Here is a 51,331-nt window from a genome sequence, read left to right as displayed (position 1 = left end):
CTTTCCTGCCATCTCTGTAGATGTCATCCTTCTCCTCCTTCAGCCAACAGTAGTCCAATTTCCACTGGTACCCTGTTGGCTAACAATAACAATAACCCGGGCCTTGACCAATCCGGTATGAATTTCTGATTCATGATCCGCATATTTGGCACGTTTTACACTGGATACCCTTTCTAACGGAACCCTCCCCAATTATCCAAGCTTGGGACTGGGGGTGCAGCAACCTCAATTTTAATCGCTAAAATTAACTCATTAGAGGGACAGAGTCGAAAGAATCCAACACGACCTTGTGTAACAGTGGGATGGATAAATGTCCACCTGAAGTGGTCAGACGAAAATAAAAACCTAGGGCACCTTAGAGATGCAAACAGAGCAAAACAAGGGTACGTCATGAGTGCAGAAAAATCCACAGTCATTCCTGTGGATGTCATAATTCTAAAACACAGCTGAAAAAGAGATCAGGAAGTACATGAAAAAGTGGAAAGACCAGACAACAGGAAAGTTCAATGGCCAGAAGTAGGAACATTCTACGAAGAAAAGTGTGATATAATAATCACCTTGCTCACCCCCCTTTGTGGGGAGAGCATGTAGAAGGAAACCAGTCAACGCAGAAAACGATGGCAGCAACAGTACAGTAGAATGGATAGACAATAGAGGGGATAAGACCAAACATTGGGGGACTAGTTGAGGCAGGAGTGTTAATTCCAACCAAAAGCCCTTGCAACACACCGATTTTTCCGGTCAGAAAACCAAACTGGAGGTTGGTCCATGATTTAAGGCCAGTAAACCGTGTTGTGGTGGCAGAGAAAACAATACACCTACACATGGCTGCCACAAGGGTTCTGTGAAAGCCCGTTAATTTTTTATCAAGTGTTGGCACGAGATCTGGCAGAACTAAACATTCTGAGCATATTGCTCCAATATGTGGATGACCTGCTGATTTGTAGTCAAACTAAAGAACATGCAGGATTCACTAAAAGTCCTAATAAACCCAGCTCACAATGGAAGGTAAGGAAAGGTCAATAAGGAAAAGTTGGAATTTTGCCAACAAAAGTTAGAATATTTAGGTAGAGTGCTCGAAGGCACTACACAAAAAATTTCACCCTCACATGTAGAGGCAATTTAGAAAACACCACAACCACAAACCATGCAACAGATGTTGTCGTTCCTGGGTTTAGCAGGATTTAGCAAACCATGGATTTGTGACTTTGCATTGAAAACACAACCTCTTAGAGACATGATGAAGGCAGCAAACGAGACAAAATCAAGTGCTTGTTTGGTCTGGACAGAGGAAGGTAAAGAAGCCTTTGAGTCAGGACTCTACTGACTCATAACCCTGTGTTGGGATCTTGTACTGCACCTCGCTTCTTCCACATCTCCTTCTCTCCCCCACTTGCTACATCCTGGTATTCCCCAAGATCTTCTTCTGTCACCTATCCCCATTCTTTCTCCTGCTCTTCACCCTGCATCATTAATTTCACACAGTCTTCACCTACTGCTGCTTTCTCAGCTTCCTCATCTCCTTCTGCATTACCTCTACTAACCATCTCACCATCAGTTTTGTGGGCTTTACATTTTGCAATGGCTATTGCCTTTGGTAGCATCATTACTTTGAGCAAATCTGAAATTGCAGGACCATGCATAATGGATGATCCATCAGCTCTCTGGAAACCCCTCTGTTCCCAGATGGGTCTGAATGTGTGACATACACCATATGCATAAACTGAATCCATGTAGACTGTAGATGTTCTCCCTGACCCTAACCTACATGCTGCTGTTGGGGCTTTTATTTCTGGCAATTGGGCAGAACAAGGTTGTGACACACTTACGCTAGAAAGTACCTGAAATGAGTCTTCCTCATCGTACAGGACCACAGCATATCCTGCTTTGTTACCATCATTTGTGCGGTAACAAACCATCCACAAATAAGACATGCTGGGCATTTTGCAATGGTTGGTTATCTAGATCAGTGGTCCCCAACCTTTTTTGCGCCATGGACCGGTTTAATATCGGACAATATTTTCACGGACGGGCCTTGAAGGTGTGGCGGATAAATGCAACAAAAAAAAAAATTATACGACCGGCATAAAAACTGGCATTTTCTAAATATAATAATAAATGTGAATCCACTGTGTTGATTTTTGTTCATTTTGCTCGCTTGGGGGTTTCAATTTAGCGGTAATGTATTGTGTTATCGACCGAAGCAGCCCCTTTAAGAAGGTAGTGGATGGAGTTAAGACATGTGACCGAGGCATCATGACATGCATCTAGTGAATCATAGAATCTGGTAATTTTCCAAAATAAAACATCGTTCAGAATCAGATAATAAATAAAACGGAAATAATTATGTATGTTATGTATTCTTTCTGTGCGGTGCGGTACCAATTGACCCACAGACCGTTGCCGGTCCGCAGCCCGAAAGTTGAGGACCACTGATCTAGATCATCCCTAGCTTTCAAAAATTTCTCTGCTTCTGTAATGCACTCATGGGGGGTTCCCTCATTTGGTAGTACTACTCTATCAGCTGGGTTGATTGTAAGGCATCTCTCAATTGTTAGAATTGCAGCCCATTTTCATTAACCAGTGTCTCTAAAACTCCATGAAATTCATGTGAACAATTACAGCAGTAGACCTGGTAGGTGATAACTGAGCTACCGCCACATATCTGGAATAGTAGTCAATCAATGTACCAAACTTACAGCACCCTCCCCAATTATTGGCACCCCTGGTTAAGATGTGTTATTCTTCTAATAAATATATATTTTTTAACAGTATGGAACCACTATGCAAAAAATTAGAAAAATTCAACCTTTTATTTAAGGTTTAATTATTTAGTAGAAGGAAAAAAAAAAATCCACATTAAGAAATACAGTGAGGAAAATAATTATTTGAACACCCTGCTATTTTGCAAGTTCTCCCACTTAGAAATGATGGAGGGGTCTAAAATTGTCATCGTAGGTGCATGTCCACTGTGAGAGACATAATCTAAAAAAAAAAAATCCAGAAATTTTTAAACTATTTATTTGTATGATACAGCTGCAAATAAGTATTTGAACACCTGTCTATCAGCTGGAATTCTGACCCTCAAAGACCTGTTAGTCTGCCTTTAAAATGTCCACCTCCACTACATTTATTATCCTAAATTAGATGCACCTGTTTGAGGTCGTTACCTGAATAAAGACACCTGTCCACCCCATAAAATCAGTAAGAATCCAACTACTAACATGGCCAAGACCAAAGAGCTGTCCAAAGACACTAGAGACAAAATTGTACACCTCCACAAGGCTGGAAAGGGCTACGGGGAAATTGCCAAGCAGCTTGGTGAAAAAAGGTCCACTGTTGGAGCAATCATTAGAAAATGGAAGAAGCTAAACATGACTGTCAATCTCCCTTGGACTGGGGCTCTATGCAAGATCTCACCTCGTGGGGTCTCAATGATCCTAAGGAAGGTGAAAAATCAGCCCAGAACTACACGGGAGGAGCTGGTCAATGACCTAAAAAGAGCTGGGACCACAGTTTCCAAGGTTACTGTTGGTAATACACTAAGACGTCATGGTTTGAAATCGTGCATGGCACGGAAGGTTCCCCTGCTTAAACCAGCACATGTCCAGGCACGTCTTAAGTTTGCCAATGACCATTTGGATGATCCAGAGGAGTCATGGGAGAAAGTCATGTGGTCAGATGGTTTGAAATCGTGCATGGCACGGAAGGTTCCCCTGCTTAAACCAGCACATGTCCAGGCACGTCTTAAGTTTGCCAATGACCATTTGGATGATCCAGAGGAGTCATGGGAGAAAGTCATGTGGTCAGATGAGACCAAAATAGAACTTTTGGGTCATAATTCCACTAAACGTGTTTGGAGGAAAAAGAATGATCAGTACCATCCCAAGAACACCATCCCTACTGTGAAGCATGGGGGTGGTAGCATCATGCTTTGGGTGTGTTTTTCTGCACATGGGACAGGGTGACTGCACTGTATTAAGGAGAGGATGACCGGGGCCATGTATTTTGGAGAACAACCTCCTTCCCTCAGTTTGAGCATTGAAGATGGGTCGAGGCTGGGTCTTCCAACATGACAATGACCCGAAGCACACAGCCAGGATAACCAAGGAGTGGCTCTGTAAGAAGCATATCAAGGTTCTGGCGTGGCCTAGCCAGTCTCCAGACCTAAACCCAATAGAGAATCTTTGGAGGGAGCTCAAACTCCGTGTTTCTCAGCGACAGGCCAGAAACCTGACTGATCTACAGAAGATCTGTGTGGAGGAGTGGGCCAAAATCCCTCCTGCAGTGTGTGCAAACCTGGTGAAAAACTACAGGAAACGTTTGACCTCTGTAATTGCAAACAAAGGCTACTGTACCAAGTATTAACATTGACTTTCTCAGGTGTTCAAATACTTATTTGCAGCTGTATCATACAAATAAATAGTTAAAAAATCATTGTGATTTCTGGATTATTTATTTATTTTTTTTAGATTATGTCTCTCAAAGTGGACATGCACCTACGATGACAATTTCAGACCCCTTCATGATTTCTAAGTGGGAGAACTTGCAAAACAGCAGGGTGTTTAAATACTTATTTTCCTCACTTTTACATTAAATCATGTGTGCCACAATTATTGCCACCCCTGATGTCAATACTTTGTACCCCCTTTTGCCAACAACACAGCAGTAATCTCCTCCTATAACATTTTTTATAAATGTCTGCAATGTAAACCCCACACTGTTAACTATATTTAAATCCTGCACCTTGGACTTGTTTGGTAAAAATGATCATTGCACTACCTCACACATTATTTGCACTGCCTAATTTTACATACCCTGCACAACTTTATAGTTAATGTTTTTCTATTTATTTATTTTATTATAATCCTAGTTATTATTGAGGAAAAAACAAAATCCAAAACTACATAGCCCTGTGTGAAAAAGTGTTTACCCCATGTTAAAACTGTGGTTTGTCACACCCGAGTTAAATTTCTCTAGCCACACACAGGCCTGATTACAGCCACACCTGTTGACAATCAAAAAATCTCTTAAATAGGACCTGACTGACAAAGTGAAGTAAACCAAAAGCTCCTCAAAAGCTAGACATCTGGCTGAGATTCAAAGAAATTCAGAAACATATGAAAAAAGTAATTGAGATCTATCAGTCTATCAGATCTATCAGGTTATAAAGCCATTTCTAAAGCTTTGGGACTCCAGCAAACCACAGTGAGAGCCATTATTCACAAACGGCAAAAACATGGAACAGTGGAGAACCTTCCCAGGACTGGCCGGCCGACCACAGTTACCCCAAGAGCACAGCGACGACTCATCCAAGCGGTCACAAAAGACCCCACAACAACATCCAAAGAACTGCAAGCCTTACTTGCCTCAGTTAAGGTCAGTGTTCCTGACTCCACCATAAGAAAGAGACTGGGCAAAAATGGTCTGCACAGAAGAGTTTCAAGACTAAAAACACTGCTGAGCAAAAAGAACACACAGGCTCGTCTCAGTTTTGCCAGAAAACATTCAGATGATTCCCAAGACTTCTAGGAAAATATTATGTGGACTGGCGAGAGAAAAACTTGTGTGTCCCATTACGTCTGTACGTCTGGCGTAAAAGTAACATCGCATTTCAGAAAAAAAAATTATAAATAATAAATTATTTATATATATATATATATATATATATATATATATATATATATATATATATATATATATATATATATATATATATATATATATACACATATACACACACACACACACACACACATATATACATACACACACACACGTGTGTGTATATATATATATATATATATATATATATATATATATATATATATATATATATACATATATACACACACACACACACACACACACACACACACACACACACACACACACACACAGGCGATCAAAATTAGAGAATTTATAAACAATTGAACAATTCTGAAATAATGTCATCTTCACTATACTATACACTATACACTCACTGGCCACTTTATTAGGTACACCTAACTAGTACCGGGTTGGACCCCCTTTTGCCTTCAGAACTGCCTTAATCCTTCGTGGCATAGATTCAACAAGGTACTGAAAACATTCCTCAGAGTTGCTGCAGTTTTGTCGGCTTCACATCCATGATGCAAATCTCCCGTTTCACCACATCCCAAAGGTGCTCTATTGGATTGAGATCTGGTGACTGTGGAGGCCATTTAAGTACAGTGAACTCATTGTCATGTTCAAGAACCAGTCTTAGATGATTCGCGCTTTATGACATGGTGCGTTATCCTGCTGGAAGTAGCCATCAGAAGATGGGTACACTATGGTCATAAAGGGATGGACATAGTCAGCAACAATACTCAGGTAGGCTGTGGCGTTGACATGATGATTAATTGGTACTAATGGGCCCAAAGTGTGCCAAGAAAATATCCCCAACACCATTACACCACCACCAGAAGCCTGAACTGTTGATAAAAGGCAGGATGGATCCATGCTTTCATGTTGTTGACGCCAAATTCTGACCCTACCATCCGAATGTCGCAGCAGAAATCGAGACTCATCAGACCAGGCAACGTTTTTCCAATCTTCTATTGTCCAATTTTGGTGAGCCTGTGCGAATTGTAGCCTCAGTTTCCTGTTCTTAGCTGTCAGGAGTGGCACCCGGTGTGGTCTTCTGCTGCTGTGGCCCATCCGCCTCAAGGTTCGATGTGTGCATTCAGAGATGCTCTTCTGCATACCTTGGTAGTAACGAGTGGTTATTTGAGTTACTGTTGCCTTTCTATCAGCTCAAACCAGTCTGGCCATTCTCCACTGACCTCTGGCAACAACAAGGCATTTGCGCCCACAGAACTGCCGCTTACTGGATATTTTCTCTTTTTCGGACCATTCTCTGTAAAGATGGTTGTGCATGAAAATCCCAGTAGATCAGCAGTTTCTGAAATACTCAGACCAGCCCGTCTGGCACCAACAACCATGCCACGTTCAAAGTTGAAATCACCTTAAATCACATTTCTTCCCCATTCTGACGCTCGGTTTGAACTGCAGCAGATCGTCTTGACCATGTCTACATGCCTAAATGCATTGAGTGAACATGCATTGATTGTAAAACATTCAAACATTTTACTTCAATTATGATATTGGCACATACAGCTTTAACATATGTTCTCTCAGCCTTCTTTTTTCCACTCTGAAAATTAGAATTATCTGAGAATTGAATGGCACTTCAAAAAAAAAAAAAAATGTTTTTTTTTACTTGGAATATTCAGCACTGTGTGAACAGGCAAAAAACACACCAACTTTGTTTAGCTGTTTTCATTTATTTGAGAGGCAGCATGTTATGTACAACCAACAAACTAGATTGCTAATTGTGAAATGATGGCATTATGGTCTAAAGTGAAATGAGTTTGTGAGGTCTATATTCTAAAAAACGTGGTGATACAACCACGCAATGTTGAGGCTATATACCAGGTTCCATTGGTAATGCCCTGAAAACAAAAAAGACTTCCCCTGATGTTCTAGAAAGACTAGCACTATTAAAACAATCTTTCAAGCCTGACTATAAAACTGTTAAAAGGCAGAAATGTTACAGGAAAGCCTGATTGGACAAGTGTTAAAAGGGTGAGAATTCTGTTGGACATTTATGGGTCTTGTAGAACTCAAGAAGTATATTTAAAATAACATTAACCTCCTAGTTAAGTTGATTAGTCTTTAAAAATATAGTTTAAAAATTAACATTCACTGAGTCACAAAAAAACATTGAGTGAATTAACTTCTGCAGAACATTAAATGTATATACTGTTAATTATATTGGATTAAAAATAAACTGTAAAAATTAAATATAACATTTTACTGGAATTTGTTCCAATAAGGATTGTACTAATGAATAATGAATAATCTTGCGCAACTTACCTGCAGGTATTTGTGTCAAAAGAAAAAAGGCACATGACTAATTTCAATTTAAGGGTCAATATTAGTAAAACCTAATGGTTGGCATACAAACCAACTATACAGTCTGCAGTCTGTGACATGCCAGAGTCTATGGGCATGGAAAAATCTTCCTTCTTTCAAGGAAATCAAGAAATTAAGGCAATCTTTTTATCCTGTATTTTAAACACAAACAGATCAATCAGTTAAATACTTTTGGTTAAAAAAAAAATAATAATAATAATTACACAAAGACAAATCTTATGTTTATGTTAATAATGTTTTCATGAATTTGGACGATTGTGCTGCAGCCAGACATTTCTGTTCAGTTAAGTGCTTGTTTCACAGATGCTTTCACTTTTATGTAATGGTCAGAACAAAAAGAGGTCTAACCCAGCAGGCATCGTCAAGGCCTCACCCACTATCCACATTTTATCAACATGTTGCAGAAGAAAGTTTTTTTTGGCCAAAATGTGACAGCAGAAACTGAAAGGAAAAAATAATAAGAGAGATTTTGGTCCATGCAATAGCTAAGCTGCAGGTTTTAGAAATTAAGAGCACCCTTTTTGTCTTCTTTGTTTACCATCCCTGTTATTAAATAAAGCAGGCACATGCTCATTTCCACTTCAGCCATTCTCCTTCCACAGAACCAGATGTATGCTATGGTCTGGCATGCTGGTGGCGAACACCAGGCCTGCATCATTCTTCCCATCAAAGCCATTGAGCCATGAGGTGATGCCTGGTAAGAAACTGGAGCCTCTTTTCGATTTGCGGTAGGCTGGCAGTGGCCAGCGGCCTGTGATGGTTTCAGACCTCAAGTCCATTACATACAAGTGGTGGTTGTCAAACAGTAGAGCAAACACCTCCCCAAAGCTGAGAAGGGAGGGACTTGCTGGGTCTTGATGTGGTTTAATAACTCTGTGAGGGGCATAAAGGATGTTACACACTAGAAACATTTAGAGTGACACAATTCTAAATAAATCATATCGAAGCATCTACAAGTGTGCACACTTCAACCCTCTTATGTGAATATAGTCTATAATACAGAACATACTTTAGCTAATAATGCCATCTAAAGGTCACAAAAAGATTATTTAATAAAAATTTACCCCATGGCAATACTTTCAGTAATACAATCAACTGTGGAATATTATTCATCACTATATATTACGTAGATAGGCCTGTCACAATAACTTTTTGTTAGATGATGCACCGACCAGGCAAAACTATCACTACCAAACAGGCATAACATTATGACCACCGGCCTAATATTGGCTTTTGCTGCCATAGAAGTTCTGATCCTTTGAGCATTAACAGCATTATATTCTTTAGTGATCTGAGCTACAGTAGCTCATCTGTTAGATCGAACCACACGGGCCACACAGGGCAGCCTTGACTGCACATGATGCCAGTTAACCACTGTTCCGTCCTTGGACTACTTTTGATAGATACTGACCACTGCAGACATTCCACGAGAGCTGCAGTTGGAGATCTTAACCTGTCGTCTAGCCATCACAATTTGGCTCTTGTCAAATTCGCTCAAAACCTTACACTTGCCCATTTTTCCTGCTTCTAACACATTAACTTTAAAAACAATTGCTGTCTAATCCCACTCGCCAAGAGGTGCAAGTGATATTTCCTCACCAGTCATAATGTTATAATGTCAATGTTATGCCTGGACAATATATATTGCCCCAGAAAAATTGCAATAATTAATTACTGTAATATTTGTATTCCACTGATTATATAATGGTGATATTATAGAACAATAAAAATACACCCTTTCACAGAACAAATACCTTAATTCTTATGAGTATTTAGACATCGGAATTGGAATGTCAGAAAAATAAACACCCAAATAAACTCATATATATATATATATATATATATATATATATATATATATATATATATATATATATATATATATATATATATAAAAAATAAATAAACTTTTAAAAAAGTGCAAAGCAAAAAAGATTAAACTCCATTAAAAATCTGCAGATTTTTCCCTGACCTTCTTTTGACTGCCTGACAAAAGTTTGCAACATATTTTAATGCCTTTATTTTTTTGACTGTGTACAATGGCTGCACCTTGCTTTAGTAGACTATTACACAAATAGTTACACTATTTAAGTGTGTGCACCATTTCGTGCTTTCTTGTTCATATATCGTAATTTCCGGACTATTAAACGCACCCAAATATAAGCCGCACCCACTGAATTTTACAAAGATTTTTATTTTGAACATAAATATGCCGCACCTGTCTATAAGCTGCAGGTGTCTACATTGAAACTAATGAACTTTACACAGGCTTTAATGAAAGACAGTGTCTGTAACACGGCTTGTATCTAAACAGTAGCCTACCAAGAAAGTCATTGTTCACTGTCTTCCTTCCTTTCATAACAATTTCTCTCGGGAGTTTTTATTTTGGCATCGTCATGTCACCATCGGTGAAGCTTTTCTCCCGATGCCGTGCAGCTCAGAAAACAGGTGAACTGCGTTTTTTCATGCCCGGTTGTTTTCAGCGTGACGAATGATTCACATTTCCTCCTGACAGTCCAAGTGAGCAGCAGGTCAAATGTCAGAGGAACCTCATCCATATTTATGATGTGGTGCAGATATGATTCAGTGGGAGCGCATCTGATTTGATATAAAGAATTTTATTAGTTCACTTTAACCTGTTCAGAAATTTCTTGGGTCTAATGTTATGGGGCTCAGTTTTTTGGCATGAAGCTTGTGAAACCGGGAAAAACCCAGGAAAAATCCATAAATTAGCCACTTCATTGTTTAAGCCGCGAGGTTCAAAGTGTGGGGAAAAAAGTAGCGGCTTATAGTCCAGAAAATACGGTATACACTTTCGATCCCATCAATCTTAAACTGCAACTTTTGTTCTCAGACCAAAAAACTAGGTGGGATGGTTATGTTTTAAAAGGGTTTTAGATAGTTGTATTGCCTCTTTGCACTGCCACTTTTTAACAAAGTGGACACACCAGATTGTTTACATCAATTGGCTCTTCTCTCTCATTTAAAAAAAAAAAAAAAAAAAAAAAAAATTTCCTTCGGGATCATTAAAGTTTAAGTAAAGACAAAATGTTCCCACACTGTAGCTTTGTATTCCTTTTTAATAGGAAACATATTGCATCACTAAAGATGATCAAGGTACTTTCATTATCTAAAGATTTGTTTCTCTACATGAACTCATACACCTTTGTTCTTTAAATACTTAAAGAATCTAGGTAGTAAAATTGGCATTAAAGTTTTACCTTAGCACATCAAAGCTGGCAAAGTCCCACTGGTAGACGCCGAGGTCTGAACTGCAGACAATGTAGCGCCCATCAAACTGTAACCGGGGCTGCAAGCACACACTGCGATCCTCAGACACGGACAGAGTCTTCAGACATTTACAGTTGATCTCTCGCCCTATAGGCCACACCTGTTTGAACATTAAAATAATTTTGGTAACCGTACATTAACACAATAGATTCAAAAATAAAGCTAGTAAGATGTCAGTGAAGTGTAGACCTTCCTTTTTCATTCAGGGGGTTAACAAAATGCATGAAACACTTAAGATTATTAGACATTCATGTGTCTTGTGTGTATATGACAAAGTCTGTGATCCTTTGAGTACCTTGATTTCATATTTATCTGAACTTAGTAAGATGTAGTCACCAGGACTGTGCATCATGGACTCAACTTGGCTTTTCTGAAGGAGTACCTAGACCAGGGTAAATAAAATATTGCAATATTGCATTTCAGACATTGTAATTTATTATACTAAGACAGTTGTCTTTAAACAGAAAAGGCTTGAGGACAGTCATCTGCCTACAATCAAGTGTGAGAATATATCAAATGCCAAACACAGGCTGTTATGGAAACTACGTATAGAAGCTAGTCAAACTGAAGCATAACTTAAAACTAGAATGTGACATTTCCTGAAGAAAATGTGAGTAGTGCTTGCCGGTGCAAAACTCCACACCCTGGCCGTATCCTTCTTAGTGCCGATCGTTTTTAGTGCCAACCAGATGCGACCGTACTCGGAGAGTGTTGCCGCGCAAGCACTACTAATAAGTAAAAGCACTGAAAACAAGTGTAAACTCTGGCTGAGATTCAATACTAGATCATCTCTTTATAAACAGTTAGTCTCAGGGAAGAGAAAATAGCTTGTTTGTTGTGAGAAAGAATTTGACTAATCCAGCTCAAGAGTAACACCTTGTTGATAAGAAGAATATTCTCAAAAAGCTGAATGCTTACCTTAGTGACCCACTCAGTGTGTCCAGTCAGGGTATTGAGGCATGCTCCAGCTGATAGAGCCCACACCTTAACAGTAAAGTCAGCAGAACCGCTGACCAGTGTGTCCAACTCATCATTGTAGTCTACACTAAACACTGGGGATGATTTAATCATGATTTAATGAATATTTAGAACAGCTAAAATAGCAAAGGAAAAATTACAAAAAGCCATTTTACAACCACTGCCTTAAATATAAAATGACTTGTTTTAGAACTAGTTTTCGTTGGAAAAATATAAATGTGCAAAATAACATTTAAAAAGGAAGTAAAAGTATTTATTGCACCAAATGTTTTTTTCTGATGCAACATGCATGTATAATAAAATACAGTACAGTTTATCATCTGGTAATAACACTTAGTTTTACAGCACTTGGCAGATACCCATATTCAGATCATCTTAGTCATCTAATTTATAGATTTATATAGTTGAATGTTGAAGGCCTTGCTCAAGGGCCCAGGCTCCATAGTACTGGGATTTCACAACCTTCTGATCAGAACGTCTTAACCTTTGAGATACCACTTCCCTTACATGTACCGTATTTTCCGGACTATAAGCCACTACTTTTTTCCCCACGCTTCAAACCCTGCGGCTTAAACAACGAATTCGCTTATTTATGGATTTTTCCTGGGTTTTTTCCGGTTTCACAAACTTCAAGAAAAAAAACTGAGCACCAAAACATTAGACCAATGAAATTGCGAACAGGTTCAGGTAAACCAATGAAACTCTTTATATTAAATCAGATGCGCTCCCACTGAATCGGGCCGCACCGCATCATAAACATGGATGAGGTTCTTCTGACGTTTAACCTGCCGCTCACTCGGACTCTCAACAGGAATTGTGAATCATTCATCACGCTGAAAACAACCGGGCATGAAAAAAAACGCAGTTCACCTGTGTTCTGAGCTGCACGGCATCAGGAGAAAAGCTTCACCGATGGTGATTTTTAAACAAATGACTATGCCAAAAGATAAACTTTCAAGAGAAGTTATTGTGAAAGGAAGAAGGAAGACAGTGAACAATGACTTCCTTGGTAGGCTACTGTTTAGATACAAGATGTTGTAACGCGTTGAGTCTGGGTTAAGGGATAGCTCGCTAACTCCAGTTGCAACAGAAATCATATAAGCACAGACAGGTTTCCAAAACTCGTGCTTTTTTTTTTTTTTTTTTTTTTGCAACAGCGTTACGGGTTAGTCGAAGAAATTTAGATATTAGCATCAGAAAATAATAAGGACATATTCCTTTGCCGTGCACACATGCAGTAATACCGGAAAAATGCGGCGGCAGGCTATTCCCGAAATAGCGCTCTGCTCTTAAAGGAGCCACAATATATTTCACCCTTTACACGTTGTTACAGACACTGTCTTTCGTTAAAGCCTATGTAAAGTTTATTAGTGCCAGTGTAAACACCTGCGGCTTATAGACAGGTGGGGCTTATTTATGTTTAGAATAAAAATCTTTGTAAAATTCAGTGGATGCGGCTTATATTTGGGTGCGCTTAATAGTCCGCAAATTACGGTACATAAAGGCACAAAAGTGTGCACTTGTTCACAGATTATACAATGTGCTACATTTCTGCAGTGCTTCTTCTAGCCAATCAATCATTATCTTCCTAAAAGTAGGTTTAAAAAAGTGGGTTCAACACAAGGTTAAACACTTAATCTCATCAAAAAGGTTGTTCGAGCCTTCAGACCTCCACTCACTGGATATTTTTTTAATATTGTATTGTATTTTTTAAGCATTGTTCTATATAAACACAGTTTTCTATAAAAACAGTTATAGTTAAAATTCTCAGAGGATCGACAGTTTCTGAAATACTTGACCAACCCTTCAGGTACTAAAAACCATACCATAGTCATAGTAAAAATACCACTAATCACGTTTTTTCCTATTCTTTTGTTTCAAGTAATCATTAACTGGAGCTCAAAGTTTCTGCATGATTTATGCAGTGTATGATTAAATATAAACATGATTAAATAACGAATGATGAGGTGTACAGATGTTCTTATTTAAGCGGACGGTTATTTAAAACTTTTAGGTTTAATACTTTATCACACTCACCACAGCCTGGTGGAATAAGACTAATACACAGTACATGGTATTGGATTTGGACAGTCTGGAAAATCCAGTATTTATGCTGTTAATACTTGATTTGTTTCACTGCAGTGGTGAAAAATTACTGACATTTCAATATCTATGGGACACAAACCTGCCCCAGTGTGTCCACGAAACTGCTGGATTTTGGCACCTGTACTCCACTCCCAGCATGCGATGGTGTTGTCAAAAGACCCTGTCACAAGTTTTTGCTCATCAAATTTCACAGTAGCACAGGTGTGTGTTTGGATGCCGTAGATACACTGGCCAGTGCGGACATCCCACAGTTTGGCTGATAGGTCATCAGAGCCTGAAGGACAAGTATAAATTGTTAAAAAATTATCAGAACCAAATCACTTTAAAATGTCAAGTTTTCAAATATTTGAACATGTCCCCCAGAAGCAGCACTTGGTTAAAACTCAAACTTTCTAAGTTACAACTGCCCTGGGAGCAGGACTGAAAATTTTCAAGTAGAACTGCATGAACTTCATGCACCAGTCTGTAGCATTTTCTAACATTGAAAAATGTTACAAAAAAAAGAAATTAATAAATAAAAAAATCCACTTATTATGTAATGCATTTTCCCCACAACGAAAAATAGCAAGGCAAAGTTCAACTATATGTCAGCATGGATCTAGACTGTAAAAATTCGCACCTGTACAGAGAAGGCCATCCTTGTAGTATAAGGCATACACCCGGGCACTGTGCCCAATCAAGGAGCTTGTTTCAAAGGCATCCTCCTCACGCAGTTGTTTCATGCGAAATTTAGCTTTAAGGTAGACTCGTTTCCAGTGGCCAGCATCCTGGATGGTGTCGTCAATTCGCCAACCCAGGTCTCGGCACACACCTTGCCATACTTCTGTGCAGGTATTGACTACTTTGTTCCATTGCTTGCACACCAAGCAACAAGTGAGCAGTGTCTGAGGGTCAAGCCAACGCAGCAGGTAAAAGGCCAGCTCCAATGGTAGGAGACGCAGGAAGTCACGCTTCAGCAGTGCCTCCAGTCCATTGGAAAGGTGCCGGAGTTGAGCAGCACCACTCAGAGAGATTAGGTGGTCCAGCAGCTGGTTGCGTTGCTGGTCATTCAGTGCCAAGAAGGAGGTGGAGACCAACTTCAGCCATCCCTCGAAGGCTTCCTTCTCCATGGGCACATGAGGCAGACTACCTGAAAACATGAATGATGGTTTAAAATGTTGAGGTAGTGGCACAATTCTAGCTGACAACACAAAATATTGAATACAACATTATTCAGTCTCATGTTTGCACACTCCTTACAGTTTTATTCTTAATCTTTATCAAATTCATGATGAAAACCATTCCTTGCAGTGCAGCAACTACTAGAAATAAAAAGTAATAACAGAAAATAAAATTCTACAATTAAATTAATAACCTATAAGAAGAAACTATTCTCCCTTAAAAAATGCTTCAATAGACAGAAGGGGTGTAACAGTACACAAAATTCACTGTTCAAGATGTACCTCGGTTTTTAAGTCATGGTTCTGTTCAATTTCAGAAGAAATGTAAAACATAAAATTGCTTTTATTAACATCTGTAAACATCAGTTTACATTTTTAAAACAATTTTAAATAAAATGCCTGCTTGGTAATAATATATAAAATAATATTTTATAATATTTTATACAAATAAAAAATGAAAATAAAATGGAAAAAATCCAATTAAAGCAGTGCAGGTTTTATATTGATTAAATTGAGTAATCAAATAAACTGGCACAAATTAAATTGATTACATAAAATTAAATAAATTGAAAAAGTAAATAGTTCCCATTTGTTAGAGATTTACAATTTAAAAAGTTTTTTAAAAGTTAATAATTATAACTATGTTCTGTACGTAAGAAGGATTGCATTCGGTACACATGTGCACCGAACCGAAAGCCCTGTACCGAAATGGTTCAGTATGAATGTTTGTACTGTTACACCCAAATAGACAGCAATCTTACTAATTGTCATAATTTTTTTATTGTAAGATGTTAAACAAGTTAGAAGAAAGGTTAACACAGAATTTACATAAATTTATAATTTTTATAACAAACCACAAACCTATGCTTGGTTGTAGTTTTCTGTTCTGGTGTATGAGTATTACTACAGTACAAATGGTTTTCTTAAATAAAATAAAAAAAGATTACATCATGATGACATTTTTGTAAATACTGTTTTAAAAAAATTTAATATTCTAATCAAGTAAAAGTACTGTTACATAACTTAAGTCCAAGTATATTTACTGGTCTAAAAATCTGCTAAAGTATAAATAAATAGTAGATCTTTTAAAATGTACAGAGTAAAGTGGGGTGGGGAATTCTAGTGTAGTTCAAAAAGAACAAGGAGATATACAAGCAACTAGAGCTAGGTGCTTTTAACTAAAAGAACACTGTTGCTGTCAGTGTGCTTGGCACTGTAGCTCTCCGTCTGCAGACTGAAGAGTGCAGAGCGCCGTCTTCTATGGGTAACACGCTAACTAGGAACAAGCACCCTACATACCTGCTTCAACTGAACTATAAAAAACATTTACAGTTAAATGTGATGTCACAGTATATGACCTAATAAACCTACTTACATTTAAAGAGGTAAAAAAACCAAGTCATATTCTGGCTACAGATAAAATTTATGAATTTGTTTAAAATGTAATGTTTGTTTAAACTGTATAAATTTGTTAACTGATCTTTACAGAATACAAAATAAAAACTATTTATTTCAGTAACAAAGAATGTAAGAAAAAAAAAGCACTACAGTCCATCTAACACTTTTCCTTTTTTTCATATGACAATTATATCAACAATCTAATTATTGATAATAAAACAGTTATTTCATAAATAGTATTAATTCCTTACAGAAAGCAGTTCTAAGGCTTTCCAAACCTTTATACATCACAAGTTTTATTACCGCTTGATGATTTTCAGTTTTTTTTTCCCCTTTTCCCCCCCAGAAGTGCAATGCTGTTTCATTATCATTGCTTGACTGCATGGAAAAAGATAGATTTTTGGAAATATTGTTACAACTTATGAAACTTATCGGTGAGTAACTGATAGAATTTCTATTAATTAAAACAGCTTTATATGGGCTAGATCAGGGGTGGGCAAACTTTTTGACTCACCGGCCACAATGGGTTCTAAAATTTGACAGAGGGGCTGGGCCAGGATATACATACATACATACATACATACATACATACACACATACACACATACACACACACTAACATACATATACATATACATATACAGATAGATAGACAGATAGATAGATAGAAAGATAGATAGAGAGATAGAGAGATACAGACAGAGATATTACATTAGAGATTTGGCCTGTAACATGTAGCAAGTCATGAATATGCATGGCTCATTGTACAAATTGCTTTCCAAATGCATTAATTAAATTAATAATGAATTTATTAAATTTCAGTTGAATAAACACAGCAGAAAAACACAAATTCAGTTTCAAGTGCCAAAACATCAACAACTTGTTGATCCTTTTTTTTTTTTTTTTTTTTTTTTTTGCCAGTGCATCAATAAACACAGCATAAAATCTCAAGTTCAGTTTCAGTAGGAACAGTGTTGTTGAACTCCTTGTTTTGCCAGTTCATCAAAGTCTGGAGTAAGTTTTGTTGTGGCAATTCTCAGGATAGATCCGAGATGTTGGTCTATTAACCTGGATCTGTGAGGGGCTTTGATCGGACCTCAGTAAAAAATGTTTGTTGTCCACTCCGTATTAAACACTCAGCACTCAGCTATCCACTTTTCTTTTCTTTGATGAGCTCATTTTTGCAGAAGGGCTCATAAGAGAAGAAGAGAGTAATACACGCGAACAAGGTCAATGTAGCTGAAGTGCACCATCTTTTGGGGAAACGTGGGCATTACAGGGGAAAGGTAAATTAAACAAGGTTTACCTGTACCTATTTTAATATAATTTGGTCACGTTCAGCGGGCCGTAGTTTGCCCATGTCTGGGGTAGATTTAGAATCATAAGACAAAACAGGAAACATAAATCACCTTTTATTTAAAATGTAGCAAAGTACAATACTTCAAACAAAACATAAGTAAAAGTGTGTGTGTGTGTGGGGGGGGGGGGGGGTGAATGTAATAAAAAAAAATAATAATAAAATAAAAACCCACAAAACAAGAGAGTCTGAGATTTATAAGCCTCTAAAACACCTGGTGCAGACTGAAACAATTGACGCATAACAGCTGTATGTTATGTATGCAATAAACCAGCTACTAAAAATTGGACCAAACCTCAATCCAAAACAATGCATTTACTGAATACCTGTGTCCATTTCATCATCACATACCAGTTACCAGTTACCCAGTTAATTTATTTTTTCAACACCTGACACTACACTTTAGATCACTTTAGATCGCCTTAGAAGAAAAATATTATTAGACAGAAAAAAATAGCACTGTGGTTCAATAATCATACACACACCTTAAAACAGGCCTCTTGAAACGTTAAAATGTAATCCATCAAACTTAAATGATTCAAACAGCATGGAAAGAGAGCCTCCATAGTTATAAAATACAGGCTTTAAGAACAGCTCTGTATATATCTGGGAACTTAGGAGAGCATTTACAAGTCAAATACCTTACTTTTTCCTCAACTACATTTTGCTAAAATCACAGCAAGCCACCAATCTGGGTAAAGCGTACGCTCTGTTTTGAACTTTTGATTACCACTTGGTGGTACCTACTTAGCACCAACATACAGTTCAGTATCAGAATGCGCTTTGGGAAGAAAAGCGCTGCCGTTGTGAGAGTGCCGGTGGGAAGGCACATACCGGGATACACATGCGCGATAACAACGACCGCCGTGAACCAACATATACCAACAATAACGGACAGTGAGTGTGGAAGTTTAAATAGGAGCTGGTGGTGATGATAAACGAGCACCAAATGTGTGCGATTAAAGCGGAACTTCAGAGAAAGCGGCCAAGAAAGCACCTGACACGCTGAAGGGGGCCAGAGGGGGCGTGGCAGGTGGATTCCTGACAGATAAACATGTACTGTATGTATTTTTATAGCATGCCTTCATCAAACAAATCGCGGCAACGCTGTTGTGTAAAAAACCCCTTCAAAAACACGTGCATGCACATTCTCATTTATTAACGCACATCATGTACACAAAGAAATTTCAAGCACGTTAATATATTGCCGCCATTTTGATTTTCGTTTATCTCGATCATCGGTTATCTCGATGCTTTTTGGCGTCCCCCTAGGACATCGACATAACCGGGTTCCACTGTACAATACAATTCTGACTTTTTTCTCGCAATTCTCAGTTGTTTTTTTTGCCAATCGGGCAGCAATATTCAGCGATAGTATTGCACTTTGATATTTGATCTTGTCAGATTACTCAATCATTGGAATAATAGGTAGAATACGCAATAGCAAAAGCTCTAATTCAAAGCCTTTGCAACATTATTCTGAAATTGTCCCACAATTTGTATACTTTTAACAACGGACATTGTACATTTAATGGTTGTATAAAAAAAAGTTGTATAAAAGTATTTATAAATACATAAGTTTGTTTCCTATAATTTTAAGTTGAAACCTAATTAGTTAAATGTTCCTCCAGCTATTTCTTTTTAGGATTATTATTTAGGATTATTATTATTTACACATTGTGCCAACTTTTTTTTGGAATCGGGGTTGTAGATAATCATATTTTTCTACCCTTATAGAAGATCACAAAAGTAATTCTAGATTTCTACCCAGTTCTGTAGTAAAATCAACTAGTAACAAAAGCACCACAGTAACAGGCATCATCAATAAGCAGCCGCAAAAAATTACTGAATTTTTCAATGAAAAATTTTTTTTAAAAATCAGGCCAAGAAATTTAAACAATTCATTTAGAGCCAAAATATAACTGTAGATAACAATATAATTAATTCAATTAGCAATAACAATGTTTTACTCCTATTCGAAAGAGCAAATTAATTTCACATCAAAATCAACTTGTGCTCTAGGATCTTTAGATGTTTCTTCAAACAGATAATTCCAAAAGCATTTAAACCTGTTCTAAAAATAATAAATTCTTTCCAGAACACTGGTTATGTACCCAAATCATTTAAGATGCCAGCTATCAAACCCATAATTGAAAAACCTGACCTCAACCCTTGTTAGCTATCAAACTATAGGACAATATCAAACCAGCCAATTATCATAAATATCCTCCCCAATGAATAAATGACAGGATTTAGGCCTTATAATAGCACAGAGACAGTACTGGTTAAATTGGACAGGGTTGTAACTCCAAGCCTGTGTTGCTTGAGCTTAGTTTAGCTTTTAAACCATTGACCATAATATTCTCCTTTGTTGTCCAGAAAATGTTGTTGACAATGGCCCTAGTCTGGCTCAGGACTTATGTGACTTATTATAACCTCTCTCTGCTAAATTCTGATAAGACAGAACAACTTTTTACATTTACATTTATGGCATTTGGCAGACGCCCTTATCCAGAGCGACTTACAACTGAGCAGGGGAGGGTTAAGGGTCTTGCTCAAGGGCCCAACAGTGGCAGCTCGGTGGTGGTGGGATTTGAACCTGTGACCTTCTGATCCATTGTCCAATGCCTTAACCACTGAGCTACCACCTCCTTTGGTTGATTATTAGGGCCATGAGCAGCTAGAAGTAAGCTTTCCGATTACATAGAACCGCTGTTTTTTTTTTCCTCATGTGCAACAGTAAAAGACCTTGGGATGATTATTGACTTATTTACTTAAGCTCATCTGAATAATTTATTAGGATTGCCTTCTTTCATCTCAGAAATATACGCTAAAAAATATTACGTTACATAATGCAGAGAAACTAGTTCATGCTTTTGTTACATCTAGGTTATAATACTCTCTAATACTGTATCTGTTCTGAACACTGCATAAATAAGCAACAGTTAGTCTAGAATGCAGTCCCCACGGGAACCAGGAAATATGAACAAATCTCCATCTTATCCACTCTACATCACTTCCCAATTAAATCTTGCATTGATTATAAAATATTACTACTATTACTATAAAGCACTGAAAGAGTCGACGCCACAGTACCGGAGCTAATTTTTGGTTGATTATGTCCCCCTCACACTCAATCGCTCTGTCTCTCTGTTAAGTTAAACATACTCCTAGGGTACAAGGGACATGATCACTTGTACCCTAGAAGTATGTTTAACTTAACAGAGAGACGGAGCTAATTTATCCTAATACCCTACCCTGGATGGTCCCCTTATCAATCCCACACCACTAGCTTCTCTAGGTGGGATCCACATGAACAGTCTAAAGATCTGTGAAGTTTCTTTGCAGGGATAAACTTAAAAGCCATAATAATCGAGTTGGATTGTAACCAATGTAAACTGTCTGCTACAGTGGCTTAGGGCTAGAATTGTCATGAGTAGTTTTGCATTCAAGTGGCCATCAGTGAACAGTTGATAATCTCAACAATGTTAAAACTATAATGAATAGATTTTTGGTGTCACTCAGATGAGGAAGGGTTCCCTTTTGAGTCTGGTTCCTCTTAAGGTTTCTTCCTCATATCTCACTAAGCCTTTTCACTGCCACTGACTTGCTTATAAGGAATAACGTTATGGGGACTTATTTATAAATGTAAAATATATATTTGTAATTTAGTCATGTATATAAAGCTGCTTTGGGACAATGACCACTATTAAAAGTGTTACACAATTAAAATGCTGAAAATGTTTAATAATCTTTAATATGAATTAGATATCTTTAATATGAACTATTTTAATATGTAAAAATGGGTGTGACACTGTTAAGGTTCCTCACGTGGAGAATTAATGACTGCACACAGTAAATGGCAATAATCTGTTTGCTATGGCTCACTTAGCCATAAAAAGAAACAACTCTAATAAGTCTAACACACGAGATTTGATACTGGACCATGATGTCTCATACTGACCTGTGGAAATCCAGTGCAAGAGGATGTGGTTAAGATGAAACACCAATGGCGTGTACTGTAATATGTGCTGATCTGTAACCTTCCCCGTGGTACAATTCTGGTGGTTGCGATTGTTAAAATACGGCCACATAAAAACTAGACAAGTTTACCACATGTAATAATGAACTGGACTAGTTTTAGCTATAAATTATTATTGGTTGATATTTTTAAAGTAATATTGGCTATTAAATAATAATGTTAGTCACAACTCGGTTAAGGGCTGTCACTGGTGATATACAAACAATAAAACGTAAACGAGATTTATAGAACAAGCTAATAAATATCTCATAAAACCTTGTCTGTGTGTAATACTCAACTGTGCTCAAACTATGGTAATGTATACCAAATATACTAGCCAGAAACCCCACATAGCTAGCCAGCTAACTAGCGAGAGACTTACCATTTCCAGGAAAATCCAATTGTTAGCGAGGATGCTAGCTAGCTAGCTACACAGCCGGCAGAACACTCTAGCTAGTTATCCAGTGCTGGTAATAGATCTGATAGTTCTGTACTGAATGTCTACACTAGTGTTAATGATGCGGTATGGCTAGGTGTCCAAACTCACCTAGCCTAGCACTGCTTACTAGTTCTAACCCTTATACATTCGGCTGACAGCTTATCACAAATACAACGTTAAGTATTTAAATAAAAAAATAACAAGTTACATAAAAACGTTCATATAATAGTCTGCTCATTGGCATAACATAAAACAATTAAAGACAAGCCCACTGCGCCGCGGAAAATGAACTACTCTGCTAATCTATAGGGAGTAAAGTGTCCGCTAGCAGTCGCAGAGAGGGATGTACAAGAGCGGAAGGAAGTTTCGAGCTCACGCCTCATTTTCACACCCGTTTTCATACAAACTAAAGTTCAGTGATTGGCTGGTTATTCAAACTCACAGCCCGCTGATTACTGCCACAAGCCCCGCCCAATTATACCCCAAATTCACATCGAATCAAATGTATTCATTTTGCACAGCAGGTCTGAAGTCTGGTCCGGCTGTAACAAATACCAAGTTTACACTAATAAGCTAGTTTTAAATAGATAGATAGTACAGGAAAGAACGTAACAGATTAAATGGTTCTTTAAAAAGCTTAACAACAGTTTCAAATTGTTTTGACTGATACTTCCTCATGATGCACAGCTTTTCTTGAAAATGGCCTTTTAAGTATATCTGTGACCAAGAATTTCTTTCTGCTCTGTCAGCAATTGAGAACTGAAAAAACAGCTATTAAGTCTACACGAATATATTGTAGCTTGCGCAGTTTGCAACAGAAGCGGTTTGTTAGTATTGACTAGTGTGCTCTCTGACCATCCAATCAACGGAAGTTAAAATGCCAATGTTACTGTTTACCTGCTCAATGGCTTTGGAGTCACCAACTCGAAATCTGATTGGTGAAAGCAACAGTTTCATTTTTATCTATTCTTAGATACAAGCACCTGCACCAAATTTTGACCCTCTAAACATGTTATGGCTGAAATATAAATTGAAAAGAAACTAAAACATAAACATAGAACTGGAAGCTACATCCAAAAGAAAAGCGATAAAATTAAAAGAATAAACTATAGGGATACATATTTATGAAGAAAAAAACACAAGTCAGTGATTATGATACTGTTTAGGCAAGCAGAGAAGGTCCTGCCGCTTCTCTGCTATTCTCAGCATTTCTTGCAACAATTCTGTCCCTGAGCTCTTCAAGCAGTTCCATGGTATGGCCTTAATACCTGTGAAATAGGCAGCTTTAACATCTGGACAGCAACATCAGTGATGAAAGGTATATACAGGTTCTAGAACAACAAATGCTTCTATCCTAAACATTTATTTTTTAAGAAAAGCATTGCCTGCCTGCAGTCCAGAGCTTCCACAAATATTTGCTGAATTATGAAACAAAAAATGTGACAAAGAAAACCCAGGACCGTTGAGCAGCTAGAATTTTGTATCAGACACAAATGGGTAAACATTTCTCTCCCAAACCTTTAGCAACTTCTCTTCTCAGTTTCCAGATGATTTCAAGAAGATCAGAAGATCTTATAGACACTAAACAGACAACATAGGTATGTGTTTAGAGAACCAGTGTGTCCCATCTTAACACTAACAATGGTCACTTTAAATCATTTATAATTTGGCGCCTCACACCATAACATTGGTGATACAAACTGCAAATTAAAAGATAAAGACAAAACAAAAAACAACAGATTTCATTTCAATTCATCCCTATATGCATATAATCCTTTATTATTATCATCCCAATCGAGCACTTTATGGCCTGTCTTACATCGTCATCAAACATGGCAACATACAAAGTAAAATTCCATCAATTCAACATAGAATATAAGAATCCTAAAGCAAAGTAGTGTTCAACACTCGTAAATAAATTCTTAATCCTCTCAAAAAACTTTGCTCAGCAGTTATTTCACATTCTCCAAGACATCATAAGGTTAATGTTTCTCAGTGCTTGTTCAATATTTGAACTTTGAACAAGGAAAAATTGGAGTGTAATAACAACTATGCACATATAGTTATAGAATTTAGAACTAGAGCAGGTATCAGGGTAAACTAAACAGAACAGTCAAGTGAGTTACAGTAGATCTTCACCCTGGAGGTGGCCCCCTTTCTCCTATAAAGAAAGGATCTTTCCGTGGGTTTTAGCTGTTTCAGCCCTGAGTACCCACATAGATTAAACTACTTTTATTCTGCCAGTGGCGGGCAGTAAAGGCCAGCGAAGCCCTCTCTGCTGGCCTAAACATTATCAGAAGCACTGACCTACATTTACAACCTAAATTCTAATATTTTTTCCATTAAATTGTATTTATTCATTCCCAACAGTTATTCTCCTAATTATGTAGCGTTTCTCTTGGCTGCACTGCTTCCAGTACGTGTACGTGTATGTTAGATTTTTTGTCCAATTAGATTTTAGCCTCTGTGTGCTGCCTTGTCAATCTAATCTGCCTAGGGCCTGCAAAGTCTATTCTGCTGGCCCTTTTACCGTTGAGAATATTATCAAAGGGTCTGTTTCTTTAACCAATCAGATATCAAATTATCCTTACAGGGCCAGCTAGCTGGCCCAAATAGCGTCAGCATTTTTCTGTCCTCAGATTGGTTGGACAGAGGGAAACTGTTACAGGCAAGGTCGACTGGCAAAACACGTGTGTTGCGCTCTGCACACATTAGTACATCTGAGTTAGACTTTTTTATGCCCACAGAGGAAGAGAAATTTATTTGGTATCGGACATACTTAAAAATACATTTTCAAGAAAAGCTAGACATTGTGAGGAGAGGTCGGCCAACCCCGAAGCTAGCTAGCGTGTCTTAGGGTTTGTTCACCCTTCCAGACCAGTGAATACGAGCGGTACCACTGGCTTACAGCCTCTGAGGAATTATGGAATTATTATTATGAGTATGCATCGATGGGGAGTGGGTTGTACTTTATTTACATTTTTATTGTTTTTGTCATGTTATTAGACAAATATTGATTCTGAACTGCTCCAGATGATGTAGGTGGCACATCATCATTGTTATTTCGTGTTTTTGTATTGTATCGAAGATTTATATAATCGCAACATGATAGTGGTGGTATTAAGAGGTGGATTAAGTAGAGTAAGTCCCCACTGATGGCCCAGGTACCAAATGCACGGCCCGCCACTGGATTCTGCTTGTGTGTATCCATTGTGGCTAATCACAACTTCTGTTCTGGTGATGGCTAGAACAGTAGCTGGATTCAGACACTTCGGCTCACAGACCTTGGGAGCCTTCAGGCTTTGTATCAGGACCTGCTGATTAGGCACAAAAGGATGTGTTGGCTTATCTGTGGGCAGAGGAAGAAATAGTGAGACATCAGCACTAATTGAATTACATTTTTCAACCAGGGCAGAAACGTAGTCGTCCACCATCACTTCCAAGTTACCAAAGGAAGAAACTCCAGTGCGACCCCTGACCCAATGGGGTCGGGAAAGGCTTGAACATTAAACTTTCAAAAGATTAGTTTTATTTGTTGAAGATGGGGTCATTCTTATCTCTTTGAGTACTACCGGGAGAACAACAGTCCAATTTCGGCCTGTGTCAATGCAGGCTTTAGTAACACGTTCCTTAATGGTTCTGTTTGTTCTCTCTACCACTCCAACTGACTGTGGGTGATAGGAATATTAAAATGGCAATCAATTGCTTAGCTTTTAGCCAAAAGTTGTGTTACTTTCAGTGTTGGGCAATAACACGTTACTAGTAACGCGTTTCTGTAACGCAGTTACTTTTGACAGTAACTAATACTGTAACGCATTACTTTTTTAATAAATTAACTCCGTTACCATGTCCGTTTTTAAATTAATTCATTTTGGCTGAAGTGTAGCCTACAGCCTAACCTGTTTACAGCAGCGACGCATTGTAGGATTGGTGGATGCCAACCACTGTAAACATGAAGAAGACGCACTGTGGGCGTGTTTCCGTAAGTATGTGCGGCAGTCGAGTCAAGGCAAGAGCAAGACGAGTTTCTCAAAGTGGAAATATGCTATTATTTCACTTTAGTTGAGCATAAAGACAAAAACCTTTTAGTCAAATGTAAGCTGTGTCTTTCTGGTTCGACAACAATTAAACAATTTCTCACAATTGAGGTGATTTCTCTAAAGAAAAATGCAGCTACTCCATCAGTGCACCTGTCTTGTAAACCTAGTAACAAGCTGTACCTGGTCCTGTAATATCTTACGTTGGCCTTTTGGATTTGATAGTTTCTGGTGTGAAGCTTTAAATCCAGCCTGAGCCAGGACATTGCAGAAAACCACTGAATCTTTGTGGCAGTCCTGCTCAGTCAGTCTTGTAACAAGGATGTCATCTGCATATTGAACGATGCAGGTTGTTTCTGGCAGGTGGATATCAGCCTGAGCTAAGTTCTATGCACTATCGCAGAGAATATGGCTGGCGAGTCAACAAAGCCCTGAGGAAGACGGGTCCAGGTGAACTGACTTGTAAAAATGCAAAAATCGTCTGAATCTCAAGGGCCAAATGGACACTGAAAAAGGCATAACAAAGATCAATCACAGTAAAAAACGTCTGAGTTGCTGGTATAGAGTTAACAATGGTTGCAACATCAGGCACTAAAGGAGCTAACAAAATAACTATTTTATTCATAATCGGACAGTGTGTTTTCATGAGTGCATGATATGGTTTGACCTGGATTAAACCTGCTCATCTTTGTGAGAGGCCCATTATTTAGGGTTAACTTTACCTACATTTGGTTCATCTGGCAGGACTTCTTTACTATAACTGAAGAAATCTTCAGATGTGGCTGTGGCTCAGTTGAGAGCATGAGGCCAGAAGGAAAAGACAGTGAAACATTGGTTTCTATAAACAGAATCTCCATTCACATTTTATGCATCATCATCTTCCCAAAGGTGAGTTTGGAATTATTGTAAAGCTATGATAATGTGTACCAGTCTGTGTCACAACAGGCAAAGGGTGAGTTACAGGACATGAAATTGGAACTCTATCTATTCCATAATAGATGAACATCCCCTTTCTCACAGGACCTCCTCCTTGAGTTTTGTGCTGAGGCTGGAATGCACCACTTCCTGTTGCAGTAGAAACCTCTAGCAGGAGAAACCTCTAGCAATCTCTAGGAAAAGGTATCTAGATGTGACACAATTTCACTCCATCATGACAAATGATCTACAGTAAGGAAAATAAGTATTTTGAACACCCTACTATTTTGCAAGTTCTCCCACTTAGAAATCATGGAGGGGTCTGAAATTGTCATCGTAGGTGCATGTCCACTGTGAGAGACATAATCTTAAAAAAAAAACAGAAATCACAATGTATGATTTTTTAACTATTTATTAGTATGATACAGCTGCAAATAAGTATTTAAACACCTGAGAAAGTCAATGTTAATATTTGGTACAGTAGCCTTTGTTTGCAATTACAGAGGTCTAACGTTTCCTGTAGTTTTTCACCAGGTGTGCACACACTGCAGGAAGGATTTTGGGCCACTCCCCCACACAGATCTTCTCTAATTCAGTCAGGTTTCTGGCCTGTCGCTGAGAAACATGGAGTTTGAGCGCTCTCCAAAGATTCTCTACTGGGTTTAGGTCTGGAGACTGGCTAGGCCTTGGCCACTCCTTGGTTATCCTGGCTGTGTGCTTTGGGTCATTGTCATGTTGGAAGACCCAGCCTCGACCCATCTTCAATGCTCTAACTGAGGGAAGGAGGTTGTTCCCCAAAATCTCACAATACATGGCCCCGGTCATCCTCTCCTTAATACAGTGCAGTCGCCCTGTCCCATGTGCAGAAAAACACCCCCAAAGCATGATGCTACCACCCCCATGCTTCACAGTAGGGATGGTGTTCTTGGGATGGTACTCATCATTCTTCTTCCTCCAAACACGTTTAGTGGAATTATGACTCAAAAGTTCTATTTTGGTCTCATCTGACCACATGACTTTCTCCCATGACTCCTCTGGATCATCCAAATGGTCATTGGCAAACTTAAGACGTGCCTGGACATGTGCTGGTTTAAGCAGGAAACCTTCCGTGCCATGCATGATTTCAAACCATGACGCCTTAGTGTATTACCAACAGTAACCTTGGAAACGGTGGTCCCAGCTCTTTTCAGGTCATTGACCAGCTCCTCCCGTGTAGTTTTGGGCTGATTTCTCACCTTCCTTAGGATCATTGAGACCCCACGAGGTGAGATCTTGCATGGAGCCCCAGTCTGAGGGAGATTGACAGTCATGTTTAGCTTCTTCCATTTTCTAATGATTGCTCCAACAGTGGACCTTTTTTCACCAAGCTGCTTGGCAATTTCCCCGTAGCCCTTTCCAGCCTTGTGGAGGTGTACAATTTTGTCTCTAGTGTCTTTGGACAGCTCTTTGGTCTTGGCCATGTTAGTAGTTGGATTCTTACTTATTGTATGGGGTGGACAGGTGTCTTTATGCAGCTAACGACCTCAAACAGGTGCATCTAATTTAGGATAATAAATGTAGTGGAGGTGGACATTTTAAAGGCAGACTAACAGGTCTTTAAAGGTCAGAATTCTAGCTGATAGACAGGTGTTCAAATACTTATTTGCAGCTGTATCATACAAATAAATAGTTTAAAAATCATATATTGTGATTTCTAGATTTTTTTTTTAGATTATGTCTCTCACAGTGGACATGCACCTACGATGACAATTTCAGACCCCTAAGTGGGAGAACTTGCAAAATAGCAGGGTGTTCAAATACTTATTTTCCTCACTGTATGTTACGTCTTGTAGTTTATTTCAAAGTCTTATGAGCTTGTTAGCATGTACATGTTCATCATTGAGCTCTACTTGGTAATTAATCATTTCATTTTGTCTTCATTCACTTCATCATTTATAGTTCATCTGTTTCTCTGTAAATGTTAACTTTATAGTATTTTTTGTATATGAGTTGTATTTATTTGTTATGTTGTTTCTTTGTGTAGTTTCAAAGCTTAATATCGCTCTTCACGAGCGAAATAAAGAAAGAAGCACCTGTCGGAAACTCTCTGTGTCTCGTTTATGAATACCAATGGGCACCTACAGTGAAACTTGACGCTTAAAGGAACCACGCAACTGTTACATCGCTGCTGTCGACGTCTTCACAAGATCGCAACGCTAAAGCACGCTCATCCTTCGAGTCAAGCGGCTGGGGGTTGTGACGTCATCATACAGCCTTAACGAGCAAGGACGGAAGGTGGCGCTTTTGTCATTTCTACATAAGATAAGATAAGATAAGATAAGATAAGATAAGATAAACCTTTATTCGTCCCACAGTGGGGAAATTTCTATGTTACAGCAGCAAGACAAAGAAATAAAAATAGATGCAAATATATATAAAAAAAGAAGAATATACAAAAAAAATAAAAAACAGAAATAAAAATAAATAATAATAACAATAATAATAATAATAACAAAGAAATAAAAATAAATGCAAATATCTAAAAATAATATACATATACTACAATACCAGTATATATACAGTACAATGTAATAATACAAATAGGAAAAAAAAAAACAAAAGTACGCTTTTTAAGTCATGTTTTAAGGTAGTATTGCACGTAAATTGCTGGTAATATTGCACATAATATTGTACCTGATTTGTTTAATAATATTTCACACAGATAAAGTTATTGCACATCTTAAAAAGTAATAGCAGTGTTGTATGTTGGTGACTGGTTTTACTGGGAACAGCTTTGGTTGTATAGTCTAATAGCAGCAGGGAGAAAAGACCTTCTGTATCGCTCCTTCAGACACTTGGGATGTATTAGTCTGTTACTAAAAGAGCTGCTCAGCGATGTAACGGTTTCATACAGGGGGTGGGAGGCGTTCTCCAGCAATGATGATAGTTTTGTTACCATCCTCCTTTCTCCCACCTCCTGTACAGTGTCCAGGGGAATCCCCAGGACAGAGCTGGCCTTCCTGATCAGCTTGTCTAGTCTCTTCCTGTCTGCAGTAGATATGCTGCTGCCCCAGCAGACCACTCCATAGAATATGGCTGAGGCCACCACAGAGTCAAAAAAGGTCTTCAGTAGCTCTCCCTGTACTCCAAAAGACCTTAGTCTCCTCAGCAGAAAGAGTCTGCTCTGCCCTTTCTTGTAGATTGCCTCGCAGATGCTGAGTGAGAATTTGAGTTATAAGAGAGTTTAAGAAGATCATATTGCATCCAGTTACCCTAAAATTACAAAGGACTGTAAGCTGAAAGAAATAATTCATGCTATGATACACATCTATTGCATAGTTTAAAGACTGAAATACATTATTTTGAGTAATATTTGAGCATTGTTTAAAGAAACTTGAATCTATTGAGTATTCAGAGAGTTACATTTTGTGTTAATGTTAACTATTGTGAAAACTGAATACATATACTGCTGTTTGTATTTGCATTTATCCTGCTTGCTAATATCTCTTGGGTGCTTACATACTAGAGGTCTGATGAGAGTGGTATCACTTACTACTAAAGTTTCTCCCTGATAATGGAAGCTGTGAATGCAGAGGAGGCCGTGGAAGATACTGTTGTACGAATTGTTGAACAAATAAATGAGATGTCACTCCCAGCACTAAAAATAAGCAACCCACCTGTGCAGCAGGTCAGATCAAGCTCACGTGAAAGAAGCTTGACAGAGAAAGGTCTAGAGATGTGTAAACAGAAGCCAAGAAGCAAGAGAAAGCTTTCTATAAGGCTTATAACTTCTGGAAGGAGACCACAAAAGAGACTAGATCTAGACTGAAAATGTTCTGTTCACGTGAGAATCTTGAAAGAATACAGCAAGACATTCAAAGCAGACAAAACCCAGAATATCAGCACTATGAACCAATACTGCGTAACCATGCTACTTCTTCAGACATTATCAGTCTTATGGACGCTTGTGCTGCACTGCTGAGATCAGTGATCTTGTGAGTAAACGGCTGGAGACAATAGATGAAGATTACAATGAAGTGCTTGTGAAGGAAAGAGTGAGACAAGTACTAAATAAAGATGAGTATGGATTCATCTTTGGATGTAGAGTAACAAACACATTCACTACAGAGTCATCACATGGATCCTGCAATCAATCAAAGACTTCTTCCACGATTTCAAGTAAACAAACTTATGCAGAGGCAGAACTTGCAGCAAAATGAGAACAAGCTAAAGCTATGCAAGAAATCCATGCTCAACAATCGAAGCTTAATAAGATGGAGAGTGATGTGAAACTAAAATGCTAGCAGAAATAAAGCAAAGGGAGATCGAAATGCAGCTAAAGCTAGAAGAGGAAAGAAAACAGTTACATCAGTTGCAAGTAGACAAAGAAGTAAAGGTAGCAGGCAGCTCATGTCAAGGTGTATAACGATCTTAAAGGCATCATTCAATGCAATAATGAAGAACTAGACTCTAGCACTCACGTTGGCTATCAAAGGACAGAACCCACATTTCGACTAAATTCAGAAGCTGAATTGTTCTTACCCCAGCAAGCATTCTGTGAAGAGCATAAAACCCAGCCATCTCAGGATAATGTTGCTCTTGCTCAAGCGATAGCAGATTCACTAAGCACACATTGACTGCCTGTTCCTGAACCCACCATCTTTGCTGGCGATCCCTTGAAATTCATATATTGGAAAATGTCCTTTATGGCCCTTATTGATCAAAAGACCTTCCCACCTGGTGAGAAGATATTCTATCTTCTAAGTACCTTGTTGGAGAAGCTCGGAAAGTGGTGAAGGGATACTTATACAGAAATTCTAAGGACGCATACCATGGTGCCTGGAGGGTCTTGCAAGATAGATATGGGAATACTGCAAAGGGCTTTCGAGACAAGTTGATGAGATGGGCCAAAATTGGGGTAAATGACCCTCTCGCTCTACGAGACTTCACAGACTTTCTTCCCCACGTTAAAGCACTAGCCATTCTAAATGACTGTGATGAAAACCTTAAGCTACTAAAAAAACTTCCCAAATGGATTATACACAAGTGGAATCGAAATGTGGTGGAAGAGCTTGACGTGTCAGGCGACTATCCAAGTTTCAAGAACTTTACAGAGTTCATGCAAACGGAAACCAGAATAGCATGCAACCCCATTACTTCCCCAGTGTTCATGAATCTGAGAAATTTAGATGAAAGGTTTCTCAAGCGAGCTAAGGCTCTCAGAACAAAGGCTGATGTGAAAGATTTCAGCTCTAAAAGGCTTGAAACATCCAGCTTTAAGCCAAAAGTGACTTAAGATAAGTCTTGTTGTTTGATGGCAACCATCAAATAACAGAGAAACTGCCACTAAGCTCAAACCCTCGGCTGATCATTCTCCAATCCCACTCTCCTCCACAGATGTCTGCAATGCACTGAGCCGGATCAGCGCACACAAAGCTGCTGGACCAGACAACATCCCTGGATATGTACTCAGGGCATGTGCTGAGCAGCTCGCTGGGGTCTTTACTGAAAGCTGTCTCTTGCCCAAGCAGCTGTTCCTTCTTGTTTTAAATGCACCTCCATTGTGCCAGTGCCAAAACACTGACATGTTCAGGGAAGCTGCAACCAATGGCGATTTCATCAACTTGGAGGAGTACACGTCAACAGTGACCAGTTACATCGGCAAGTGCATTGACGACGTGACTACCTCCAGGACCATCACTATACGTTCCAACCAGAAGCCATGGATGACCGCCAAGGTTCGTGCGCTGCTAAAAACAAGAGACTCTGCCTTCAGAGCAGGGGACAAGACGGCCTTAAAAACAGCAAGGGCCAAACTGTCCCGTGCTATCAGAGAGGCGAAGCGCGCACACGCCAAGAGAATCCATGGCCACTTCCAGGACAGCGGAGACACCCGGCGCATGTGGCAGGGCATCCAGGCGATCACGAATTACAAGACCACATCACCTGCTTGTGACCGTGACGCCTCCCTTCCAGATGCGCTGAACGACTTCACGCCCGGTTCGAGGGCAGAACAACGTGGTGGCGAGGAAGACAATCCCTCCTCCCAGTGACCAGGTGCTCTGTCTAACCACAGCTGAAGTGAGGAAAACTCTATGCAGAGTTAACCCACGGAAGTCTGCTGGACCAGACAACATTCCTGGCAGAGTGCTCAGGGAATGTGCAGAACAACTAGCAGATGTCTTCACTGACATCTTCAACATCTCCCTGAGCAGCGCCACTGTTCCTTCGTGCCTCAAGATGACGACCATCATTCCTGTGCCGAAGAAGTCTTCTGTGTCCTGCCTCAATGACTATCGTCCCGTTGCACTCACACCCATCATGATGAAGTGCTTGAGAGGCTTGTCATGAGGCACATAAAGACCCAGCTCCCACCGCACTGGACCCCATGCAGTTTGCGTGTCGTCCAAACCGCTCCACGGACGATGCCATCTCCACAACCCTCCATCTGGCCCTCACCCATCTGGATAACAAGGACTCTTATGTAAGGATGCTGTTCATAGACTTCAGTTCAGCATTCAACACAATCATTCCCCAGCACCTGATCGAGAAGCTGAGCCTACTGGGCCTGAACACCTCTCTGCAACTGGATCCTGGACTTCCTGACCGAGAGACCTCAGTCAGTCCGGATCAGGAACAGCATCTCCAGCACCACCACACTGAGCACTGGGGCCCCTCAGGGCTGTGTGCTCAGTCCACTGCTGTTCACTCTGCTGACTCACGACTGTGCTCCAATGCACAGCTCGAATCATATCATCAAGTTTGCTGATGACACGACCGTGGTGGGTCTAATCAGCAAGAACGACGAGTCAGCATACAGAGAGGAGGTGCAACGGCTAACAGCCTGGTGTGGAGCCAACAACCTGTCTCTGAACGTGGACAAAACCAAAGAGATGGTTGTTGACTTCAGAAGAGCACAGAGTGACCATTCTCCACTGATCATCGATGGATCTTCAGTGGAGATCGTCAAGAGCACCAAATTCCTTGGTGTTCATCTGGCGGATAACCTCACCTGGTCACTTAACACCAGCTCCATCACCAAGAAAGCCCAGCAGCGTCTCTACTTCCTGAGAAGGCTGAGGAAAGCCCATCTCCTCCCCCATCCTGACCATGTTCTATAGAGGGACCATCGAGAGCATCGTGAGCAGCTGCATCACTGCCTGGTTTGGGAATTGCACCGTCTCGGATCGCAAGACCCTACAGAGGATAGTGAGGACAGCTGAGAAGATCATCGAGTCTCTCTCCCTCTATCATGGACATTTACACCACACACTGCATCCGCAAAGCAAACAGCATTGTGGACGACCACACACACCCATCACACACATACTTCACCCTCCTACCATCAGGAAAACGGTTCCGAAGCATTCGGCCGCCACAACAAGACTGTGTAACAGTTTTTCCGCAAGCCGTCAGGCTCCTGAACAAACATCTGGACTGAACTCTCTCTCTCACACACACACACACACACACACACACACACACACACACACACACACACACACACTTACACACAACTGAGTGACTGATCTGCACAACCGGACTCAACACACATACACTTCACACACCCAGGTCTCAGCACCATTCACACCTCTCATTATAGCATAATGTTTACATGCCGTTTGTTGCTGATCTCCGGGACTTGCTCTATTTGCACATTATTCTGTGAATCCATTGGTCACTGTTCACTTTATCTTGATTGCTGCTACCATATTTTTTTACACTATTATAGGATTGCAAAATTCTGTTTATATTTGTTTACATTTCTGCTACTGTGCACCTTATCCTGTCACGACAAGTTTTACTGGCGGAGCTACTGCTGCTTTTATTTTTATATTTTGTGTATTTTGTATTGTTCTGCACTGTCTTGTGTTGTCTTTTGCACTGTCTTGTGTTGTCTTTTGCACTGTTTGCACCAGTTGCACACATGCACTTTATGTGGTGAGGATCTTAGTTCCTGGCCCTTTGTTCTTCTGTACTGTGACTGTTGTTTTTATGTTGTTTTATGTAGCACCTGGGTTCAGGAGAAACGTTGTCTCATTTCACTGTATACTGCATCAGCTATATATGGTTGAAATGACAATAAAAGCTTCTTGACTTGACTTGACACTCCAGCCCAACGTGCCTGAACAACTACCACCTTGTAGCACTGACACCCATTGTGATGAAGTGCTTTGAGCGGCTGGTCCTGGCACACGTGAAGGACTCTCTGCCATCCACGTTGAACCCAACCCACGTTGGGTTCCATCCACGTTAATAGCCAAACTTGTAGATCTGGCCATTAACACCTCCACCTGCAACCGGATTATGGACTTTCTGACCAACAGACCCCAGCAGGTTCGATCTGGCTCCATCTGCTCCAACACCATCACACTCAACACTGGTGTACCACAGGGCTGTGTGCTGAGCCCCTTCCTCCACCCCCTCTTCACCTCCGACTGCAGGCCTGTGAATGGCTCTAACTCCATCATCAAGTTTGCAGATGACACTACCATGATCAGTCTCATCACCAACAATGACTGCCTACAAGGCAGGAGATCCAGCACCTAGCCACATAATGCAATAACAATAACCTGCTCCTTAACACCTCCAAGACAAAGGAGCTCATTTTGGACTTCAGGAAAGAGAAAAGAGGCACACACGACATCACCCACATCAATGGAATGGCTGTTGAGCACGTCTCCAGTTTCAAGTTCCTGGGGATCCACATCTCGGCGGACCTGCCATGGACTACCAACACCTCCAGCCTGGTCAAGCAGGCTCACCAGCACCTCTTTTTCCTGAGGACACTTAGAAAATATCAGCTCTCCTCGAATATCCTGGTGAACTTCTACCACTGTGCAATAGAAAGCATCCTGACCAGCTTTGTCACAGTCTGGTATGGGAGCTGCTCTGTTGCAGAGCACAAGGCACTGCAGTGGGTGGAAAAACAGCGCAGCCCATCAAAGGGACTCCACTTCCAGCCATGGAGGACATCCAGAAGAAACGCTGTCTGCATCGAGCTCACATCTCCTCTCATCCCGGCCATCTGGTTTCTCTTCTGTCCTCTGGCAGGCGTTTCAGGTGCCTCCAGACCAGGACCAGCTGACTAAAGAAAAGCTTTTTTCCTAGAGCTGTCTTTTTATTGAACTCTGCCCCTCACTGATCCAGTAGCCCCCCCCATTATGAAAACACTATATATCCTGCACTTGCTGCTATTGCACACTGGTTAGACACAAACTGCATTTCGTTGCCTTGTACTTGTACGTGTGTAATGACAATAAAGTTTAATCTAATCTAATCTAATCTAATCTAATCTAATCTAATCTAATCTAAATTGGAGCAGCGGCTGTCGTGTCCGCCAAAATAAGTGTCATGCCAAAAACAGAGCTTGACATGAAGATTGACCAAGAGTTCTTCTGGACAGATTCACAGGTTGTTCTGGCATACATTAACAATGAAGCACATAGGTTTTATGTATTCGTTGCTAACCATGTGCAGCTCATAAGAGACATTACGGATCTGAGTCACTAGCATTATGTTAATATAACAGAAAACCCAGCTGATCACGCCTTTAGAGGGCTACAAGTAACGTGCGTTACGTAATAATATTACTTTTCTGGAGTAACGAGTGAAGTAGCGCGTTACTTTATAAATTTACACATTAATATCTGAGTTACTTTTAAAAAAAAGTAATGCGGTTTACTTTTTAGTTAAATTTTTTTGCATAAAAAAATAAATGAATTAAAATGAACGTAGTCATGTAGAATCACGCACTCATATGTGCCAGCTTCTGTTTCCAAGCGGAGATGGCAAACCAGGGCATTACATTACTGTGATGGAAGTATTTTTATAATTTTTAAATAGTCGAGGAAAAGGAAATAGGAATAATGGTTAAGTGTAGATTATGTGTTGGTGAAAAGCTCTTGTCAACTGCAAAAAATACCATTTAAAAAAAAAAAAACATCTGCATGCAAAGCACAGCACTAGAGATGTGTGTGTGTGTGTGTGTGTGTGTGTGTGTGTGTGTGTGTGTGTGTGTGTGTGTGTGTGTGTGTTTGTGTGTGTGTGTAATGTTGAACAATAGTTACATTTCTGATGGCGAAGGCAGTTTGCAAAGCAGTGTACAGAAGTGCGACTGGAAAGTGTTCAGCCTTGTGGTCAAAATTTAGTCGATCATCTTATTGTTCTCTAAGAAATTATTAAGCATTTTAAATGTTTAAGACATGTCTTTTGCCCTAATATAACTTATTTCTTAATGGCAATTACAGTGGAACCCGGTTATCTCGACCTCGGTTACCTCGACAACCCTATTAAGTCGACGTTTTTGAAGTGGAAAAGCCAAATTGTTGCTTTTTCTAAGCATTTTTTATCGGTTATGTCAACTTTTTTTATGTTGCCGAACCCTAATATCTCGAGCACAAGGGGGGAAAAATTTGCCATTTAACGTCGGTTATCTTGGTGCAGCCGCAGAAGAACTCGCAGAAGTGTCGGAAAAATCAAGCCTTACAGATGCTACAGGTGTTGTATTGTATAATGGTGACTCTCTGCTGTTAGGTAGTGCACATATGCCTTTTGTTGTTAAATGTTATGCGATGAACGGGAGGCGAAAGTAGAAGCGAGGCGCTGAACAGCACACGGGAGAACGTGGGATGACCAGCAAAAGCATAGAATGAACACTGGCAGGATCGGGGGGAATCCGCGATGCGCTTTGGGAAGAAAAGCGCAGCCGTTGAGAGAGTGGCGGTGGGAAGGCACGTACCGGGATACACATGAGCGATAACAACGACCGCCGTGAACCAACATATACCAACAATAACGGACGGTGAGAGTGAGGAAGTTTAAATAGGAGCTGGTGATGATGATAAACGAGCACCATATGTGCGTGATTAAAGCCGGGAGCTTCAGAGAAAGCGGCCGAGAAAGCACCTGACACGCTAAAGGGGGCCGAAGGGGGTGTGGCAGGTGGATTCCTGACAGATAAACATGTATGTATTTTTATAGCATGCCTTCATCAAACAAATCGGGGCAACGCTGTTGTGTAAAAAACCCCTTCAAAAACACGTGCATGCACATTCTCATTTATTAATGCACATCATGTACATAAAGAAATTTCAAGCACGTTAATATACTGCCGCCATTTTGATTTTCGTTTATCTCGATCATCGGTTACCTCAATGCTTTTTGGCGACCCCCTAGGACATCGACATAACCAGGTTCCACTGTATTTATATTACACCTGTTACACTTGTAAGGCGTGAAAGAGATACAAGTAACGCAATAGTAATGCAAAAGTAATATAACGCATTACTTTCCATAAAAAAAAAAGTTACGTATTTAGTTACTTTTTTGGGGAGTAACTCAATATTGTAATGCATTACTTTTAAAAGTAACGTTGCCCAACACTGCTTCACGCCTCTGACATCTCTTCATTTAATTGGTTATCAGGACCCAAATTTCTGTGGGAACAAGAAGTCCAACACCGTACAATCTGTCAACCTAATTGTTGGTGACCCTGAAGTTAAATCAGTCCAAACATTTGTGACCACAATCAGCAACAGTACAGACATTCTTAGTCATTTCAGCCGATTTTCTTCTTTGTCAATGCTTCTAAAAGTTGTTGCAAGGATAAACATCATCACCAATCTAATTCTGTCACATTACCACACCAAGATTTTTGGATCATTGGAGGCAGCAAGTCAGTTGCCAAGCTGATACACAAGTGTGTGCAATGCCAAAAACTTAGACGACCAACAGAAGAACAGCGAATGGCAGAACTTCCCAAAGAACGTGTTGAAGTATCTGCTCCCTTCACATTCTGCGGCATGGATTGTTTTGGGCAATTTGTCATGAAGAGAGCTCTTAAGGAATACAAGAGATACAGCCTAATATTCACTTGTCTATCATCTCGAGCAGTTCATACTGAGATGACTGAAGATTTGTCCACAGATGCCTTTTTTAATGCCTTGAGGTGCTTTATCAGTCTTAGAGGAGCAGTACGCAAACTTCAGTGTGACCATGTACCAACTTTGTGGGAGCCAGAAATGAGCTCAAAGAATCAATTAAACAAGTTGACCCCAAAGCTCTGGAAGTGTTTCTCTCTGAAAAAGAAATGCGAGTTTGTATTTAATGCTCCTTCTGAATCTGACGTTGAAGGCATCTGGGAGCGTCAAATTCGAACTGTGTGAAATGTACTAAATGCCACACTTGCTAGGTAGGCTTGATGATGCTTCACATAAAACACTGTTCTATGAAGCAATGGCCATAGTTAATAGTCGTCCACTAACGGTGGATGGCATTAATGATCCAACCTCTGACCCCGAACCATTTAATATTGAGGAAGTTTGATGTTGCACTTCCATCTCCAGGAAAATTTGTCAAAGAAGACATGTATAAGAAGACTTAATAATCCATATCCTTCTCTTCCTGTCACTCTCTCTCTCTCTCTCTCTCTCTCTCTCTCTCTCTCTCTCGGTCGAGTTAAACATGCCCCTGAGGCTCCGGTAACCACTGTTCCTGCCCCTCTCCCCTCCGTGGATCTTCCCACTTCGTCCAGGCCTGCCTCTGGATAGTGTTCTCTTCGACTGGAGGCCACTCTGTGCAGCTTGGGACGGTTTCTCATCAACACCTTGGGTGGTTCCATGAAATTCCAGAGTAAGAACGGTTGCTTTGAGGATGGATTGGACTGTAGTTAATGTCAACAGTCTGCTACACTGACTCAGGAATACAGTTCGCTTCTGATCATCATCACTGAACCCTGCAACATTTGCTTCAAATGGACATTCGGTGCAACCCAGATGAGGATGGGTTCCCTCTTGAGTCTGGAGTAAGGTTTCTTCCTTATGCCATCTCAGGTTTTTCCTTGCCACAGTTGCTCATCAGGGACAAACTTACTTACAAAGAACATATTTACTTTTAATTACCACATTATCTGTGTAAAGCTGCTTTAAGACAATGTTCATTGTTAAAAGTGCTATACAAATAAAAATGAATTGAATTGAATTGAACATGTATGCTACAAAGCATAGAGTCAAATACTTGGTCGAGCAGTTTTGGGGTTGCTGGAAGAAGGAGTATCTTCTTAACATTTCAATGCGCCAAAAGTGGCATACTCCTCGCCGAAACCTCAGAGTAAATGATGTTGTAATCATCAAAGAAGATATGCTCTCAAGAAGTCAGTGGCAGTTAGGCAGAGTGCTAAAATGCTTTCTAGTCATTACATACATTCTTGAAACTGAAAGAAGGTCATGTAAAAGTTCAAAATCATGTTCTGATTCATTTTCAGTTTGTTCTGTTGATTCATCATTCCCATGTAAATGTCGGTAAATGGTTGTGTCACTACATTTTTCTTGAGCATGTTATGTGCCTTATGCAGTAGGGGGAGTAACACAAAAGTAATTAGATCAGCAGAGAGAAGAGTGAAGATTCATGTTCATCCACAGTCTATGAATATACATGTGTTTTCCAGTGAACAGAGGCTAAATTCTGCTTAATTTCATTTTAGTTCTCTTTAGTAATTCGGAGCGAGGTATGTGACGTCGACATATGTTACGTGTTGTAGTTTATTTCAAAGTCCTATGAGCTTGATAGCATGTACACGTTAATCATTGAGCTCTGCTTGGTAATTAATCCTGGGTGGTTCCATGAAATTCCGGAGTAAGAACAGGCGCCTTAAGGATGGATAGGACTGTAGTTAATGTCAACAGTCTCCTACAATGACAGGGTTACTTTTCGCTTCTGATCATCAACAATGTACCTCGCAACATTGTATATCTGCTATAAATAGACATTCGGTGCAACCCAGATGAGGATGGGTTCCCTCTTAAGTCTGGTTCCTCTCAAGGTTTCTTCCTTATGCCATCTCAGGGAGTTTTTCCTTGCCACAGTCGCCACCGGCTTGCTCATCATGGAAAAACTTACTTATAAAGAACATATTCTTTTTGGAACATATTGGGAGGTGGTAGCTCAGTGGTTAAGGCATTGGGCTTTGGATCAGAAGATCACAGCCCTTGAGCAAAGCCCTAAAAAAACCCCTCCCCTGCTCAGTTGTAAGTCGCTCTGGATAAGGGCGTCTGCCAAATGCTGTAAATGTAAATATTCACTTTTAATCACCACATTATTTGTGTAAAGCTGCTTTGAGAAAATGTTCATTGTTAAAAGCGCTATACAAATAAAATTGAATTGAATTGAATTAATCGTTTCATATTGTCTTAATTCACTTCATCATTTATATTTCATCTGTTTCTCTGTAAATGTGAACTTTATTTATAGTATTTTTTGTATATAAGTCGTATTTATTTGTTATGTTGTTTCTTTGTGTAGCTTCACGGTGCTATGCAAACTAAAGCTTAATGCCGCTATTTTACGAGCGAAATAAAGAAAGAAGCACCCGTCAGAAACTCTCTGTGTCTCATTTATGGATACCAATGGGCAGCTACACATGGTAATGATTGTATTAAGGGCTGGATTGATTCAGGTAGGACACCGCTGAAGGGCTAGGTGTGAAATTAAATGTCATTTAGTTGTCCTCTGTTCAACACAGAAGATCTACCGGATTCTTGTCACTTGCCAATCTATGTTCTTTTTTAGGCAGATGGGCATGGAAAAATCAAATAGCTTTGACTATTTAGTAGAAGTAGTAGTGGGTTATAATAACCCAGCCATTAGGGGGGCACAATCCAGTGCACTCTTAGTGCCGGTCCCAAGCCCGGCTAAATGGGGAGGGTTGCGTTAGGAAGGGCATCCAGCGTAAAACGTGCCAAATCAAATATGCGGATCACAAATGAGAATTTCATACCGGATCGGCCGAGGCCCGGGTTAACAACGACCGCCACAGGTATCATTAGCCGACAGGGTACCGGTGGAAATTGGGCTATTGTTGGCCGAAGGAGGAGAAGGAGAGGAGGAAGACGTCTACAGAGACGGCAGAAAAAGGAGCAGTGTAGGAGAGTAGAGGTTTGGGTTCGGGTTGGTACTTTAAATGTTGGTACTATGACGGGTAAAGGGAGAGAGGTAGCTGATATGATGGAGAGGAGAAAGGTAGATATGCTGTGTGTTCAGGAGACCAAGTGGAAAGGGAGTAAGGCCAGGAACATTGGAGGTGGGTTTAAACTGTTTTATCATGGTGTGGATGGAAGAGAAATGGTGTAGGGGTGATTCTGAAGGAAGAGTACAGTAAGAGTGTAGTGGAGGTGAAGAGAGTTTCTGATAGGGTGATGATCGTGAAGGTGGAAGTTGAAGGGATGATAAATGTCATCAGTGCCTATGCTCCACAAGTTGGCTGTGAGATGGAGGAGAAGGAAAGAATCTGGAGTGAATTAGATGAAGTGGTAGATAGTTTACCTAGGAAAGAACGATTGGTGATTGGGGCAGACTTTAATGGGCATGTAGGTGAAGGGAACAGAGGTGATGAGGAGGTGATGGGTAGGTATGGTTTTAAGGAGAGGAATGTGGAAAGGCAGATGGTGGTAGATTTTGCTAAAAGGATGGAAATGGCAGTGGTGAACACGTATTTTAAGAAGAAGGAGGATCATAGGGTGGCGTATAAGAGTGGAGGAAGGTGCACACAGGTGGACTATGTGCTATGCAGGAGATGCAACCTGAAGGAGATTGGAGACTGTAAGGTGTTGGCGGGGACAGTGTAGCTAGACAGCATCGGATGGTGGTCTGTAGGATGGTTTTGGAGGCGAAGAAGAAGAGAAGGAAAGTAAGGATTGTAAGAAGAATAAGATGGTGGAAACTGAAGGAGGAAGAGTGTAGTATGAGGTTCAGGGAAGAGGTCAGACAGGGGCTTGGTGGTGGTGAAGAGGTGCGGATGATTGGGCAACTACTGCAGGAGTGATGAGGGAGGCAGCTTGGTGTGACATCTGGAAATAGAAAGCAAGACAAGGAGACGTGGTGGTGGAATGAGGAAGTGCAGAGAGCATTAGGGGAAAGAGGTTGGCAAAACAGAAGTGGGATCGACAGAGTGATGAGAAAAGTAGGCAGGAGTACAAGGAGATGCGGCAGCAGGTAAAAGGGATGTGGCGAAAGCCAAGGAAAAGGCATATGAGGAGCTGTATAAGAGGTTGGACACTAAGGAAGGAGAAAAGGATTTATACCGATTGGCCAGGCAGAGGGACCGAGCTGGGAAGGATGTACTGCAAGTTAGAGCAATAAAGGATGGAGAGGAAATGTGTTGACTAGTGAGGAGAGTGTGTTGAGAAGGTGGAGGAGTATTTTGAGCAGCTGATGAATGAGGAAAATCACAGAGAGAAGGTTGGAGGATGTGGAGTTGGTGAAGCAGGATGTAGATAGGATTAGTAAGGAGGAAGTGAGAGCAGCGATTAAGAGGATGAAGAATGGAAAGTCGGTTGGACCAGATGACATACCGGTAGAAGCGTGGAGATGTTTAGGAGAGATGGCAGTGGAGTTTTTAACCAGATTGTTTAACAGGATTCTGGAAGGGGAGAGGATGCCTGAGGAATGGAGAAGAAGTGTGCTGGTACCGATCTTTAAGCATAAGGAGATGTGCAGACCTGCAGTAACTACAGGGGAATTAAGTTGATCAGTCACACCATGAAGTTATGGGAAAGAGTAGTGGAAGCCAGGCTGAGAGAAGAGGTGACCATCTGTGAGCAACAGTATGGTTTCATGCCGAGGAAGAGCACCACAGATGCCTTATTTGCTTTGAGGATGTTGATGGAGAAGTATAGAGAAGGACAGAAGGAATTGCATTGTGTATTTGTGGATTTAGAAAGCGTCGACAGAGTGCCAAGAGAGGAGTTGTGGTATTGTATGAGGAAGTCAGGTGTGTCAGAGAAGTATGTGAGGGTGGTGCAGGACATGTATGAGGACAGTGTGACGACAGTGAAGTGTGCAGTAGGTACGACAGACTGTTCAGGGTGAAGGTTGGACTGCATCAAGGATCGGCCCTGAGCCCTTTCCTGTTTGCAGTGGTGATGGACAGGTTGACGGACGAGGTCAGACAGGAGTCTCCCTGGACTATGATGTTTGCAGATGATATTGTGATTTGTGGTGAGAGTAGAGAGCAGGTTGAGAAGAGCCTGGAGAGGTGGAGATATGCGCTGGAGAGAAGGGGAATGAAAGTCAGTAGGAGTAAGACAGAGTACATGTGTGTGAATGAGAGGGAGGGCAGTGGGTGATGCGGTTGCAGGGAGAAGAGGTGGAGAAGGTGGAGGTTCAGGTACCTGGGGTCAACAGTGCAAAGTAATGGAGAGTGTGTTAGAAGTAAAGAAAAGAGTGCAGGCAGGGTGGAGTGGGTGGAGAAGAGTGACAGGAGTGATTTGTGATAGTAGGGTATCTGCAAGAATGAAAGGGAAAGTTTATAGGACTGTGGTGAGACCTGCGATGTTGTATGGATTAGAGACAGTGGCATTGAGTAAAAGACAGGAGGTGGAGCTGGAGGTAGCAGAGCTGAAGATGTTAAGGTTTTCGTTGGGAGTGACGAGGATGGACAAGATTAGAAATGAGTTTATTAGAGGACAGCACATGTAGGATGTTTTGGTGACAAGGTGAGGGAGGCGAGATTGAGATGGTTTGGACATGTGCAGAGAAGGGACATGAATTATATTGGTAGAAGAATGCTGAAGATGGAGCCACCAGGTAGGAGGAAAAGAGGAAGGCCAAGGAGGAGGTTCATGGATGTGGTGAGGGAAGACATGCAGGTAGTTGGTGTGAAAGAGGCAGATGTAGAGGACAGGGTGGTATGGAGACGGATGATCTGCTGTGGCGACCCCTAATGGGAGCAGCCGAAAGAAGAAGAAGAAGAAGTAGTAGGTTATAATAGCCCACTACTTTGATTGCCCTGTAACAACACATTGACACATACTATGCAAATAAACTTTCTTTCGGCTTCTCCCGTTAGGGGTCGCCACAGCGGATCCTCCGCATGTTTGATTTGGCACATAAATACCTATTTAAAATTCCTTATCAGTCAGATTAATACCCTCTGCACTTTACCTGTTTTGACATGATTCTATGTAATAAAAATATTTTTTGCCATTTAAGCACAGTATTTTAAACACACTGTGAGTAAATTCTCTTGAAACTCCCTAACAGAATCCTTACATCAAAGTGCATGGTGACAGTTATAATATTACATAGCTAATGTAATTTAAATCTTATATCTCTTAGCCTTAATGATAATTATAACACATTTTGATAAAGCTTGCTAATCAAAGGGAAAGCTTTATTAATCACAATGTAGCTTTCTCTAAAAAACACAAAGAATTCTGTTTCAAAACCACTTAATTACACTCATTCTTCACTTAAGTAGATGTACAGATACTCAAGTTTTAAAATACTTTAGTAAAAGTTGAAGTACTGACTATACTTTTTTTTCCCAAGTTAAAGAAAAGAAGTTTGGGCTCTGACATGTACTTAAGTAAAAAGTAGCCATTACTACTAACTGTTTAAGTGTCACGCTGTTAACGGGACGTCACGTCATATTAATATTAGGGCTTTAAAATATTTAATCACAATTAATTGCATGATTGTCATGAGTCAACTCAACATAACACGAAATTTATGTACCTTAAATTAATACTTTTCAAGTTTTTATTATTCTAACCAACATGGGCATGGACAAATATAGATGCTTTATGCAAATGTATGTTAATTATTAGCTAAACCATACTTAATATAGAACATCAAGACAAAATATTCTTGTAAATGTTTTAAAGTAATTATGGTGTTTTAAATTACATAAATCATCAGAACAACAAACAAAACCTTTGCTATGCTTCCACATTGATGGTTAATGAGGTGATACCGGAGAAACTATACCTCTTCTAACTTTCATACGGACTACATAATGAGATAATAATTGTATATTTTAAGGTGGACATTTCAAGCTTTTTATTAATATTTTTATTATGTCTGTGAGGCAAGTATTCACTGAGATTCAGGTTGTTACATTTAGGTGTCTGTGAAGAGAGATGACAGATTCAGCGATGGCTGAGAGCGCCCCTGTCTGTTTTCTTTATTTTACAAAAGCAAAGCATTTTGTTGTTATTATGAGTGTATACAAATACAACCCCAAATCAGAAAAAGTTGGGACAGTATGGAAAACGCATATAAAAAAAGAAAGTAGTGATTTCTAAATTTACTTATTATTGCAGACAATATGAACACAAAATATTTCATGTTTTGTTTAATCAACTTCAAGTCATTTGTAAATATACAACCTTTCCTGTCATTCAGACCTGCAACACATTCCAAAAAAAGTTGGGACAATAAAGAATTTACCACTTTACCACTTCATCAACAAGTGATGAAGTGTTTCAGGTGTAATTTTGTCCCATTCTTTATGCAAACAAGTCTTAAGGTGGGCAACAGTACGGGGTCTTCGTTGTCGCATTTTGCGCTTCAAAATGCGCCACACATTCTCTATTGGAAACAGGTCGGGACTGCAGGCAGGCCAGTCAAGTACCCGTACCCTCTTCCTCCGCAGCGAGGACTTTGTAATGTGTGCAGAATGTGGTTTTGCATTGTCTTGTTGAAATATGCATGGACGTCCCTGGAAAAGATGTCTTCTTGAAGGCAACATATTGTGCTCCAAAATCTCTATGTACTTTTCAGCATTAATGGTGCCATCACAGAAGTGCAAGTTACCTTTGCCAAGGGCACTGACACAACCCCATACCATGACAGACCCTGGCTTTTGGACTTGCTGCTGGTAACAGTCTGGATGATCCTTTTCTTCTTTGGTCCGGAGCACACGGCGTCCATTCCTCCCCAAAAATACCTGAAATACTGATTTATCTAACCACAGTACACGTTTCCACTGTGTGATGGTACATCCCAGATGCCTCTGAGCCCAGAAAAGTCGACGGCGCTTCTGGACACTGTTAACATAGGGCTTCCTTTTGGCACAGTACAGTTTTAACTGGCATTTGTAGATGTAACTACGTTTTGTGGTACTTGACAAAGGTTTGCCAAAGTAGTCCTGAACCCATGTGGTGATATCACTTAAAGATAAATGACAATTCTTAATGAAATGGTGCCTGAGGGATCGGAGATCACGGTTGTTCAACTTAGGCTTGCGCCCTTCTCCTTTACACTCTGAAATTCCTCCAGATTCCTTGAATCTTTTAATTATGTTATGCCCTGTTGAAGGTGAAATATCCAAATCTCCTCCTATCTTTCTTTGAGGAACATTTTAATAATTTTCTCACGTATTTGTTGGCAAACTGGCGATCCTCTGCCCATCTTTGCTCCTAAAGGACTAGACCTTTCTTGGATGCTGCTTTTGTACCAAATCATAATAACAATCACCTGTTGACATCACCTGTTTCAAATCACATCATTATTTAACCAATTTACCTCATTACTAGCCCTAAATTGCTCCTGTCCCAACTTTTTTTGGAATGTGTTACAGGTCTGAATGACATGAAAGGATGTATATTTACAAATGACATGAAGTTGACCAAACAAAACATGAAATATTTTGTGTTCATATTGTCTGCAATGAAATACAAGTCAAAGTAAATTTAGAAATCACTATTTTCTTTTTTTATTTGCGTTTTCCATACTGTCCCAACTTTTTCTGATTTGGGGTTGTAAAAGTAGACCCTTTACAGTTTGTAATGATGTATTGCTATTATTTATATAATCAAAAAAGACTTTAAGTATTTTAAGTAAATTTTGGCGTTATTAGGAAATAATTCCACAAAAGCGTTTGTTGACCCCAGAGGGTTAATTGTGTGCATCATGGCGGATTTTGGTGCTTATTTGAGACTTGGCACATCAGTAAAACAAATATTTAGTGATTAAAAATTTATTTTCTGTGTTTTTTTTTTTTTTTACGTAAATAAATGTGTCACGTTTTAGATTTTAATTTCGCCTCTTTTATTTGCATTTATTTATATTTTTTATAAAGCAGTCAAACTGAAATGTGCACATTAATAAAATGAATGCCTGCGAATGCTTTAATTTTGAGCCCTAAATTATATATTAATACAAAACGAATTTCTAATTTCGTTACCTAATGAATGTGTCCAGGATGAAAATCCACCATATAGAACACAAGCAGGGAAAAGATGATGGTGATCAGCTATGTCTCTGTTCTCAGTCATGTTTACATTACTGACTCCCTTTGTCTAATCCACATTAACCCTATACTTCTTGTTGCCTTCTGCCTTGCTCATTGTTAGCTTTGTAAACTATCCTACATCTGTGGTGCGATAGCCGCGCAATGACAGGAAATTGGTTAATGGGCTGAAAACGGCATGCAGTGAGAAGAAAAAAATATTGTTTTGAAAATGTAAGAAGTAGAATGTACAGATATTTGTGTAAAAATGTAATGAGTAAAAGTTAATAGTTGCCCAAAAAATTAATAGTATAGTACTGATACCAGAAAAATCTACTTAAATACATAAATGAAAGTTGTATTTCTAACCAGAGGTGGGAAGTAACGAAGTACAAATACTTTAAAACAAATACACTGAACCCCTAGCCATTTATCCACAGACCAAGATAGGGTGTTTTATTCTTATAAAGAATGCCCTTAATGTAATTTTTCTAATTCTTACTATGTTTTCCCTTAAAACAATAATATGAACTTGAACAGTTTTAAATTAGTGTTTCTAATGTCAAAGACTATCAAATGTATTACATAATACACTTTGATTGCCAACACATTGTAAGTAATGAAGACTTGTCTACTGCTATGTTAACAGAGAAGTCAGCTGTTTGTGTAAACAAACAGGGAAGGAATACATACTTCATGCTCATATTTCATGCTGGAGAAGGTGCTGCATTTTCAAATACTGTTCTGTTGTAAAATAACTTTCTTTGATTTCAGATTTGTTTGTACTGTAGAAAATAATATCACAGACCACAATACCTAATGATATCACTCTGTACAGAGGGATGAGAAGCTTCTGGCAGCCATCATGGTGTGCCCTCTCTGTTCTGCATTTAACAATGTTGACGTTATGTAAACATTTTTCTATCTGGTGTTGTTTCTAGCTATCAAACGGAGCTTATTAGGTTGGACTCTTTTTTCTCAGATTTCTGTTAAGTAAGTAAAATAGATTGACTTAAAAAGTGGTTTGAAATGTAATCTGAATCTTTTACACATTTGATGTAAAATTAAGAACACTTCCTTTTGGGGCATATGGGGAAGTCTTGACAACTCTGCCTCTATCACTTTCTGGGTGCATGATATGCAATGTTTAGTTAGAGAAGCAATAATAAACAATCACCATATCAGGGAATAACGCAAGTTACATGCCCCAGTATGATCGTAAAAGCATTGCAAGGGCAGTACAGGTCACAGCAGAAATGTACACCGCAATTGTGATCAGAACAGTTACAAACAAATAAATAAATACTTCAATACTGCATACAAGAGACAAAGTATAATACATATTCACTTCATTTTCAATCACAGCATTTCATGTCATTGTACACAATCTATAATTCAGTAACACAGTTTAAAGTTGTATTAATTTGTTAAATATTTATATGGAAGGTCTGTAGAATATGTCCTGTTTGGAGGTCCCTCAAGAGTTTGATGAAACTTTCTTTTTGCTCCATGGAACAAAATAAAATGGACAGCTCTAATGGTCTTAATTCAGTAATATACTGATTTTTATATGTGCACTGCTCATGCATGGGTGTTTCTTTCTCCTTTAAAGGAAATTACTTAGTTCATTGTATCCACAAGAATCTTGAGAATAATTCTGTAAGCACAATCTGTACTGTTGCCTTTATCTGTTTTTCTTTTTCTATGCGGAAGAATTATTAACAGCTGAGCTGTGACTACATCATCCCAGACGATGCATCAATGCAGTACACAGTTGAAGCAGGTAACACATCAGCTTCCCTCAAAGAGCAAGCAGGGTGGAAAAATGGATTGTTGAGGTAACCTGCAATTACACAAAATATCACTGCACAAGAAACCTTTATTTCAAGTATCAATTTCTAATATACAATCTACAGCCAAACAGGTGACAGCAGTTAAAATAATACATACAGGCAAAGAGCTTTAGTAAATGTTCACATCAAATATCAGAATGTAAAAAATAACACTGCAGTGATGGGAAATGTACAATTAAAAATTTGAAAAACCATTCATCTGCATGTATTTACCCACACCCTTCTGTGAAAAACTCTAGAAGGCAATATTTAGAGAGTTTCTGAAATACTCAGGCACCAACATGCCAATGGCCAATTGTCACTAAGGTGAAGATTTTCCTTCATTCTGTTGTTTTATGTGAACATTGACTGAAGCACTTGACCTAGATCATACAATCTATTGGTTGATGGTATGACAGCATGAATGAGTAGGTATTAAAGTGGTTCTATTAAAATGCATGTATACAATACAGTAAATTGAAAGAATGATTCATAGGGTTGTATTTTTTTTTATTCTGTTTTCTTTTTGTTTTGTTTTTACAATCAAAACTTTTTAATTTAGTTGTGTCTGGGTTTGACTGTTTTTGCTGCTATATAAAGCAGTTAGCTACTAATTTATCAGAGGGCACCATGCAAACACACTTTTTTCGCACACATTCATTTTAAAGGTAATTTAAAATCATCAATCCACCTACCAGTATATCTGAAAAAACCCAGATAACTCAAAGAAATACCCACAAACCCATACAGATATGGGAAAAACATGCAAAACTCCAAACAGGCAATGGTTTGTGTTTATCACTGACTCTTTGACCCTGGAAGTGTGATACAGCAGCACAGTGCCACTGT

General features: G+C 39.5%; 2 protein-coding genes across 4 annotated transcripts in view; both read right to left on the bottom strand.

Moving 5' to 3' along the window:
• Positions 1-8,158: 8,158 nt before the first annotated feature.
• Positions 8,159-23,081, bottom strand: fbxw2 (F-box and WD repeat domain containing 2). 3 transcript variants are annotated; one of them, XM_046838753.1, is made up of 8 exons: positions 22,653-23,081; positions 22,214-22,348; positions 14,954-15,463; positions 14,414-14,608; positions 12,169-12,302; positions 11,546-11,632; positions 11,181-11,350; positions 8,159-8,832 (listed from the first exon to the last, which is right to left on the bottom strand). In XM_046838753.1, exons 2-8 carry the CDS (start codon positions 22,341-22,343, stop codon positions 8,541-8,543), a joined length of 1,518 nt encoding a protein of 505 aa, XP_046694709.1. In that variant the 5' UTR covers positions 22,344-22,348; positions 22,653-23,081; the 3' UTR covers positions 8,159-8,540. The 3 variants fall into 3 exon arrangements, with proteins under 3 accessions (XP_046694709.1, XP_046694710.1, XP_046694711.1); XM_046838754.1 differs by having other exon boundaries at positions 22,214-22,310; XM_046838755.1 differs by lacking the exon at positions 22,214-22,348.
• A 26,750-nt stretch (positions 23,082-49,831) lies between these two features.
• Positions 49,832-51,331, bottom strand: part of ncs1a (neuronal calcium sensor 1a) — a 42,713-nt gene continuing 41,213 nt past the window's right edge. Inside the window, exon 8 of the mRNA XM_046838771.1 lies at positions 49,832-50,493. The gene's annotated coding sequence lies outside the window, so the exon portion shown is untranslated. The remainder of the gene's footprint in view (positions 50,494-51,331) is intronic.

This window comes from Silurus meridionalis, chromosome 25, assembly GCF_014805685.1.
Source record: "Silurus meridionalis isolate SWU-2019-XX chromosome 25, ASM1480568v1, whole genome shotgun sequence".
NCBI classification, from domain to species: Eukaryota; Metazoa; Chordata; class Actinopteri; order Siluriformes; family Siluridae; genus Silurus; species Silurus meridionalis.
The sequence above is the reverse complement of the archived record's forward strand: the minus strand, read 5'-3'. Positions and strand labels throughout refer to the sequence as shown.

What these genes read in the sequence shown, in the direction of transcription:
- fbxw2 (XM_046838753.1), bottom strand. Translation starts at nt 22,343, where the DNA reads ATGTGGCCGTATTTTAACAATCGCAACCACCAGAATTGTACCACGGGG. An exon ending in CTTGCACTGGATTTCCACAG is followed by an intron (nt 15,464 to 22,213) that starts GTCAGTATGAGA and finishes TCATGTTTTCAG; the next exon opens with GTAGTCTGCCTCATGTGCCC. An exon ending in ACACTGAGTGGGTCACTAAG is followed by an intron (nt 11,633 to 12,168) that starts GTAAGCATTCAG and finishes ACCCTGGTCTAG; the next exon opens with GTACTCCTTCAGAAAAGCCA.